The 72,089-nt window shown below is 44.6% G+C and overlaps 1 pseudogene; it reads left to right on the top strand.

Annotated features, from left to right (window-relative positions):
- Positions 1-15,294: 15,294 nt before the first annotated feature.
- LOC130016588 (immunoglobulin heavy variable 1-2-like) lies at positions 15,295-52,738 on the top strand (annotated as a pseudogene).
- The last annotated feature ends 19,351 nt before the right edge of the window (positions 52,739-72,089 follow it).

The raw sequence follows: 72,089 nt of genomic DNA, 5'->3' as shown, positions 1-72,089 counted from the left end.
ACTTCACACCAGGAAGAGAGGCACACATCACAAAGATCCAAAACATTCTGTGTTGGCATATATGTGGGGGAAATGCAATCCTCATTCTCTGCTGGTAAAAATATCACCTAGAGGGGTCCGGATACACCTTCACCACATACATGATGCACTGGGTGCATCAGGTCCCAGAACAAGGTCTTGAGTGGATGGGAAGGATACGAACCGACAATGGACAATGGTGAAACAAGATATGCACCGAAGTTCTAGGGCAGACTCACACTCACTGAAGACAAGTCCAAGGACACAGCTTACATGGAACTGAGCAGGCTGAGCACTGAGGACATGGCTGTGTATTACTGTACGAGTGACAGTGTGACAAATACATCCTGTGAGTGTCAGAATCCTGAGGGGCAGGTAGCTGTGCCGAGTGAGAAGATGACAGGGACGCTGATCCTCCTGACTTCCTCCTCAGAGAGTCAGGGTCTGAGACACGGAATGGGGCTCACAGGGCCAGGCTTCATCTGAGGGAAAGGCTCAGGATTTCTCTCTGTCCTTCAACAACAGCCAAGAGGAAGATGGCTTCTCTCTAGAACACCTGCAGTCACTCATATTTTCTTTTTGGATTGTACACTGGTGCTTCCCCGATGCCAGTGGAAGAATCACTTTTAAGTATGTGCTGGGGGCTTAGCAGGTTCTTGGACTGTTTCCCCTAGAACATTCCTTCAATCCTGTTTCATGTGTGGCTGAGCTCCTTGTGTTTCACACTTGCCACAGGAGCTAACATATGTCAGTGTGTGCTGGGACCATTGCAGGTTTGGGACCATGGATCCAGCTCCAGGAAAATCTTTGATTATTCTACATTTTGGGGCAAAAAATTGTTCTTTGGGAAATGTGAATAGATAGAAATCGGAGCTGAACGTCATTTCCTCTTCTCAGCATCACACACGTGGCACTCGACCAGACATGGCACACAGGACACCAGCTGTGGGGAGGATGACCTGGGTGTATCAGAGTCAGTTTCTGACCTCCTTTCTGTGGTTTGTGCCTGAAAAGACAGGGACATTCCTTGGGCTAATGTGTAAAATAATCCCAGCATCTAAATATGCACATAATTCCCCTGCTGTGGGCCAGCAGGAAATCCTGTCATGTGAGATGGAATTCAGGTATTGAGAGACCCCTTCTGAGAGGCTGTGGGCCCTGCCCTGTGTTCGAAATTGCATCTCTGTATCCCTGAGCTGGAATCCTGCCACTAGACAAATGGAGTGGAGAAGGTGACAGTAGGATAGTGGCCAAGGTCAGAAGTCCAGGACCACATGGTTTTGTGTAATGAGAGCTTGTCCATGTCTTGTCCTAACCTGGCTGTGACTTTCCTCTGTGACTTAGCATGATGCAGTAGCGTGAAACCTGCATGCCTCTCCCTCTGTCCCTGTGACCCCTGACCTTGGAGGCATCATGCCCGTGCTGAGGAGATGCTTCACTTGGAGAAGGCAGAGACACCAGGGGGATGTGTGCAGAGGGGCTGCTCCCCGAGTGACAGCAGCAGCGGTTCCTGAGCAAGGTTAAGGGGACCCTTTGGGCAATGCCAGAACTCAGCGCTTTCAGCTGAAGGGAGGTGGCACCTTAATTCACCTGTTGTAAAATTCGTTGGAAATGAATGCTATTTATTGAGCCAGATTTAGAAGTATTCTGAGATGCAAACTAAATAACCAAACAATTCCACTTGGTATCCTTTGGCAGAGAGGACAACCACCCAGGGAGAAATGCATGAACACTTAACATTAAAAATGAGTCTAGTTTTAAGGACCTAGAGAAAAGTGTTTGACAAAACCCAGAAATTAAAACTAGAGAATCAGTACTTGGAGAGATAAGCACATCTCCTATTAGTGTCCATGTAGACTCCATGCACATATGGTAGAGACCACGGGACGTGCTGCCACATGTGTGTTTGTCCACAGTCTTTCTGGACATCTGGGGACAGCAGGAGATGTAGTATTAGTTGTACTTATTATGCTGCACCAACATCTCAATTTTTCACTTTAAAATATCCCCAAATTACATTAATAGTGGTGAATTAACAATTTATGACTCAGGAACTGAGCTCAGAGACCCCACAATGACACCCCTTTTTCCTCCCCAAGGGGAGCATTGCCCACCCACAGCCCTATTGATGCTTAGACAACCCTGTTGGATTTTTTTTCCAAATATGGGCACAGATCTGTTCCAACAGAGGCCAAGGAAGATCAAGAAAACAAAGGCCAACTTCGAGAACATGTGTGCCAACACGAATCTATGACAGGCAGAGGAACTTTCACAGGGGGTCAAGTCCAGAAATGAGCTTCTGTGGTGGTTCCTGATGCACTTTTCCTGTCTGTGCCCCCAAACAGACACCTATGTGGGTCCCTGGATATTAAGCTGCTGCTTACTATGGTGCAGTGTCTCAGTCTACCCTCATTTCTTTCTCTGTATGTGGTGCCAATCTCAGATTCACCCAGAATTTCACAACTTCTCAAGGCAACAACCACTGTCCTCGTCATCTTAAAGTTCTTACTTATTCTGAATCACTTAATCACTTAATCACTTAACTTCCCGTTAGTCGTCGATTTGCTCGAGTGGGCGCCAGTAACGTCTCTATTTGTCCCTGTCGCGTGCTAGTGTAGCCCAATGGCATCTCTTCGCTCCGGGAACATGGAGGGCCTCAAACCGATCGTTCATGACCTTGACAAAGAAGTCTGACCATCTGGTAGGTGGGCGGCCACGCGGTCTCTTGACATCCCGTGGAATCCAATCAGTAACAGCTCTAGTCCAACGGTCGTCTTTAAATCTCATTACGTGACCAGCCCATCTGATTTTTGACACCTTGGCAAATGAGACAGCGTCCCTGATCCTTGATCGCCGACAGATGTCAGAACTCCGGATTCGTTCTCTCATTTGAGTGAAACGTGATATTCCAAGCATAGCTCTTTCTATTCTTCTTTGGGAGACCTGAATGGCGTTCTCATCTTGTTTGCGTAGGGCCCAGGTCTCGGAGGCATATGTTAATGCAGGAAGAACAGTGGAATCAAAGAGATGTGCCCGGAGCCGGAGGTTCTTCGTCCTCTTAGCTATTTCTTCGACGTTCTTGAAGGCGTTCCAAGCCGCTCTCTTCCTCCTGCGCAGCTCGGGTGCCAGGTCATTTGTCATGTTGACCTCTCGACCTAGGTACACATAGCTGTTGCATTCGGAGATGGTCGTTCCATTGAGAGCGAATGGGGCGTCAGGAACAAGGCTGTTTCTCATAAACATTGTCTTCGTAAGATTCAGCTGTAGTCCTACCTTTCCACACTCACGGTCAAAGTCGGCCAGCATTTGTGCCGCTTGGCTGATGTTTGGTGTTATTAAAACAATGTCATCAGCAAAGCGGAGGTGGTGTAGTTGCCGACCATCTATCTTCACTCCCATTCCTTCCCATTCCAGTCGTCGCATGATGTTCTCGAGGGTGGCACTGAAGAGTTTTGGTGAAATGGTATCACCCTGCCGCACCCCTCTCTTGACATCAACGATCACTTCTTTGTAGAATGGTGAGATCCTGGTAGTGAATCCGCAATACAGCTCACGGAGGATCCTGATGTATTGGGCTTGAATGCCCTGATTGGCTAGGGCTTCAATGAATCATGCATTCTGAATCATGGAATGCATTTCCCTGGGAGAAATATGTTAATAACACAATGCTGGTCTGGAGCAACTAGATGATAGGGTGGAAATTTCCATAATGACATAGTGGAAACCCACCTCAGTAAGGCCAAGAGAGAGAGAGGACCCCCAGTCTTTGGCAGAGAGGAATGCTGAGGGCTGACTACTGTGAAGGGAATCTCTCTCATACTGATGGCATCACCTAGGACAGGTCTCCACAAAGTTGGGTAAATATCTAGAAATTATTATTGTCCTGGTATACAGGTTTCATATTTCTAACAATGGACTATCCCACCTTAGTTACTCAAATGACAATGTTGATAATGGTAATCAAATTCATAGATAAAAGTTAAATTCTCCTCTGCATAATACATCAAAGAAACTTACTTATTAGAGATAATGATAGTTTTTTGTGTGATCAGCTAATGTATCTGCTCCATACCTACAGTCAGGATTTTTACAGGTTCAAAATCATCGGAGATGACTGAGACAATTGTACCATTCCAGTAGAAACATGAAAAAACACATGAAATACTTCCATGGATCAATTGTTTGGTTTTACTTTTTAACCCACTAATTATTCATGTATTCCTGACTTACTCTAAGGTCTCTGTGAGCTGTGATGTGACTCAGGCATGAGAAAACTCCATGTAGAGGCAGAAAGGATTCCCTTCTCCATGGGGCTGTCTCTGACACAACTCCATGGGGAAACTGGTGTAAATCAAGTCGGACTCATTTCCCAGTGCTCACACTTCCTGTCTCCGATGGTGCTGAGGACACACTTCCTCTATTCACTGTGGGGATTGTGGGACTCTGAAGGAGCCCCCAAACCATAGGAGGGGCTACAGGGGCTCTGCCTGCCACCAGAGGACACTAGGGAGCCACTCTAGAAAAGGCCTCAGACCAACCAGGGGGCAAAGAGAGTCACCATGTGCTAGAAGCCCACATGGGCCAATATTCTCTCACAACACAGATACATTCATCCCCCATCACGCCCACCCACTCCCATTCATGCCCAGTTCCAGCGTCTTTCCTAGGACCATTCCCCGTAGCTCCCAGAGCCGCCACACTCTCAGTGACACCCTCACACTCCCAACCCCCTTCCCTGTGATCTGTTCTCCCTGTCCCCCACACTCACCCCACCAGTCCCCCAGGACTACAACGCCTGGCAGGGTGAGTATTAATCGGTACTTTCCTGTTTGTTATTATTTTCATAGCTTTCTCTTTGATATTCATGTAAGATGTAGAACAGCTTTTCCTCATTTTTTTCCCTCCTTCTAGAAAGCTCGTGTGACCCATTTTAAAGGCCCAGGACTGAGAGTTATCCATGACGCCTTTAGTCATGAGTAAAACCCATAATATATCCCTAGAGTGGGAGGCTATTGAGAGTAAATCTCCGTCATCTCACCCAACATACACTTACACAAACAGGAGGCATGCAGAGAGCATGAGGGAGGGGTAAAGCATGGGGGGAGGAATACCATGGGCCAAGGGGAAACACTGGGGTGAGGGGTTCATCCACTGTTTTGAGTGTGATGATCACTGCACAAGTGTCCATATATGCCAGCGCTCATGAACCATAAATGATCTATAAGTCAGTATTCTGTGTAGGGCATGACCTCCTGTGGTTTTTACTGCTAATCAAATATTGACATGGTAAGAAGAGAAGTGGGGTCGGGCTGATGTGAAGAGTCACACCCCATGCACCTCCATGCACACTAGTCTCCAACATCCTCCTCCAGGTAAAGGCAAAATTCAGAATAAATACAATTGGTTCTCATTACAGGGAAGAAGTCCTTGACAGCAGCTAGCCCATATTTTGTTGGGCATTATTTGTGAATTTTTGTCTGGTTTGGGGGCTATACCTGCCTATGCTTAGGAATTACTCCTGACTCTGCACTCAGGGTTACTCTTGAAATTGCTGGGGGAAGCATATGTGAAACTAGAGTTCAAACCTGGGTCAGCCATGTGCAAGGCAAAGCGCCCCACCACTGTGCTATCCTTCAGCCCCAGTTGTTTGGGATTTGTTATTGTGCCACTCTGGTTATATCGCTGGCTCTGTGCTCAGGGGTCACTCTTAATGGGGGCATGGGAAACCATATGAAGTGCAGGGAATGAACCTTGATCTGCCACATGCAAGGGAAGAAACTTATCCCTCTGCTGTCCCTACATCTCTGGTTACTGGGGAACAAACCTGGTGAACAGGGACAAACCATGGGATGCAGTGAGATTTTAAACAGAGACTTAAGACAGACGAGGTGAAGATCAGGGGACTAACATGCTCGTGGACCGAGAGCTCCTATTGTCCAACACATTGAGAGTTTTCACTTAGAACCAAGAATCAGCAGAAGAATGGCATTCTTAGGTCAGCTGCCTGACTTAGTCTATCTGAGCTAAGCTTTGACACATCTCAGGACAAACATCTTTAACCTCGGGGATGTTTCCTCTGGGAGAAATAGCCGAGACAGAGCAGACACAGGAACCTGCCTCAGGTTTCCCAGATATCAGGGCTGTGCTATCCGGTCACTCTGCCTTACTCCTGATTCTGTTTTAATTCTTGGTTCCCAACTCATTCATAACTCGGTGTGATTCAGTGGATTACTTTTGTCTCAATAGTGGGACCAACTCTTACAATGTGTTATGAGAACATTGTATAAAGTATTTAAGCTTTTCTGTGACAAATGATGAATAAAACAGAAGTATGACTGTAGATATTACATGATAGTCATCAAGAATAAGGACAAAATATCACAAATTAAATTTGTTGTCATATAATAATTGCATTACAGAATCTTTGCCGGGTCACAAGTCACCCCCAGAAACTGACACTTGCTCTGGAGTCCTTCACTTACTCTTTAGGTTCAAACAGAACTTATGTAGGAGGAGGATATTCAAATAAGCCTCACACTGCTATGATGAAAACAGCCCAGCCCAGCCTCAGTTCCAGGAGAGGAGTCCGTTCAGTGGTTCCCAGGGGCTCCATCCTGACTCACACAGAACCAACATGGCGTGTGGGCTGAGCTGGCTTTTCCTAGTGGCTGTGTTAGGAGGTAACTCATGGAAGGCAGAGACACGGATCGTGGGAGAGACGGGAGGGGCAGATCCACTGTGTGAGGAAAGTTTCCTGACCAGTATGTCTTTGTGTTTGCAGGGGTCCAGTGTGAAGTGCAGCTGGTGGAGTCTGGGGGAGACTTGGTGCATCCTGGGGGGTCCCTGAAACTCTCCTGTGCAGTCTCTGGATTAGACTTTTAGCAAATATGGGATGAATTGGGTTCGCCAGGCTCCAGGGAAGGGCCTGGAGTGGATTTCATACATTAGGTATGATAGTAGTTTTACAAGCTATGCCGACTCTGTGAAGGGCCGATTCACCATCTCCAGAGACAACAGCAAGAACACTCTCTCTCTGCAAATGATCCACCTGACAGAGGAGGACAGGGCCCTGTACTACTGTGCAACAGACACAGTGAGGGAAAGGCCATATAGGACCAGACACAAAACACCTGCGGGAGGAAGCAGGGTGAGCTTGAGGTGCGCAGGCTCCCAGGAGGCTCTGAGGTCTCTCCTCCGAGGAAACGTTGCTTATGACCAAATCAATCATGTTTCTGTGGAGATCAGGCCTGACATGCTCCTCAGCTCTCAGATGACCCCATGGACACCTTGTCCTGTGGGTCGTGGCCCTGAGTCCTCCATTGTCGCTGTGGGCAGTAACAATTTATCACACTCTTTCCTGATGAAAAGTTTCCAGTGACAGGATCATGATTTCTCTGGGGCCTGAGGGACACATTATTCTCTTGTAGAAATTAAAATGACCCTCTAGAATTATCACTGTCTTCTGTAAGAGTCACTTGATCAGAAAGAGAAATTCTGGTGTCCACTCAGCTGTGTGCTGGCTCCTTCCTTCTGCTCTCAGACAGACTCTGTGCCCACTGACCTGCTGCCAGACCTGGTCACTTTACATCCGGGAGTCCTGTTCTCCTGTACCGAGTGACCTCTCATCCTCCATCCACTCACTAAGTGGACATTCAGATTTCCCCAATCCTTCTCCACACCTCACCCCTTGTAGAGGAGGCACCAGGTCTTCTGACACAGGCAGCGGTGACCCTTCACAGTGAGACAAGAGGCTGGACCCAGAGCATCGATGCTTTCACTGAGCCCCCTCTACTGGAACCCCCAGATACACCACAGTACAGTGCCCAGGGACTTTCCTTCCATTGAGGCTCCATACGGAGACCATGGAAGATGTGATTCAATAATTTTCTCATTGTGCTTCCACTCAATTTCCGTTCTGCCCTCCCAAGACAGAGAAACTTGGGAATTAGAATCTACGTTCGTCTCTCCCCTCACATGCTCACCCCACGAAGCAACATTCCTGTTCTGGAGACCTTCCAAAGTCACCTCTTTAAAAGTACAAGTGCACAGTTAATTCTTCACTTAGGAAACTCCAAGAGTTTCAAAGTTTCAATATCAATAATAAAAACTCAAGGTTGGTTGGAGCGATAGCACAGCAGGTAGGGCGTTTTCCTTGCAAGCAGCCAACATGGCTTACCGAGTTTGATTCCTCCGCCCCTCTCAGAGACCCCGGCAAACTACCAAGAGTATCTCACCCACACGGAAAAGCCTGGCTATCCGTGACGTATTCAATATGCCAAACACAGTAACAATTGTCACAATGGAGACATTACTGGGCCCGCTTGAGCAAATTGATGAACAACGGGAAGACAGTGACAGTGATATTTCTTATTAGAAATGATACTATTAGTCATTATTACAAATTGCAAATTTAGAATAAAACTAATGGATACATAATCATTATGAAAATCTGTATTATTCAAATGTGGAAAAGCTGTGTTTCTTTATTTTTGGAGCCACCCCTAGGACTGCTCTGCGTTTAGTTTTTGTCTGTGTTCTGATCTCTCTTGTAGTGCTCAGCGATCAAGCTAGTGGTGCAGGAAAATGAACCTGTGCAAAGATGCTCCAATTCCCTTGATCCTATTCAAGTTACTGTGAAGAATAAAATTTTAAAGTTTCTGTCCTGCCAGGTGTTTCTAACAATGATAAAATAGGAAATGAATGTTATAGGTATTTTTTTTCGAATTTGTTTTCTTTTCACTGTTTCTAATACATTACTAATTATAACCCATAATAGTTTGTGGGGTTTACACACGGCGATACACAGGTGTTACTCCTGGCTCTGCACTCAGGAATTAATCCTGACGGTGCTCAGAGGACCACATGGGATGCTTGGAACCGAACCCAGGTTGGCCGCGTGCATGGCAAACGCCCTACCTACTGTGCCATCGCTCCAGCCCCGAAAACCATAATATTTTAATTATTCTACATCTGAAGGAGTGAAAGAGTCACAACATGAGTCAAGAACGTTAGGGGAAAGAAATATGTTTAATTTAATTAAGTGAAAATAAAATAAAAATTGTTAACCTAGAGTTAATACTGGTTTGTAAATATTTTGTAATTTTGGTGTGTGATATATTCATAGCATTTGTGTGTGAAAATTTTTGATTAATTTAATTAAGTGTCCTATTGGTCTTGGTGCAGCAGCTTTAGGAAATATTCCCAATATTCCACAGGCACTCCAGCATCCTTTTTGAGGTGTGGGGGCCCAGCTCCCCTGGAAACTGCTGACTGTGGAGAGTACAGAGACAGCACATGTGGGTCAGATTGTGATGATTCACTGTTCTGGCCTGCAGGAGCTCTGGGACAGGACACCTGGGGACAGACACAGTGAGTCACTTGGTTATACACGAAAGTGTTTATGAATCCTGTAGACACCTGTGGTGTGATATCATCCATCTCAATCCTCACATTGCCTGAGTTGGTGTTTTGGTGTATCTGTGTTTATCCTAGCAGAATTTTCTAGATTCTTCTGGGTGTGTAGATTACTTTTGATCCTTAATGTTGACTTTTTAAACATCAAATTTTAGAGCATATTTTCTGGCCCCTTAGATTGAATTCAAACCTTGAATGCTCCATGGAATCATGGGGTACCTGTATGTTACCAACCTGTGTCTAGGTTCGATGAACTTGGGAGGGGGTGGAGGGCCATGCCTGGCACTGTTCAGGGCCAACACACGTGTGTCCTTGTAAAATGTGTGAGTCTGAGCACTGAGACCAGGTTCCAGGCGCAATAGTTTGTGGGTTGATGACTCCCCCAGAGCTCTTTTCAGGCACCTGATGGGTCTTCAATTTCTCAGTGTTAACCTCAATAACAGGGTCCCGAGATTTAAGTTCATCTTCTGGATACTGAATTATATACAGGACAGAGCAGGTTGAGGTGCTCCTGGCCTGGCCAACCACACAAAGACGGTCACTAGGCGAGGCATGTTCCTTGTCCCGAAATAGACTCAGCACTAGTAAGAAATCACAAATCCACCCTAAGAACTTCCTTGAATCTTTCAGAGTGAAGCTTCTCAAGGAAAAGGGATTTTCATTCAAGGTAAATGAGCGAAAAAAATACTGTGAAATCTGATTGACATGGATTGGATTTAGCCAACTCAGAACTCACAGGGACAATAACATTGCCTATTGGGTCCCAGGATTTGCATTCACAGTGGGAGAACAGGAGCCACCACACAGGAACTTGGAGGGGCAGGCGTCTCTCTACAGGGTAGAGGCCCTGAGGGGACTGTGTTTGGTCATCAGGGACCTGAGACACAGGAACTCTCCTCCCCACCTGCCATTTCCCCCTCAGCGATTCCTGTGTCCTGAGAGCTCCTGTGCTGGAGGACGAGGCCCGGCTCTGACAGGGCCCCAGGGACAGGCCTGAGTGTTCTGAGCCACAGTCAGCACCTCCTCCCAGGGAGCCCACACACCAGCCTCCTCGGGTCTCCTCCTTTCTCTACAGAGGCTGACCCATGCAAATCTATACTCGGGACCCAGGATTAAAACCACGTTCACACTCAGCACAACTCAGTCTCCCTCTCCCCCTGACACAGTTCTTGAGATCATGGACCTTGTGGGCAGGAACCTACATCAGCGCTGGTTCCTCCTCTTTCTGGTGGCAGCACCTGAATGGGATGTGAGTGTCCCCTGAACAGAGGCATGTGACCACCAGTGGGCGCGCTGTTTCTGTTACTGCAAGGCTGGGTTCCATGTAAGGGGGGGCGCTTTCTTTACTCTTTAGTTGAAAAATATAAAAAAAAATAATAAACCAAGTAAATAAATTTCAGTCATCGTTTCTTTTTTAGTACAAGTTTATTTATTCCCCTTCCTACTTCACAGTCAAGCAACCGCAAGCGAACGTCCGAGCTCAAAAAGCAGTGCAAATGTGAAATCAAGGAAGACCTCAAAGAGAGATGAGCAGAAGTGCTGGCAGAAGCCGGGAAAAGCATTTGTAATGCCCGCCTTTCCTTCACCAACTACAAGACCAAGATGACTGCCCTCCGACCCTCCGAGTCCTGATGGATCTATCACATCTTCCAGAAGGGCAATGGAGAAGATTATTCATGACTTCTACTCAGATCTCTTTGATAGCCATGTTCACCTGCCCACATACCAAATTCCACAGGATGGATATATCTTTCCCAATGTTCTCCCTTCCGAAATCTGGCAAGCCATTTCATCAGTAAAGAAACATCAGCACCCGGCCAGTCAAGGTCAGACTTGAACACCTGAAGAACCTGCCGTCAGTACTCATCAATATGCTGGATCGGCTCTTCACACGCTACCTGTCTGAATGCAAGGTTCTGTCCCAATGGAAAACCAGCAGGACTGTACTACTGTACAAAAAGGGAGGCAGCCACGACATTGGCAACTATCGCCCAATCTGCCTATTGTCTGTCATCTACAAGCTGTTCACTCAAGTCATCCTGACTAGGATTGGAAGAACACTAGATGGAGGAGAACCATGCGAGCAAGCCAGGTTCTGCAAAGGATTCAGTACCATCGACCATATCCACACGACAAACAAGCTCATTGAGGTTTCTCGGGAGTTCAAGATGCCACTCTATCTAACGTTCATTGATTTAAAGAAGGCCTTTGATTCTGTTGAGATGGAAGTGCTCTTTGAATCCCTAGTCAATCAGGGCATTCAAACTCAATACATCAGGATTCACGGTGAGCTGTATTATGGATTCATTACCAGGATCTCACCATTCTACAAAGAAGTAATCATTGATGTCAAGAGAGGGGTTCCTCAGGGTGATACCATTTCACCGAAACCCTTCAGTGCCACCCTTGAGAACATCATGCTACGACTCGAAAGGGAAGGAATGGGAGTGAAGATGGATGGTCAGCAACTACACCACCTCCTATTTGCTGATGACATTGTTCTAATAACACCAAACATTAGCCAAGTGGTACAAATGCTGGCCAACTTTGACCGTGAGTGTGGAAAGTTTGGACTACAGATTAATCTTACGAAAACAATGTTTATGAGAAACAGCCTCATTCCTGAAGCTCCATTCGCTCTCAATGAAACGACCATCTCCAAATGCAACAGTTATATGTACCTAGGTCGAGAAGTCAACATGATGAATGACCTGGCAACTGAGTTGCGCAGGAGGAAGAGAGAGGCTTGGAACGTCTTCAAGAGCCTCAAAGAAATAGCTAAGAGGACTAAGAACCTCGCCTCTGGGCACATCTCTTTGACTTCACTGTTCTTCCTGCATTAACATATGCCTCAGAGACCTGGGCCCTATGAAAACAGGATGAGAACTCTATTCGGGTCTCCCAAAGAGGAATTGAAAGCTATGCTTGGAGTATCAGGTTTCACTCAAATGAAAGAAAGGATCCGGAGTTCCAACCTCCATCGATGATCAAGAATCAAGGATGCTGTCTTGTTTGCCAAGGCATCAAATATCAGATGGTCTGGACAGGTAATGAGATTTGGAGATGACCACTGGACTAGAGCCATTACCAACTGGATTCCACAGGATGTCAAAAGACCACGTGGCTGCCCATCTACCAGATGGTGAGACTTCTTCATCAAGATCCTGAATGATCAGTCTGAGACTCTTCGTGTTCCTAGAAGGAACAGTCACCTTTGGGCTACACTAGCATGCGACAGGGACAAATGGAGATGTTACTGCAGCCGGCTCCAGCAAATCGACGATTAATGGGAAGTCAAGTGATCAATTGATCCAAAGAACACATGGCCGCCCACCTACAGGATGGTCACACATTTTTGTCAAGACCCTGACTGTACTGTTTGAGGCTCTTCGTGTTCCTGGAGTGAGCCCACACAATTGGGCTACACTAGCACAAAATGGGGTTAAATGGAGATTTTACTGGTGCCTGCTCGAGCAAGCCAATGAATAAAGGGATGCCATGTGATAAAGTGATCAAGAATATTTTTGTGTTGCATGAAGGTTGCAAAAATAGAATCACTTTTAGCGTGAAAATTTATTTTCACTTTTTAGACAAATCTAATAGTGTTTTCCATAGATAAGTTATCACAAACATAGACACAGTATTCCCTCTGACAAAGTTCCAACAACGGTTGTTTCCATTATATTTGTTATAAGCCACTCTCACTGAGGAGAGATGATCTTCCTTACTCTTTGTATAAATATTTCACTGATACTAAATGTTGATCAGAAACAGTGACCAAAATACAAAGACAGTCCACAGAATGGGAAAGGATATTCGCCAAATAAACATCCGACAAGGGGCTAATATCAAGGATATACAAAGTACTGGTTGAACTCCACAAGAAGAGAACATCCAACCCTATCAGAAAATGGGGTGACGAAATGAACAGACACTTCATCAAAGATGAAATTCGAATGGCTAAAAGACACATGAGACAATGCTCTACATCATTAATCATCAGGGAGATGTAGAGCAAAACAACAGTGAGATATCATTTCACACCACAGAGACTGGTCCACATCCATAAGAACAAAAGCAACTGGTGCTGGTGCGGATGTGGCGAGAAAGCGACCCTCCTTCACTGCTTGTGGGAATGCCGACTGGTTCAGCCCTTCTGAAAAATAGTATGGACGATTTTCAAAAAACTAGAAATTGAGCTCCCATTTGACCCAGCAATTCCACTCCTGGAAATATACCCCGGAGAGGCAAAAAAGTATAGTCGAAGTGACATCTGCAGTTGTCTGTTCATTGCAGCACTGTTTACAATAGCTAGAATTCAACAAATTTAATATATTTTCGTTTATATTAAAGTTTTTAAAGGCTTAAATCCTCTTTTATTTTGACGGTTTTTACTCTTTTTATTTGAGTGAATGAATTGTTTATTGCATTACTTTTACATAATGTCAGCAAAGAACAATCAGTGTCACCTTTCAATTTTTAGATATATAATTACTTGATTCTTGACTGTCGAATCAGGGACGCTGTCTCATATGCCAAGGTGTCGAAAATCAGATGGGCTGGAAACGTAATGAGATTTGGAGACGACGGCTGGACTAGAGCCGTCACCACTGGATTCCATGGGACGTCAAAAGACCGTGTGGCCTTCCTCCTACAGACTTTTTCATCAAAACTCTGAACAATTGGTTTGAGACTCTTCGTGTACCTAGAACAAGCAGATGCCATTGGGCTACACTAGAACGCGACAGGCATGAATGGAGACGTTACTGGCGCCCGCTCAAGCAACACGATGAATAAAGGGATGTCAAGTGATCAAGTTAACTACTTTTTTTGCCAATATTTTCCTAGGATCATCTACCTGAGCAATTCCAGATCACAGAGACAGAAGTATGCCCTCAGAACCACCAGGTGTGGCTCAAAACCAAAACAAAATGCCCAGGAAAGAATATGATTCGTGAACAAGGCTTCTGAAATGAAGTCCCAGGATTCGATCCTGTATTAGAGATGCCAAGAGGTTAATGCCCCTGAGAGCCCAGAGACTCTCCCTGCAGGATGGGGACCGGGCTGCAGGGGTTCCAAGTCCCAAGATCACACAGTTGCAGGCCTGAAGTGGGTACAGAGAAGGAAAATGTTTCTCTTCAGAAACAGGCATACCGTGTGACTAAAATCAAATCACGAATAGCTTAGTAAGGGTCTAACTCACAATGATTTTAAAAAAATAAATAAAAATAATTTAAAAACCCAGAAAACTAAATTTTGCTTTGTTGAGAAAACCAAAATAAAAATAAGTATAGGACACAGTAGGTTAAATTGTGCATACTTAACCATGTTGGGAGGAATATTTATCATATTGATAAGGCAGTAAAATCTGTATGCAGGTGGTGTGTCTGGACTTCTTAATATCTCCAATGGAAACCACTGGGGATAACGGTGGATTTGTAGTCTCATTGTAGTATACCTCGGAGAGTTAAAGGATTCCAGAAATAACCTCAGAGCCCAGATTTGACCAGATGTGTCCAGGCCATAAAGATGTGGGGGACCCTGAGGAGAAAGTCCTGACAGGGCTTGGCCCTCCTGAGGGGGAGCTCTGTTTGCACAGAGTTCTGGGACAGGACAGAGTCTCATCTCCTCAATCAAGGATCAGAACATGGACCTCTTCACTCTCCTTGAGGTTGGACCCGATGGCCTCTACCAACCCCTTCCCAGGTTGGACCAGGTCTTCAGCTCTGAATTCTACCTCCTCATGAATATGCAAATTAGACGAAGGACACTGAGTTAAATAGAGATGTGTCTGTGTCCTAACAACCTCACACAGCAGGCACACCCACACCTTCAGAAGCCCCTGAGTGCGCAGTCCCAACCATGGACTAGACCTGGAAAATTCTCTTCCTGGTGGCAATGGCTACAGGTAAGTGTCCCCATGCCTTGGGCTGAGGGAACAGGGCCAGTCAAGTGGAGTCCACCCACTCCTGTCTGTTGTCCACAGGTGTGAACTCCCAGGTACAGGTGGTACAGTCAGGTGCTAACGTGGCAAAATCTGGGACATCAGTGAAGATCTCCTACAAAGTGTCCGGATACACCTTCATCCAAGACTATATGCACTGGGTGCGGCAGGCTCAGGGACAAGGGCTTGAGTGCATGGGATACATACTCCCTTATGATGGTGGAACTAGCTACGCACCAAAATTCCAGGGCAGACTCACACTCGCTGCAGAAATCTCCAAGGACATAGCCTACATGGAATTGAGCAGGCTGAGCACTGAGGACATGGCCATGTATTACTGTGTGAGTGACACAGTGTGACAACCACATCCTGAGTGTGTCAGAAAACCGAGGGGAAGGCAGCTGTGCTGAGTGAGGAGATGACAGGGACGCTGATCCTCCTGACTTCCTCCTCAGAGAGTCAGGGTCTGAGACACAATATGGGGCTCACAGGGCCAGGCGTTATCTGAGGGAAAGGCTCACAATCTGTCTCTGTCCTTCAGCAACAGCCAAGAGGAAGATCGCTTCTCTCGAGAACACCTGGCGTCACTCATATTTTCATCTAGAATTTTATGTGGAGCTCCCCAGATGGTACAGGAAGAATCACATGGAAGTTTGAGCTAGGGTTATTGCAGGTTCCTTAACTGTAGGTCTACACATAGCAGACTCCCAATGTTTCACATTTTGTTTTAAATTCTGTGTCTGCAAGGACCTCCACTACCTCCACTACCCAGCCACCTCCATGCTCCAGGCCACAAAGTGGCCGAGCGACACATCATAAGACACTTAATACCCATCTTCCAGTACTTTCACACCTATATAATGGGGTTCAATTATGGTTGGAACCATGGGAACACCTACAAGGGCGAACTGAGGCCGCCCCAAAAGCCTCTATCCCTCTCAGAGAGCCTGGCAAGCTGCCGAGAGTATCGCACTGTCACGACCGAGCCTGCCAAGCTATCTGTGGAGTATTCTATATGCCAAAATCAGTAAATACAATGGATCTCATTCCCCTGACCCTGAAGGAGCCACCAATACGGCAGCATTGAGAAGGATGTGGAAGAAGAGGCTGATAAAATCTCAAGGCCGAACTAGGATGCCAAAACGAAGAAAGACTAAAATGACTGCTGTACCTTCAATGCACATACGGTGACATCAGATGCATCCATCGAGGACCTGATAGTACAAGCATGAATGATCAAGTACGAGATCATTGGTCTGACCGAGACAAGAAGGCATCAATCACATCATGCCATTTTCGACAGTGGAGAAGAAATGTTCCGCAGAACATGCGATAAAAGAGGCATCGTTGGTATCGGTGTCCTTGTGAACACGAACTTGGCCATGAGCATTGCTTCATTCAAATGCCTAACAACCTGAATCGGACATTAACACTTGAATAGATGTGGCTCACTGCTGGCAGTTTCTATCTTCGTTGTCTACACACCAACATCCAATTATGATGAAGGAGAATTGGAGAAGTTATGCATGGAGCTGGAGAAGTTCTATAAAGAAGACCACACCTTCTGAAGATCATTGTTGGTGATTTTAATGCCAAGATAGAACTGAGAAGATCAGCCGAAGAACTCCACATCAGGACCAATGGTCTACAATGGAACAAACAGGGTGAGACACTGTCTGAGTTCATCATGTCAACCAAGACCATGCGTGGTCACACACAGTTCAGAAAGGACGAATCTAAACATTGGACATGGGAGTCTCCTGGTGGATTGTTCCACAACGAAATTGACCACATCATATTCTACACCACCTCCACTTCACTGATGACATCGTTCTAATAACACCAATCATTAGCCAAGCAGCACAAATGCTAGTCAACTTTGACCGTGAGTGTGGGAAGGTCGGATTACAGCTGAATCTCATGAAGACAATGATTATGAGAAACGGTCTCGTTCTTGACATTTCATTTGCTATCAATGGAACGACCTCTCGGAATGGAGGCAACAGTTATGTGTACCTAGATCGAGAAGTCAACAAGATGAATGACCTGGCACCTGATTTGCGCAGGAGGAAGAGAGAGGCTTGGAAGGCCTTCAAGAGCACCGAAGAAATTGCTCAGAGGACAAAGAACCTCTGGCTCGGGCACATCTTTTCGATTCAACTGTTCTTCCTGCATTAACATATGTCTCAGAGACCTGGGCCCTACAAAAACAGGATGAAAATGTGATTCGGGTCTCCCAAAGAGAAATCTGAAAGAGCTATGCTTGGAGTATCACGTTTCACTCAAATGAGAGAAAGAATCCGGAGTTCTGATCTCCATCGACGGTCAAGAATCAGGGATAATGTCTCGTTTGTGAAAGCATAGGAAATCAGATGGGCTGAACATGTAATGAGATTTGGAGACGACTGCTCAGCCAGAGCCGTTACCAACTGGTTTCTCTGGGACATCAAAAGACCTCTTGGCCGCCCACCTATGAGATGGTCAGACTTCTTCTTTAAGACCCCGAACAATCGGATTTTGGCTCTTCGTGTTTCTAGAACAGGCAGATGCCATTGGGCTACACTAGCACGTGACAGGGATGAATGGGGATGTTACTTATGCCCGCTCGAGCAAATCGATGAATAACAGGATGTCAAGTGATCAAGTGATCTGCAAGAAATCCTTTTCTCTGAGATAAATTCCTGGTGTTGGTCAGAGCCCCTTCTGGAATTTTTGTGCAGCCCTGCCCCATTGTACATATTTATATCTCTTTATTCCTGAGCTGGAATCCTCCTATTGCACAAGAGCCAGTGGAGGAGATGACCCCATATGAAAGGGACTAAGGTCACATTTCTCCTATCACGTGGTGGTAAGGAAATGGTCAGGGTCAGGGTCTGTGAAGTCCTTATGTAGGGGGCATCTCAGTACAGCTCAGGGGAAGTTCATTAACAAAGGAGAGACACAAGTTCTGGGGTGTACCCAGGAGGGCTGGCAGTAGCATTGACCAGCAGACAGGATGTAGAGTGAGGTCTCAAGGACTGCTCCCTCCACCCCAGGGTCATGCATCCCAGCTGAGTATACCTGGGATCTGACCTCACCAATTGACCAATATTGCTGGTAAATATATGGTATTGAGTGAACATTAATTTCATGCATGGTTTGAAATCTGGGAAAAATTAATTACAATTTATCACTTTCTCTCAATTGATATCAAGGAAATATATACATGGATGTATATCCATGCACATATGTAAAGACTAGGTCAGTGGAAAACAGAAATATATGTATACATGTATAGATACATATATATATATATATATCTCCTATTAGTGTCCACTGGGAAGTCTCAGACAGCATGACTACATGATGGGCTATCCGTCATGCAGACCAGAGTATAACTGGGAATATTCTTGCTTCTGTAGTTGGACTATGAGGTTTGCTTCTTAGGTTGAAACCAAGATTCATACCTGCATTTTGAAAAATGTTCCCAAATTTATCAAAATGTTCAATTTACAAATAGTGAGCAAAACCCTTCCTTCCCAATGGCAGAGAGAATGCTTATATCTGATGTGAGAGTATTTTCATTCTCTTCCCTAGAAGAACATTAAACATACATGAATCAGGACAACTCTTCAATTCCTGAAGGCACGATGAGCACAATATGGGCGAAAGTTCCGACCGAGGTCAGTGCAGAGTACAGAAGCAAGGGCCCGACCTGAAGACCAGCCTGGATTGTCAATGTGGTAGAGCAGAAAGGCACAGACAGATTCCTGGGACAGGGCAGTCCAGAAATCAGACCTCGAGGATTGTTCTCAATGCACCCTTCCTGCCTCTGCACAGAGCAGACGCCTGGATGGGGCTCCTTGGTGACTGAACTGCTACCTAAAGTTCTGGAGTGTCAGACTGTCCTCAGTCTCCCACTGTCCTCTGTGTGTAGTGACAAGTCCAAGTGACACTGGGAATGCCACGTTCTCAAATGACCAACCATTCTCTAGTGTACACACTTCAACTGAATGAAGAAAGTCTGGGGCATTGCCCTGAAGACATTTTACTCGTAAATTTCACATCCATGAGGAACACCTGGAAAGAGTCCTGATCCTGCCTACCCTCTATGGGCCTAACCATGCTTACTGACTTGAAAATCACTCAAATTTCTGTAACATAGAAAAAAATTAGAGGATATCATGCTGAATGAATCAATCAGCAGGAAAGGGAGAGATACAGAATGATCTGTTTCATAATAGCACTGTAGTATTGTCATCCTGTTGTTCATCAATTTGCTAGAGCAGGCACCAGTAACATCTCCATTTTGAACTTGTTGTTACTGTTTTTGGCATATCAAATACACCAGGGGTAGCTTGCCAGGCTCTGCCATGCAGGCAGGATACTCTCGATACCTTGCCGGGCTCTCCGAGAGGGACGGAGGAATCAAACCCGGGTTGATTGTGTGTAAGGCAAACGCCCTACTAGTTGGAGTGATAGTACAGTTGGTAGGGTGGCTGCCTTGCATGTGATTGACCCAGGTTCAATTCCTAGCATTCCATTGGTGCCCGAGAACCACCAGGAGTAATTCTTGAGTGCAGAGTCAGGGGTAACCCCTAAGCCTCGTCGTGTGTGACCCAAAAGGCAAAAAACAAACAAACAAAAAATCCTGGCTACTTTGTGGGCCTGGAGCAAACACTGGCCTGTGTGAGCCCAGGGTTAGGGGCTGGGCCGGCTCACTGAACAACCTCAACTTGCTGGCCAAGAAGGACAGGCAGCGGGTGCCTCGGCAATTCTTGGGAGCCCCCCTGCTCCCCCCAAACCTGGCTTCTTTTAGTCAGAATAATTGCATCGAATCTGTTGGGTTGAATCTGTTGGCTTTCATGAGCAGAGGGAGCTGTCTCATAATATGGGACTTAAAGGATCCACATCAAGGGAGAAACAAGGGCTAAGAGCAGCCAGTAGGAGAACTGATCCACACAGTTGAGTGTTTTTGGGTAAGGGGCTTTAACCCTGACTTCAATCTCTGAATCCTCACAGCATCCTATTCCCTGAACTCCAAGAACTGAACCTGTTTCAATCTCCCTGGCCCCGCACCAAGTGAGCAGAGGTGTGAGGGAGTCTCCTAGCCTGACCCAGGTGTAACCATCCACCTGTGTCTTGGGACAGACAAGAAACTCAGTTCCCCTCACTCAGTCCCTGGAGGAGACTTTCAGTTTCCTGTTCTGGGGAGGCCCAAAGCACACAGGTTCCTGTCTTCAACATCTCCTCCAGGGACCCTCAGCTCACATTCTAAATGAGAGGAAGAAAAGAAATGTTTTGGCTGACACTGGGGGCATGTTTTCTGCCCTCTCTAGAGTCTCAGGAAAATCCTCTCCTCTCAAACGTGTTGAGTTCAAAATTCCCAGACAGTTCGTCCATGCCCTGTCTTCCCTGATGAGGTCTTAGCATGAAGTGAGAAGCATCTCTGTGAGATGGGGAAATGTCCCTCTTGCAAAGGCCATTGATCAAATACTTGGACCTTGTCTCCCTGAATGCAGTTACTGACTTACTACAGGGACTTTGGGAACAAGGGAATGGTTCGTCTGTCTTGGGCAGTAGATGCTCAAAGATTTATGAGTGCAGCATGGTCGAGACATAGCCGCCCACATGGGCCCTAGACCCTTAATCATATGAAAGTTTATTAGGAGAACAGTGGTCCATAGGGGCTGAGGGAGAATGCCTGTGTGCACTAAGGAGCAGGTGGCAGAGAGAAGCAGGGGGTTGTTATGACTGGAAAAGCTGGAGCGCTGGTCTTGATGCTCTAAGGCAGAGGCAATTTGAAGTATTGCTGACACCAGAGCTGCCTCTTTCCCAAGTCTCAAGTCATTGGGCAGTAGCAAATCAAGACAATTAATCTACGTTATACTTAGAAATGTCAGAGAAGTTGGTCCTGGGGAACTCTCTACACGTCGAGTCCTCTAGTGGCCAAGGGTCTGTGCCAGGGAGAACTTCTAATCTCCATGCAACTAGTGGGACACTGTCCCCTTAATAATGAGACCAAAATTGGGGTGGTGCCCTGAGTATTCTGGGACTATATAAAGGGATTCTAAATCAGGCAAGATTAGAAAACTCTCATGACTGTGCTCCAGGCAAGAATAGAGTAGAGAATTACCATCACTGTGTCAAGCATCAATGACTGTGGCCCCTAAACAAAAATACAAAAATAAAACTCAAACAGGAATTTTCTATAAGTATGTACTTTATAAATATTTATAAGATACAACTATATCATATTTTTATGTAAGAGTATTGCTATTTATTCAGCAATTGATTAGACTGATAGAATTGGACATGAACCCCAGCTTACTATTTTTCCCCCTTTTTTATAAATTTATTTGTTGAATCACCGTGAGAGCAATTACAAAGCTTTTGGGTTTAAGTCTTAGTCATACAATGATGAAAAACCTGTCCCTTGACCAGTGCCCATTTTTCACCACCCAAAACTCCAGTATACCTTCCATCCCACACCCTCCCAACATTCCCTTACCTGTGGGGCAAATGATGTCCGTATTATTCTATCTCTACTTTGATCACATTCAATATTTCGACACCAGACCTGCCATTATAATTTGGGATTTTACCCCAACACTCAACTCTGCCAAAAATACATTAGATAATTTGTTTTCTATTGCTGATTATAAATAACGTATTATTTCACACAGCCACAATAGCGGTCATGCGATTTTGGAATTCCAAAATTTTAGCAATTAAATCTGGAGGGATTTCTGTCAAAACCTGGTGAGTTCTGAGATATGTTCCTGAGTCTCTGGGATCATGGCCATTAAGCAGTTCGATCAGGAACCAGAGAGGTCTTGCCTCCAATTATATAGTTCAGCCAGAGGTGGCACATACCTAAATTTTGGCTGTTTATTTTCTTGGTAAACTTGGTCCCAGGTTGTTCGGGTCTGGCCAAAGATACAGCAGCAATTTTGGGATATCTGAAAGTCTGAAGGCGACATTAGGCTGCTGATGCATTCGCTTCAAAGGTACAGAATGACCTGCTGGCAGCACCATACCCATAATTTCTTTATGGAAAGAAATGAGTACTGGGAAGGGTAGTTTTCGTTTGGATATTATTTTATAGAGACACAGGTATGAAACAAAGTATGATTATGATTACAGGTATTCTAAATGGTGCTTATATTAAAAATATTTTTGAAAAATAAACAATGCAAACTATTTTCATTAGCAACTTGAAATTGAAATAATTGTGATCATTTTAACTTGCTGAGACAGATTATTGAAATAAGTGAGGAGCCTCCTATGACCTGTTTCAATGCTTCATTGGCAAGTGCTCAATCCACCAGCCAAAGTGTGTGAGTTAAGCACCCCAATGGGAAAAGGAGATACAAGGTAAGAAAGTTTCCCCTTATAATAGACTTGGTCACCTCATGCAAATCCTTCTCAGGCTCTGGGGTCAAAAGCTCTCTGAGCTGTGCAGCTCACAGCTATCTCCTCACTCAGGGCTGAGTCTCTGGGGAAGGCAGAGCTGTGGTCGAGAAAAGATGATTCTTCGGGGTCTTCTCCTCTGCCTGGTAGCAGCCCCCCTGGGTGAGTGTACCAGATATGACAGGGTCTAGGGGAGGAAGTGACTGCAGGGACTGACAGTGACTGATTCCCCTTGTCCCCAGGTGCTGTGTCTGCTCTGACCCTGCAAGAGTCGGGCCCAGGCCTGGTGGCTCCCTCTCAGACCCTCTCCCTCACCTGCTCTGTCTCTGGGGGCTCTGTCACCAGCAGTTACCACTGGAATTGGATCCACCAGCGCCCTGCGAAAGAATTGGAATGGATGGGGCTCTGGTCAGGTTATATCAGCTACAACCCAGCGTTCCAGGGGCGCATCTCCATCACGACTGACACCTCCAAGAACCATTTCTCCCTGCAGCTGAGCTCAGTGACCCCCGAGGACACAGCAGTGTATTACTGTGCGAGAGACACAGTGAGAAGAAGTCAGGGTGAGCCCAGACACAAACCTCCCTGCTGGGAGATTGTGGGCTGCAGGAGACCACGGCCAGCAGGTGGCGCTATGGCCCCTACATAGAGGAAACACCTCTAGAGGAGCTAGAGCTGATTTCTGGTTTCCTGCCCCTCATATAAGGTCACTCCAGGGAATGTTATTTTATAGAGACGGGTTTCTGACTCTTGATTTTCCACTGATGTCTCCAAAATTGGTAACGCACGTTTACTTCACTGGACTCTATTTACGAAAGAATGTAACTTAGGGATCACAAGATAAACATGCCTGTTAAGTATTCGTTTTATCTATTTATTTATTTTTTTGCTTTCCTGAACAGCTTCTCTCTATATCACATGTTCTTACACGTCTATCCCTCCAATGAGTTAAAATTCAGTCTCCTGGGATCCGCAGGACAACAGATGGATTAAGGCATGACATCCCCAGGTTACTGAGGGCACCTGTTCTTCTCGCTGAGTTTTATGATGATCAGAGCATTGGCTCATCTTCATCCACCTCCTTCTCTTCATCACTTCATCATTATGCATCCAGCATAGGATTTCTCTTCAGCCTCCTTTTGTCTGCAATATTTTTCCTGAGAAATCACAAAAGAGATCATATCTGTGGTTAGACTACCTGTCACAACAGATGATGAACCCATGGTCCATCCCACAGATGGGCCAGATGGGTAACTGCCCAGTCATAGGCTATGCATGACAACAGCATGCCGTGCATCCTCAGGTGTGAAAGAGAGGATGAAAGAGTTCATCCCTTAGAATGTGGGCCCAGTGATCAATCTTCAATGCTGACGGGTTTTCCCTCTTGACACTCTCTTCTGCACACAAGCGACCCCAAGGGGGCATCCTTGCACAGGAAGCAGTCTCTCCCAGAATGAGCTGAGGAAGGGTATCAAACCCAGTTAGGTCATAACTGGTCATGGGCAACAGTCCTTGTCCTGAATCTCAGATGAACATGGTTTATCCTTGATAAGGGGCCCTGTAGCTCCTCAGCTCCATCCTCAGTCCTGGGCCTGAGGTTTCCATCAGAAAAGGGTCCCCGGACTCCCTGGGAAGCAGGACCTGGACTCGCTGTTCCTGGGTGGGTAACAAACATTTCCTATGCCAATGTTGATGGAGCGTCTCAGCTACCTACTGTGGCACTCACGGAACCCAGATAACTGCTGGAAATAGCAGCATCTCAAGTCCTCCATGTCTGTTTGTGAATATGTGTGCATGCAGGTAAAGAAAGGGTCACCATAAAATGCATACCGTCATTAACTTAGCTGGCCTGAAGAAAGACCAACATTAAACAAAAATATCAGTACTAGGTAGTAAGCTAAAATATCCACTATTTGATGTGAATAAATAGCTCAAGGTACTTCACACCAGTCTGTTTTCACTTGGGGCGACCCAGAGAGGGTTGAGCGAGGGCCCTCCCCCTCCCAGGAGACCCATCCCTGGGAGCCAACCTCCACTACCCAACCGTTGCCACTCTCCAGGCCGCTCTCCAGCTGCTGGATAATACACTTAATACACTTAATCATAATACATTTCCTACCCATTTTCCAGAATTACCACACTATGTTGATGGGGTTCAGACAGTAGGCAACTAATCATAGATATATACCACTGTCACTGTCCTCCCGTTGTTCATCGATTTGCTCAAGCGGGCCCAGTAATGTCTCCATTGTGACAATTGTTACTGTGTTTGGCATATCGAATATGTCATGGGTAGCTTGCCAGACTTTGCTGTGTGGGCGAGATACTCTCGATAGCTTATTGGGCTCTCCGAGAGGGGCGGAGGAATCAAACTCAGGTCGGCCATGTTGGCCGCTTGCAAAGCAAACGCCCTACATGTTGTGCTATCACTCCAGCAATATATATATATATATATATATATATATATATATATATATATATATATGAACCCAGCAAGCTACCAAGTGTATCCTGCCCACACAGACAGAGACTGGCAAGCTCCCCGTGGCACATTCGATATGCAAAAATCAGTAACTATTACTGGTCTCATTTCCCTGACCCTGAAAAAGCCTCCAATTGTTGAGAAGGACGAGTAAGGGTAGGCTGCTAAAATCTCAGGCTGGGATGAATAGAGATGTTACAGGCGCCAGCTCGAGTAAATCGATGAAAAATGGGATGACAGTAAGACAGTGAACAGCTCACATAATAATAGAGAATCATTCCCATAGTGAACAGTGAACGTAGAAGCAGGGTTCCTATGAACCTCAATCTCTCACCTTATTTTCCTCCATTCCTATGACTCCCCAGCTCATTCTAGACCTAGTAATCCCCTGGTGTTCCACAGTCCCAGTTCTAACACACACACTCTCTTTCTTCATGTTACCCCTTGACACACAGCTGAGCTCACCCCGTCTGTCTCGCATCTCACCCCTCACCTATAATCAGCCAATCCCTCAGTGTGACTCTGCCTCTCTCCCTCCGTCCCTCCTTCAATCCCTTCATGGTCTCTGCTCTGCTTCCTTCAAACTCATCTGTCATTAACATCACCAGTATGTCTTTGGCATTCTTCAGAATTGCCGTTCATTCACGTCCCTTAGTTCATTCAGGTTCACTTCAAATTCCTCTACTTAAAACAGATCAGTCAACAAACACCCATCCTAGATATTAAAATAACTTCTATGGATATAATAAAAATTGGAAATTCTATAAACTAATAGTTATTGTCAGTGTAACAATGGTAATTATTATGGGTAAACAGGACAGTGATCTAAGTTACACTGGGGAAATGCTGATTATTAGTGAAATAATAATTTTCCTGATTGTGCTGGTGGAGGACACATGGGTTATACAGACCACATTTGTGGCTCTGTGACACCGCATACTCTACAGCACTGATGTACCAAGAGTATCACACCACATTGGATGGAGTGCAAAGAGACGGTGGTAACCTTTCTCAGGGAGAATAAGTACACATATATATGTACATATATATATATTTATAAATACACAAGTCTCATTCTTAAGCAACATGTTAAGAATATCTTATAGCTCTTATATAAGAGCTTAGTGACACAGGGGAAATACAATCTTTACACACTTTCTCTGAGAAAACTATTTTGGATCATTTTTAGTGGATTATTCATAATAAGCAATACAAAATAAATTAAGTCCTGCTTTGGGGGCAGGTTTTGGGGGTCACCATGGAAACGTTCAAAATATGGTGGTGGGAAGGTGTAATGGTGGTGGGAATGGAGTTGGAATATTAAATGTAATAAATTATTATTATGAACAAATTTATAGAAATTAAATTAAAAATAAATACAAAAATAATTTAAAAATTAATAAAAATATTTTTCCTGGTTGTGCACTTGGGGGTAAGGAGGCTCCACCATTGTTTCTGAGTAAAAACACGGGTGTTAACCAGGTCAATACTCCTGGATACCCCAGATCCGATCAGTTATAAGGACAGTTGGGATCTAGCAGGGAGCTGAACCCATAACAAAGAAATAGGTCCGACACTCCTGAAATTCATATGGAACAATACACCCCCACGACTAGTTACAGCAATTCTTGGGGGAAAGACGTGAGGCATCACCTTCCCCAACTTCAAATTGTAGTACAAAATGGTAGGAATTAAAAGAGCATGATATTGAAAAAAGGCAAACTCCAGAACTATGATATAAAGATGAATATCTGGACAGAGACCCTAACATATATGATCATTTTACCTTTGAGTAAGAAGTAAGAAATATGAACTAGAGCAAGGAAAGTCGCTTCATGAGGTGGTACTGGGTAAACTGGGCATCTACATGTAAAAAAAAATGAACTCAGACCTTTCTCTAGCACCATGTACAAAAATCAGATCAAAATGGATTAAATATCTCAACCTCAGACTTGAATTCATAAGTCACAAGGAAAAAAACATAGGCAAAAGTCTCAATGACCTTGAAACTAAAGGCACCTTCAAACTTAAAACACCACAGACCAAGCAAGTGGAAGCAGAGATAAACAAAGGTGGCTTCATTAAACTAAGAAGTTTCTGCATATAAAAAGAAATTATTCCAAAGATACAGAGACAGACCACAGAATTAGAAAAATATTTATGCATTACCCATCTGAAAACTGGTTAATATCAAAGATATATAATGCCATTTCGTTGGTAAAGAAACAAACAGCACCCGGCCCAGACAAGGTCAGACCTGAACACCTGAAGAACCTGCCGTCAGTACTCATCAATACACTGGCTCGGCTCTTCACTCGCTACCTGTCTGAATGCAAGGTTCCGTCCCAATGGAAAACCAGCAGGACCGTACTACTGTTCAAGAAGGGAGACATTCATGACATTGGCAACTATCGCCCGATCTGCCTATTGTCTGTCATCTACAAGTTGTTCACTCGAGTCATCCTGAATAGGATTGGCAGAACATTAGATGAAGGACAACCATGCGAGCAAGCAGGGTTCCGCAAAGGATTCAGCACCATCGACCATATCCACACGATAACCAAGCTCATTGAGGTTTCTCGGGAGTTCAAGATGCCGCTCTGCTTAACGTTCATTGATTTAAAGAAGGCCTTTGATTCTGTTGAGACGGAAGTGGTCATTGAAGCCCTAGCCAATCAGGGCATTCAAGCCCAATACATCAGGATCCTCTGTGAGCTGTATTGCGGATTCACTACCAGGATCTCATCATTCTACAAAGAAGTGATCGTTGATGTCAAGAGAGGGGTGCGGCAGGGTGATACCATTTCACCGAAACTCTTCAGTGCCACCCTCGAGAACATCATGCGACGACTGGAATGGGAAGGAATGGGAGTGAAGATAGATGGTCGGCAACTACACCACCTGTGCTTTGCTGATGACATTGTTTTAATAACACCAAACATCAGCCAAGCGGCACAAATGCTGGCCGACTTTGACCGTGAGTGTGGAAAGGTAGGACTACAGCTGAATCTTACGAAGACAATGTTTATGAGAAACAGCCTTGTTCCTGACGCCCCATTCGCTCTCAATGGAACGACCATCTCCGAATGCAACAGCTATGTCTACCTAGGTCGAGAGGTCAACATGACAAATGACCTGGCACCCGAGCTGCGCAGGAGGAAGAGAGCGGCTTGGAACGCCTTCAAGAATGTCGAAGAAATAGCTAAGAGGACGAAGAACCTCCGGCTCCGGGCACATCTCTTTGATTCCACTGTTCTTCCTGCATTAACATATGCCTCAGAGACCTGGGCCCTATGCAAACAAGATGAGAACGCTATTCAGGTCTCCCAAAGAAGAATAGAAAGAGCTATGCTTGGAATATCACGTTTCACTCAAATGAGAGAACGAATCCGGAGTTCTGACATCCGTCGACGATCAAGGATCAGGGACGCTGTCTCATTTGCCAAGGTGTCGAAAATCAGATGGGCTGGTCACGTAATGAGATTTAAAGACGACCGTTGGACTAGAGCTGTTACTGATTGGATTCCACGGGATGTCAAGAGACCACGTGGCCGCCCACCTACCAGATGGTCAGACTTCTTCGTCAAGATCATGAACGATCGGTTTGAGGCCCTTCATGTTCCCAGAGCGAACAGATGCCATTGGGCTACACTAGCACGCGACAGGGACAAATGGAGACGTTACTGGCGCCCGCTCGAGCAAATCGACGACTAACGGGAAGTTAAGTGATAAGTGATATAATGCACTGCTATGGAGCAATAGCACAGCAGGTAAGGTTTTTGCCTTGTTTGCGGCTGACCCGGGTTCCATTCCTACATCCCTTCGGAGAGCCCAGGAAGCTATCGATAGTATCCCGCCCGCACGGCAGAGCCTGGTAAGCTACCCATGGCGTTTTCGATATGCCAAAAACAGTAACAACAAGTCTCACAATGGTAACGTTACTGGTTCCCACTCGAGCAAATCGATGAATAGGATGGCAGTGCCACAGTGCTACAGTACATATAATGCACTATAGAGCACTACAAGAGAAGACATGTAACCTAATCAAAAATGGGGAGGAAATAAATGAGCAGATACTTTCTTAAAGAAGAAACTAAAATGGCCAAATGGGACATGAAAAAGCAGTTTACATCACTAATCATCAGGGAGATGTAAATCAAGCAACAATGAGATTTAATCTCACACCACGGAGACTGGCATACATCCAGAAGAACAAGAGCAACCAGTGATGGCTCAGATGTGGGGAGAGGGGAGAAAAGGGTTCTCATTCATTGTGGGAATGCCGACTGGTTGAGCCTTTTTGGAAAACAATATGGACTTTCCTTGAAAAACTAGATTTGATACAGCCTTACCAATCTGGGGGTCCAAAACACACAGCAGAAATGCCATCTGCGTTTCTATGCTTATTGCAGCACTATTCACAATAGCAGAATCTGCTAACAACCCAAGTGCCCGAGAACAGATGACTAGTTCAGGAAACCATGGTACATTTACACAGTGGAATACTATGCAGCCACTAGGAAAACTGATGTGAAGAAATTTGCTTGTAAATGGATAGTCACGGACAGTATCTTGCTGTGTGAAAGAGTCATAAGGACAGGGGCAGATAATGAAGGACTGCATTCATTTGTGCGATATTAAAAAATTAGTCTGAGCTAATATCCAAGGCCAGAAAAAACAGGAGCCAGAAGGACTGGTGCATGGTTTGAAGCCAGCCAAAAGTGTTTGTGGGACAAAAGACAGTTAGGATAGAAAAGGGACAAGTATGACAGTAATTGGTGGAATTGATCACTTTGGGCACAAACTGATTATTGAAAGTAGGTAAAGGGATATACGCATAACCTTTCAGTATCTTTCTTGCAAACCATAATTACACAATGAGAAATACCCAGACACGGAGAGACAGATAGAGAGAGAGGAAGACGGCAAGAGAGAGAGAGAGAGAGAGAGAGAGAGAGAGAGGGAGGGAGATGAATAGTGCCTGTCATAGAGGCAGCTGGTGTAAGGAAGGGCAAGAGAGAAACTGGGCACATTGATGGTGGTAAATGTAAGCTGATGAAGGGATGGGTGTTGGAATATTATGTTTGAAACCAAACATGAACAACTTTTAATTGTATATCTCACTGTGGTTCAATTAAAAATAAATAAGTTTAATTTTCTAAAATGATCGATATCTAATTATTATGTAAAAATGATATTATTCAAATATGGACAATCTATATTTTTCTTTGACTTGGGGAACGCACCTGAAGTACTATGATTTTACTTCCTATCTGTGTCCTGGTTCCACCTATAGTGCTCAGGTATCAATTAGTGGTCCTGAAAAAAGATCTTGCGACACTTCTGTGGAGAGTATTTCATTGAACCCGTCCAAATTGCTATTATGGACAAAGTGAAAAGCTACCTCTTTCATTCAGGACTTTGAGAAAACACAAATTGATCATGTGGGCTTTCATTCATTTCTAATTAAATTCTTACCATCTTTCTAATAAATTCCAAATGATCGCGATCATGACCATGCTGTTGTTCATGAATTGCCTCGAGCAGGCCCCAGTAACATCTCCTTCATCCTAGCCCTGAGATTTTTTACAAAGTGCCATATTCAAGGGTCTTTCGGGGTTAGGAGAATGAGACCCATCGTTGTTACTGGTATTTGTTTGGCATATTAGGTACGCCATGGGGAGTTTGCCAGGCTCTGCCATGTGAGCAAGTTACATTCAGTAGCCTGCCAGTTTGTCCAAAGTAGGGATGAGATAATAAGATGTCACGTGACTGCGAATGCAGCCACGCGCTTCCGGGAGCTGGGTTTTATAGTCTCTGGGTCTTGGCCATTGATGAGATTACACGGAGGCAGGGGGCCAGTTGGTGGGTGTGACCCCTGCCTACTGGAATATGGAGGATCTGGGTGGAGGACGCTCAGCCCCGATCCGAGCAGGCTTGGAGATCTCAGCCCCGGGACCCACATGCCTTTGTTCCTCTGCCAGTACCTTCATGCGTGTGGAGAGTGGTCTCAGCATGGTTGTGGCTGGTTCTGGAGGTCTTCAGCTGCCGGAGCCCTGGTAGGGGCGGGGAGGGAAACTCAACCCGCTCCCCTCCAAGGGGCCCTGGCGAGGACAGCCAGGCATGGGGGCAGGAGACTCTGCGTTGTTCTCTTCCCGGAGCTGGGTTTTATAGTCTCTGGGTCTTGGCCGTTGATTGGATTACACGGCACCAGGGGGCCAGTTGGTTCGTGTGACCCCTGCCTACTGGAATTTGGAGGATCTGGGTGGTGGATACTCAGCCCTGATCTCAGCAGGCTTGGAGATCTCAGCCCCGAGACCTGCATGCCTTTGTGATATGATACACATGGGTATTTTTAGTATTTATCTGTAAGAGTGAAACACCTACAAAATGTGTCAAGAAGCTTTAAAACTAGAAATGCAACTTATTTAATATGCTGAAAATAATTTTTAAAATATTTTATAAAATCTATAGTCAAAATTGGTGGTTAGAAACAATATTCCCTGTTGAATGCCGACTGGTCCTGCCTTTCTGGAAAACAATACGGACAGTCCTTTAAAAACTAGAAATTGAGCTTCCATATGATCCCGCAATACCACTTCTGGAAATATATCTTGAGGATGAAAAAGAGCATGTAGAAATGACACCTGTACCTATAAGTTCATTGCAGAACTGTTCACAATAGCCAAAATCTGGAAACAACCAGAGTGCCCTAGAACAGATGACTGGTAAAAGAAACTTTGGTACATCTATCCAATAGAACACCATGCAGCTGTTAGGAGAGATAAAGTTATGAAATTTGCTTATAAATGGATAGACATGGAGATTATCATGCTAAGTGAAATGAGTCCGAAAGAGAGGGACAGACGTAGAATGACTGCACTCATTTGTGGAGTATAGAATAACATAACATGAGGCTGATACCCAAGGACAGATACAGGGGCCAGGAGGATTGCTCCATAGTTGGAATCCCACTTCTTGAGTAGAAGGGAGAAGGCAGATGGAATAGAGAAGAGATCACTAAGAAAATTATGGCTTGAGGAATCAGTCGGGATGGGAGATGTGTGCTGAAAGTAGATAATGAACCAAACATGATGTCCTCTCAGTGCCTGTATTGCAAACCATAATGCCCAAAATTAAAGAGAGAGAGTATGGGAAATATCATCTGCCATGGAGGCAGGGGAAGGATGGGGAAGGGGAGTATACTGGGGATTTTGGTGGGGGGGATGTGCACTGCTGGAGGGATGTGTGTTTGATCATTGTGTGATTGTAACCCAAACATGAAAACTTGTAACTATCTCACGGTGATTCAGTAAAATTTAAAAAATAAATAATGATTCTAAAAAAACATAAGAATGTTCCCTGTTGTCTAGTGTTGTATATTTAAGAAACAGTCTCATCATTGTGCATCTTCTCATCCTCTCCAGACTGTATCTAAGGTGTGGGTTCCAGCTCCCCTGAAACCTGCTGCCAGTGGTGGAGCTCACAGAGACAGTGCAGCTGGGGTGAGATCTGTGAGGATTCACCGTCCTGGGCTTGCAAGTGCTCTGGGACAGAGCAACAGCAAGTCATGTGATTTATAAAAGAGAATGTTTATTTATCCTGTTAGCGCCATCATGTACATGTGGTATAACATTCATCCGTCTCAATATACATATTGCCTGAGTTGCTGTTTGTCTATCTCTGTGTTTAATTTTGGTAGAATCTTGTTGAACTTGCTGAGTGTTTTGATAAGTTTTGATGTTTAATACTGACTTTTTTTCTCTCTTTTACTTTTTGGGTCATACAAGGATGGGGTTACTCCTGGCTCGTGCACTCAGGAATTACTCCTGCCTCTGCTTGGGAGACCATATGGGATGCAGGAAATCGAACCCAGGTCAGCTGAGTACAAGGTAAATGCCCTACCCACTGTGCTATCTCTCCAGCCCCAAATGCTGACTTTTTAAAATATCAAATTATAAAGCACAGTTTCGGGTTCGTTAGATTTAATTCAACCCTCTAGTGCTTCATGGAATTAGGAGTAATCTTATGTGACATGGGCTGTGTCTAGGTTCCATCATTTTGGGGGCATGTTAGGGACTCACGTGTCACTGCTCAGTTCTTGCACACTGTACCTTTGTAGCATGTGTGAGTCTTTACACAAAGACCAAAACTTTGGCCCAATTGATTGTGTGCTGAGGACCCTTTATTAAGTCTTTCTAAGCATCACATATGGGTTGGGATTCTTCAGTGAAAACTGATTAACCATGGACTGGATGGAGCCATGAATTTCCTGTGTCAGAATTTCCTGTGACAGTTACACTGCCAGTTTGGACCCAGGTTTTCCATCTGCAGTGGGAGAACAGTAGCCACCACTGAGGGACACGGAGGAACTGGGGACTGTCTAAGGGTAAAGGCCCTGGGGGGGGCTAGGTTTGGCCATCAGGGACCTGAAACACGGGGACTCTCCTCCCCCCTGCCATTTCCCCCTCAGCAATTCCTGTTTCCTGAGAGCTCCTCAGCACATTTCCTGGGCTAGAGGAAGAGGCCCAGCTCTGATAGGGCCCCAGGGACAGGCCTGAGTGCTCTGAGCCACAGTCAGCATCTCCTCACAGGGAGCCCACACACAGCCTCCCCCGGGTCCCCTCCTTTCTCTACAGAGATTCTCCCATGCAAATCTGCACTCAGGAACCAGGATTAAAACCACGTTAACACTCAGCCCAACTTGAACTCCCTCTCCCTCTGGCATGGTGTCTGAGATCATGGACCTCATGGGCAGGAACGTGCATCAGCGCTTGTTCCTCCTCTTTCTGGTAGCAGCTCCCAGATGTGAGTATCCCCTGGACAGAGGCTCCAAGTTGGGCCTGGGGCCTCTGAGCCCGTGACTCACTGTGGTTCTCTGTCCCCAGGTGTGCTGTCCCAGGTACAGCTGCAGGAGTCGGGACCAAGCCTGGTGAAGCCCTCGCAGACACTGTCCCTCACCTGCTCAGTCTCTGGATTCTCTCTAACCAGTGATGGTGTACACTGGGTTCGCCAAGCCCCTGGAAAGGGTCTGGATTGGATTGGTATTATGCATAATAATGGTGCCACAAACTATAACTCACGTTTTCAGTCTCGAGTCATCATCTCCAGGGACACCTCCAAGAACCAAGTTTACCTAAAACTGAGCAACTCAGTAACGGAGGACACAGCCGTGTATTATTGTGCAAGAGACACAGTGAGGGCAAGTCCCTGTAAATCCAGACAAATACCTCTGAGGGACAAGGGAGCTGCAGGGGTGCGTGCGACCACCAGGGTGCGCTCTGCTTCTGGGACTGTAGGGCTGTGTCCAGGAGCAGGTGGGACATTTCTTTCTTTTTTAAATTTTATTTTTATGACACAGTTTTGCTGATGACATTGTTTTAATAACACCAAACATCAGCCAAGCGGCACAAATGCTGGCCGACTTTGACCGTGAGTGTGGAAAGGTAGGACTACAGCTGAATCTTACGAAGACAATGTTTATGAGAAACAGCCTTGTTCCTGACGCCCCATTCGCTCTCAATGGAACGACCATCTCCGAATGCAACAGCTATGTGTACCTAGGTCGAGAGGTCATCATGACAAATGACCTGGCACCCGAGCTGCGCAGGAGGAAGAGAGCGGCTTGGAACGCCTTCAAGAATGTCGAAGAAATAGCTAAGAGGACGAAGAACCTCCGGCTCCGGGCACATCTCTTTGATTCCACTGTTCTTCCTGCATTAACATATGCCTCAGAGACCTGGGCCCTATGCAAACAAGATGAGAACGCCATTCAGGTCTCCCAAAGAAGAATAGAAAGAGCTATGCTTGGAATATCACGTTTCACTCAAATGAGAGAACGAATCCGGAGTTCTGACATCCGTCGACGATCAAGGATCAGGGACGCTGTCTCATTTGCCAAGGTGTCGAAAATCAGATGGGCTGGTCACGTAATGAGATTTAAAGACGACCGTTGGACTAGAGCTGTTACTGATTGGATTCCACGGGATGTCAAGAGACCGCGTGGCCGCCCACCTACCAGATGGTCAGACTTCTTTGTCAAGGTCATGAACGATCGGTTTGAGGCCCTTCATGTTCCCGGAGCAAACAGATGCCATTGGGCTACACTAGCACGCGACAGGGACAAATGGAGACGTTACTGGCGCCCGCTCGAGCAAATCGATGACTAACGGGAAGTTAAGTGATTAAGTGATGACACAGTTATTATTATATCACTCTCTCTTTGTCTTTGTCTATGTCTGTGTCACTCTCTCAGCATTGTGGTTTTCAGTACAGGTACTGAATTTTCGTTCTTTTACAATTCTTTTTTCCCTTTTTGGGAGATAATTTTCTTTCTTTTTATTGAAATACGTTAATAAAATGCTTACATTCTCTTCTTTCTTCTTTCTTTTTTTAAATTTTATTTTTTATGCAGCACTGGCCTCCCGTTGTCTATCGATTTGCTCGAGCGGGCCCAGTAACGTTCCATTGTGACACTTGTTACTGTGTTTGGCATATTGAGTATGTCACGGGTAGCTTGCCAGGCTTTGCTGTGAGGGCAAGATACTCTCGGTAGCTTGCCGGGCTCTCCAAGAGGGGCGAAGGAATCAAACTCGGGTCGACCAGGTCGACCTACCCGCAAACACCCTATCCGCTGTGCTATCACTCCAGTTGTTTATGATACAGTTATTGTATCACTGTGAGATCTTTGCAAAGATGTTCATACTTAGGTTTCAGTCATACAGTGTTCTACCACCCTTCCCTCCAACATGGACATTTCTAGTTTCCCTTCCATCACTGCCCACACCTCAGACCCTCCACCCTGTCCACCTACCTCTATGGCAGGCTTTTTTTTTTTTTTTGCTTTTTGCGTCACACCCAACGAAGCTCAGAGATTACTCCTGGCTCTGCTCTCAGGAATTACTTCTGGCAGTGCTTAGGGGACCCTCTTGGATGCCGGGGATTGAACCCGGGTCAGTCACATGCAAGGCAAATGCACTATCCACTGTACTATATCTCTGGCCCCTATGGCAGGCACTTTTCTTCACTCTCTCTCTGTCTCTTTATCTGTCTATCTCTGTGTCTTTGTCTCTGTCTCTGTCTCTGTCTCTCTCTCTCTCTCTCTCTCTCTCTCTCTCTCTCTGTCTCTCGTCATTTTGATTTGCAGTACAAATACTGAATCTTTATTCTTTTACAACTCTTTTTTCCCTTTTTGGGAGATCATTTTCTTTTCTTTTTATTAAAATATGCTAAACGATTTTAATAACACAATAATGTTAATTTTACTTATTACTTTCACTTCTAGTACAAAATTGATTATTCTATCTCGTGTTCAAGTTCCCTTAGAGACTGTTATATCCCATAAGGTCAGGTGTGGTTAATTTTTCTTCAAAAAGATCACTGGTTTTCACAAAAAGAGATTTCTCTCATTACTTTCTTTATTGTCACTGAGGGAACATGATGACAACAGTCTGAGAGTTGATGCTTGTGGGTCACAAACTCCCTGCGCTTCTCCCAGCACCAAATCCCCACAGACCCCCACACTCTGCTGTGGCCCCTGTGCTCGGCCTCTTCTTCCCAGTGATCTGAGACCCCACCTGATTCCTCAGGAATCCCGGAGTGTGGTTAAGATGCAGGGGTTGTTATCATTGGATCCTGTCCATCCTGACACTCTGTTCTCTGTGTACCACAGATGAATGACATCATCCTCATTTTTCCTTCTCCCAGACTAACTTCATTTAATCTGGTATTTTTCACTTCCATCCACGTTGCAACAAACTTTAATATTATGTTTTCCTGTAGCTGCATAACACCCACTGTGAAAACACCACGACTTCTTATCCGTGAAACTGCCATTAAGCACTAGTATTATTTCCATGTCCTGGTCAGTATATCAAATGTTGCACTGAAATTGTATTTATTTATATCTTCTCAAATTGATGTTTTCACATTTGGGCATAACTGTCACTGTCCTGTCCTCCCATTGTTCATCGATTTGCTCGAGTGGGCCCAGTAACGTCTCCATTGGAGACTTTGTTGTTACTGTGTTTGGCATATCGAATACATCACGGGTAGCTTGCCAGGCTCTGCCGTGCGGGTGAGATACTCTCGGTAGCTTGCCAAGCTCTCTGAGAGGGGCGGAGGAATCGAACTCGGGTCGACCATGTTGGCTGCGTGCAAGGCAAACACCCTACAGCTGTGCTATTGCTCCAGACATTTGGGCAATGTTACTAAAACTGGAATCACTGGGTTATATGGTGTTAAGCTGGGGATTCTGGGTTTCCAAGAGGAAGGACGGACAGAGACATGAACACGATAACACAAAAGCAGTCGGCGTTTTATTCCGGTATACTAGGCTCAACTATCTTACCCACAAAGTAATTTCTTGATAATGACCACGACTTCAGGCAGCAAAGGCTTAATGACATAAGCAGTACATGTCTTATTGTTTCAAAAAAATCTTACTTAGTTATGAGTCAAAGGTGTTTTGGCAAGTGTATAGGGTAACAGTAGTTAGGCAATAATTAATAATTTTCAGAATCAGTACCAATTTTATGGTTACATAGATTTCTCCTTCTTTTAGGGTTAACAAAAAGCAACTTCTGAGGCATTGTGAGAACTGATTAACTAAGAACATTTGCTGAACCCAGGAACTTTCCCAGGTGGGTTCAAGTTGGCTAGTTACACATTACTTTATTGGTGGGAAATGGAATCTGTTTCAGTTCCAGGAACTGAACCTGAGGCTTACCTGATTTTTCTCATTTCTGCCGCCTGTCATGGCGTCAGTTTTGCCCTTACAATGGAAAGTCTATTTTCACTTTTTATAGAAGTGACCTAGTATTTTGCATAGACATTAAATGAGAGAACATTCCAACAAGTTAGAAACATAAGCAGGTAGCCTAAATGTCATGAAGAGTTAGAATAGTTTCCATGTTCTGCCATCAAACACTACAACAAGTGTATGTTCACGTATATCTTCTCAACTTAAGTTATTCAGGTTTGGGAGTAGATATCCAAGCAAAAACAATTGGTCATATAGAAACTATTTTTGATGAAAATATTTATTTAATCACCATTAATCACAAAGTCAGAAAATTATATATATATATTATTGTGGAAACTTTGTTTTTAACTATTTTTTGAGAAATATCCTTACTATTTTTCATTCATGTAAAAGCGAAACATTAACATTCCAAACCAACCTTGAAACCACATTCCTCTCTGTGGACATCCCAGCCCACACTGGTAGTTTCCAGTCTCAATATTGGACATTCTCACTGGGCTGAGAGGATCCACCACTGTCTTTCTGATTGACATTTCCCTGACAGTCAGTGCTGAAAACACTTTCTATGCCTACAGCCCATGGGGGTGTCCCCTCTAGGATAGATTCTGTGCATGTCCCCACACCGTTCTATGATGGGGGATTTACTGTCACGGATTTCCTTGTGTGGAGGTTTGTGAGTGCTGTCAGTATCTTAGATAATAGGGTCAGAATTATGATGTGTGATGTGTAAACATTTCCTCGCTTTTTATCTGCTATCTTTTTATTTCAGTGCAGCTGGGCTTGCCATTTATTTTATTTTTTTTTAAAAAAATTATTAGTAAAACACCATGAGATACAGTTGTAGAATTACAAATTTTTGTGCTTGGGTTTCAGTTATACAATGATCGAATACCCATCCCTCCACTAAAGCCCATTCTCCACCACCACTGATCCCAGTATCCCTTTCACCCCCACCCCCCTCATTCCACCCTGCCTCTGTGGCAGTGCATTCCCTTTTGTTCTCACTCTTCTTCTGGGTACTGTGGTTTGCAAAAGAGGCACTGAGTGGCAATCACGTTCGGTCTATAGTCTACTTTCAGCATGCCTCTCCCATCCTGGGAGGATCCTCCCAACACCCTTTATTAGGTGCTCCCTTCTCTATCTGAGCTGCCCTTACCCCTAACATGTGCGGCTGGCCTTCAAGCCATGGAATAAACCTCCTGGAACTTATCTCGGCTATTCTTGGGTGTTAGTTTCCTATTTTCTTACTTTATTTTACTCAAACTAATGCAATCTTTCTATGTATGTCCCTCTCTTTCTGACTCATTTCACTTAGCGTGATATGTTCCATGAAGTACCACTTGTATGTAAATTTCATGAATTCATCTTTTATAACAGTTATGTAGTACTCCATTGTGTAGATGTACCAAAGTTTCTTTAACCAGTCATCTGTTCTCGGGCACTCAGGTTTTTTCCAGATTCTGGCTATTGCAAACAGTGCTGCAATGAACACACAAGGGCAGATGTCACTTTGACTAAACTTTTTTGCCTCTCTGGGATATATTCCCAGGAGTGGTATTGCTGGGTCAAATGGGAGCTCCATTTCCAATTTATGAGAATCGTCCATACTGTTTTCCAAAGGGGCTGAACCAGTTGGCATTCCCACCAGCAGTAAAGAAGGGTCCCTTTCTCGCCACATCCGCACAGCACTTGTTACTTTTGTTCTTTTGGAGGTGGGCCAATCTCTGTGGTGTGAGATGATATCTCATTTTTGTTTTGATCTGCATCTCCCTGGTGATTAATGATGTAGAGCCTTTTTGCCATTCTGATTTCTTCTTTGAGAAAGTTTCTGTTCATTTCATTGCCCCATTTTTTGATGGGGTTGGATGTTTTCTTTTTGTGGCGTTCAACCAGTACTTTGTATATCTTTGATATCAACACTTGTCAAATGGGTATTGGGCGAATAAACTTTCCCGTTTTGTATACTGTCTTTGTATTTTGGTCACTGTTTCCTTTGAGGTGAAGAAGTTTCTTAGTTTAAGATAGTCCCATTCGTCTATCTCTGTTTTTACTTGCTTGGCCAGTGGCGTGTCATCTTTGAAGATACTGTTCCCTTCAATGTCAAGGAAGGTTTTGCTAACTTTCTCTTCAATGTACCTTATGGATTCCGGTCTTATGTTGAGGTCTTTAATCCATTTTGATTTACTTTTGTACATGGTCTTAGGCAGAGATCTGAGCCCAATTTTTGCATATAACTGTCCAGTTTTGCCAGTACAATTTTTTAAAGAGGCTTTCCTTAACCCACTTCACATTTCTTGCTCCTTTTTCAAAGATTAGATGATCATATGTTTGTGGGGAGATGTCAGTATATTCAACCCTGCTCCATTAGTGTGCAGCTCTGCCTTTGTTCCAGTACCATGCTGTTTTAATTATTATGCTTTGTATTAGAGTTTGAAGTTAGGGAGGTTGATTCCTCCCATTTTCTTTTTCCCAAGAACTGTTTTAGCTATTCGTGGGGCCTTATTGTTCCATAGGAATTTCAGGAATGTTTTCTCCATTTCTTTGAAGAATGTCATGGGTATCGTTATAGGGATCACATTGAGTATGTACAATGCTTTGGGAAGTATTGCTGTGTTGACAATGTTAATTCTCCTCATCCATGAGCAGGGGATATCTTTCCATTTTCTCGTGTCCTCTTTTATTTCCTGAAGTAGCATTTTGTAGGTTTCGTTGTACAGTTTCTTTACTTCCTTAGGTAAGCTGATTCCTAATTACTTGATTTTCTGGGGCACAATTGTGAACGGGATTGTTTTTTTCATGTCGCTTTCTTCTCTCTCACTATTTGCATATAGGAAAGTCATGGACTTTGGGGTACTACAACTTTACTATGTAACCTGCAACTTTACTATAAAAGTCTATTGTTTCTAGGAGTTTCTTGGTAGAGGTTTTAGGGTTCTCTAAGTATAGTATCATATCATCTACGAACAGTGAGAGCTTGATTTCTTCCTTTCCAACCTGAATGCCCTTAATATCTTCTTCTTGCCTAACCGCTATTGCAAGTACTTCATGTATTATATTGAACAGCAATGGAGAGAGTGGACATCCTTGTCTCGTCCCTGAATTAGAGGGAAGTCTCTCAGTTTTTCCCCATTGAGGATGATGCTTGTTGTAGGCTAGTGATAGATGTCTTTAACTATATTGAGGAAAATTCCCTGTATACCCATTTTGATGAGGGTTTTCATCATAAACGGGTGGATCTTGTCAAATGCTTTCTCTGCATCTATTGATTTGATCATATGGGCTTATCTTTTGTTTTGTTGATATGATGGATTATGTTGATTGATTTCCGAGTGTTAAACCATCCTTGTATCTCCGGGATGAATCCCGCTTGCTCATGGTGTATGATTTTTTTGATGAGTATTTGAATTCTATTTGTTAGTATTTTGTTGAGAATCTTCGCATCCGAATTCATTAGGGATATCAGCCTGTAGTTTTCTTTCCTTGTGGTGTCTTTGTTTCTTTTTGCATTAGAGAGATATGGAATTCATATAAACTGTTTGGGAGTGTTTCTGTTTCTTCAATTTCCTGGAAAAGCTTGAGAAGAACTGGCAATAGGTCCTCTTTAAATGTTTGGAAAAATTCGCTAGTGAATCCATCTGGACCTGGGCTTTTGTTTGGGGGAAGACTTTTGATTAAAGTTCCAATTTCCTTGATGTTAATAGGTCTATTCAGGTACTCCGTATCTTCTTGATTCAGCATTGGGAGATTATAGGAAGCCAGGGATTTTCCATTTCTTCTAGGTTCTCTTGTTTCGTGGCATGCAGACTTTCAAAGTAGTCTCTGATGATCTTTTGAATTCCTTTGGTTTCTGTTGTGATATCCTCCTTCTCATTTCTGATTCAGTTCATTAGGGTTCTCTCTTTCTTTATGAGTCTTGCTAGTTTATCAATCTTCTTTATTTTCTCTAAGAACCAGCTCTTGGTTTCATTGATCTTTCAGACTGTTTTTTTTTTTTTCGGTTTCCATGTCATTGATTTCTGCTCTATGTTTTATGATCTCTTTGCTTCTGCCTGGTTTGGGCTCCTTTTGTTGATCCTTTTCTAAGCTCTTGAGCTGGGAAGTCAGGTTGTTTATGTGGGCCCTTTCTTCCTTTCTGAAAAATGCTTGCAAAGCTATAAATTTTCCCCTCAACACGGCATTAGCTGGATCCCATAGGTTCTGGTAGCTCGTGTCTTTATTCTCATTTGTTTCCAGGTATCTTTTGATTTCATCCTTGACTTCCTTCTTTCCACTCGCTATTCAACATTGAGTTGTTAATTTCCAGGTATTTGGTTTTGTTTTCAGTGTCTGTGTGTGTGATTCACTTCTATTCTCAGTGCATTGTGGTCTAAAAAGATTGTTGATACTATTTCTACCTTCCTGATTCTATTGAGGTATGTTTTGTGGCCTAGCACATGGTCTATTTTGGAAAATGTTCCGTGTGCACGGGAGAAGAATATGCATTCTTTCTTTTTGTAGTATATCGCTCTGTATAGGTCTATAAGGCCTCTCTCTTCAATTTCTTCCTTCAAAGTTAATGTTTCCTTGCTGAGTTTTGTTCTTCTTGATATATCCAGAAGTGATAAGGTGATGTTGAAGTCTCTAGCTACTATTGTTTCGCTAGCAATGTCCTCCTTAAAAATCTGTTAGCAGTTGTTTTAAATATTTCGCTGTTTCCAACCAAAAGGAGAAAGAGAACAAAAAAGAATGCCTTGCCACAGGGGTGGGGTGAGATGGGGAGTGAGGGATGGGAGGGATTCTGGGAACATTGGAGGTGGGGAATGGGCACTGGTGGAGGGATGGGTACTCAATAATTTTATAACTGAAACCCAAGCACAAAAAACTGTAAGTCTACAACTGTACCTCATGGTGTTTCACTAATAAAAATTTAAAATATATATTTAGCTGCTCCCTCATTAGGTGTGTATACATTTAAGAGTGTGATTTCTTCCTGTTGTACGTATCCCTTGATGAATAGAAAATGGTCTTCTCTGTCCCTTCTAATCTTTTTCAACCTGAAATTGTTGTTGTCGGATACTAGTATGGCCACCCCAGTTTTTTTGAGGGAGCTGTTTGCTTGCAGGATTGTTATTCATCCTTTCACTTTGAGTCTGTGTTTGCTCTGACTGTTCAGGTGAGTGTCTTAGGCAAAAGAATGTTGGGTTCTGTCTCTGAATCCATTCTGCCACTCTTTGTCTCTTAATTGGTGAATTTAGACTATAAACTTTGAGAGAGATTATTGTTATTGGGTTTTGTGTCACCTTTCTGTAAGGGTCTGTTGTGCTTGTCGGATGTGTCTTGTCTTGTAGTAGCCCCTTTAGCCCTTGTTTTAGGTTTGGTTTTGAGTCTATGAAGTTCCTGAGCTGCTGTTTATCTAGAAAATAGTGTACCGTTCCTTTGAGAATGAGTGAGAGTTTAGCCGGATAGAGTATTCTCGGTGCAGCATTCATTTCAGTGAGGTAATTTTCAATATATCCCACCATTGCCTTCGGGCTTGGAGGGTTTCCTCTGATAGGTCTGCTGTGAATCTAAGGAGTGCTCCTTTGTATGTGATTTCCTTCTTTGACCTTGCTGCTTGAAGTATTGTTTCTCTATCTGTGGCATCCATGAGTCTAACTATGATATGTCTTGGAGCGTTTTTGTTAGGGTCTCTTTTAGCTGACACCCTTCGGGCTCCTTGAATATGAATGGCTGCATTGTTCAGCTCTGGGTATTTTTCAGAAACAATTTGTTTAGCCATGGCTTTTTCATTGGGATTGTTTCCCTGACCTTCTGGTAGTCCAATGATTCTAATGTTGTTCCTCTTGGAATCATCTCCTAGGACTCTGATTTGCTCTAGAGCTACTTTGAGGTCTTTTGCCATTGTTTGTTGTTGCCTGTTGGCTTGGTGCAGCTGATCTTCCAGCTCACTGATTCTGTCTTCAGCTAAGGTCATTCTATTGTTGAGGGCGCAGACTCTGTTTTTTATTTCATCTATGGAAATACATTTATGTATATATTTATTCGTGACATTTCTGTTCATAGCTTTTCAATTTCTGCTCTTATTTCTTTCTGTAATATCTCAATTGTTTCTCTCATGTTACTGGATATCTCTCTCACTTTTCATTGAATTCATTGAACATCTTCATTACTTTATATCTGAATTCTTTCTCAGAGAGATCCTTTAGGTGTGTAGTACCTACTGAGGCTTCTGAAGTCTTTTCATCGTCCTCCCCACTTGGTGGGGATTTTTGTTGTTTCTTCATGTTGGTGTGGAGGCATGGGGACTGAGATATTACAATAGATTTCTTTGTATGACTAAGGTATCTGTGGACGCATGAGCATCTGCCCGCTGGAATTTAGGCAACGCCTGCTTCTACAGAAGCCATGCCCACTTCTGCAGAGGCCACGCCCCCATGGGTACCTGGTGTTTTGGGGGGACGGGTACTAGCTGGGAGAGGAAGAAGACCGGCACAGCATTGGGGACAAACAGGAAGAGGTTCATGGATGCTGGGGCGTCCCAGAGTCCTAGAGGACGCCTCTGGCCTTACCATCTAAAATATTTAAAACTATTTAGTGTTTTTGGTTGCTTGTTCATTTGATTTTACTTTTAGACTTGATTTATAATCAGAGTCAAACTATTGATTATATCTCTCAGATCATTACTGAGAGTTCTGCCTACACTTTCCTCAATGTTCTTAAGGACATTGGCCCAATCTATAGTTCATTAATGAACCTTAAATAAAATTCTTTGGACAATGTAAGACATGGATTCGGTTGCTTTTTATACTTTATTTGTGCCAACCACATGCACAAGCAACCACGTGCCAACAATTACTGTGGTAGATCTAAGGAATTATCTCTGGGATCCAGATTTCATTCCATTGTGTGATCATTTATGTACATTAATGTAACAAACACATAATTTGCACAAGAGTCATTGAGGCCCTGGCTAGAACCAGAACCCACCCTGCTCATTCCAACCTAGCTCAGGCCCTGCCAGTCCCATTAAGATTATGTCACAGGCACCTGTGGCTGCCTGAAGTTTTAGAGTCTCCGCACTGGTCAGATATTATGAGCAGAGCACAAATCCATGTCCAGATCACCCAGCACCTACAGTACCCTACATCCCAAGAAGCACCAGGAAAAATGAAAAACAAAGGAATACTATGATTTCAATGGGAGGGGACCAAATCAGGTAAACACTCAGGTATATCTGAATGCTCTCTGTGGAAGACCTGAGAGTAACACTTCTGTCAGTGGTCACTGAGTTTAAGAAAATACTGACAGGAAAACTGAAATATCTGAGGAAAGAATGAAGGTGTTAATGAAAATATCATTTCAGAGACAGAGGGATTCTAGGGTGGGCAGGGTGCTGGCCTTGCACATGGCCAACAGGGATTTGGTTCTGGCATCCCTAGTTGTCCCCACACCCAACAGAAGCCTGCCCCTGAGTACAGAGCCAGGCTTAAGCTCTGAAATGCGTGTGGAGTCAAAACAAAAATAAAAAAGAAACACTTAATTCAAGCTAAAATAAAGGCACTTAAGAATGGACTTCAAGAATGGAAAAAGCAAAAATAGAATTTAGAGTTGCACATTTTGTGTGCATCTTGTTGCTGTGCCTCATGTGATAGTGAGCACAACCATGCAAACATCTCTCAGATTAATGCTTTTCATACAAGAACCCAAGGCTCATTTAGGTGAGGAAGGTAAGTTTGAAGGTCTCAAACTCAGTGAGAAATTAGCGGGGATTATGAGTACAGTGTCAGCACTGTTTTGCTTTTGTGCTGTGGAAGTTGAAACCACACCCCAGAGGTTTGCACAGAGAGGCTGAGGGGAGACCAACACATACTGTGAAGACACAGAAGGGGAGTGTCCCGACTCCAAACTCACCGTGATTCACGTTCTTCACAATTCCATATCTGACAACTCACTGACAATCTAGAATGTGTTTGCACCCAGCCCAGAGTATGACTTCGGTTTTGTGCGTGTGGTCAGCAGGGGACAGGCATTGTGGAATTCCAACAACACACACTCCAAGTGCAGCAAGACACATGATGCACTGATTTCTCTCCCCCGGGGCCTCCAATCTGCTCCTCCTGACACACGTTTCTTACATGTAGACAGAAGCTTCGGGTCTGTAGGGAAAGTACTACTAGTCCCCTGCTTTCCACTTAAGGGCACACGTCGGTTCCACTTCTCCTTTGATAAATGTCAGCACTGATCTCTGACTCCCCTCCCTCCCGATCCCCCACGGCCCCTTAGCCCAGGACAGAGGTAGCTCCTCTTGGGGTTCTGACATGGTTGGCGCCAACACTTTTCTCAGGAGCACTGGGTCCCGATCTCAGGCTCTGCAGTTCTGGGGTCAGAGTGGAGAGGAACAGGGTCAGTGTCACCCTGGGGACTTCTCTGCCTTCCATCTCACTTTACAATGCCCAGAGGAAATCACACCAACTCTGGGGACCACTGGGGACAAGGGGATATTAGGAGGGTCAGCCCTATCAAGCACATGCCCCCAAGCAAGAATCGCCATGCCAACACCAGGGTCTCATATCCCCATCGGCTTGAAGTTAAAGTGCTTTGGAGAAACATTGGCAACTGACTTATCCCAGGAAGGCCCAACTGTCACTGGGCCAAGATCTCTTGACCCTGGGTGGGAGGGGGAAGACCAAGTCTCTGTCTGCCCAGGGTCCAGTGTTGCCCCACCCACATCTGGCTCTTGCCACTGCCAGAAAATGGCTCGTCTTCAGGATTGATTTGAGAGAGGCCAGAGAATCACCTGCTCTTGAGCATCCCAGCTCAAAACCTGAGGACCACTGCCACCTATGAAGCTATGCAACAGCCCCAAACTTCACAGGGCTGCCAGTCCAGGAGAAATGTGGGAATTGGATGGGAACATTGAGTGGAAACCCACTGCGTTCATGAGTGAAACACTACTACAGAAGGCCCAAGCTCACCTAACAGCTCAGGAAATACACAGGCTGGGATTGTAGCAACACTGTTAGGAGAAAGATGCTGTAACAAACAGTGTAGCACTGTAGTACTGTCCTCCTGTTGTTCATCGATTTGCTTGAGCAGGCACCAGAAATGTTTCACAACAAATTGTGAGATTTTTTGTTACTGTTTTTGGCATATATAATACACCATGGGGAGCTTGTCATGTTTTTCCATGTGGGTGAGATACTCTCAGCTTGCCGGGTTCTCTGAGAGGGGTGAAGGAACCGAACCCGGGTCGGCCTCGTGCAAGGGAAGCACCCTACCAGCTGTGCTATCGCTCCAGCCCAAGTAAATAAACGAGTAAAAATAAAATGGAGATGACAAGAGAACCGTCCAGGCTGAGGAGATAGCACAAATGGCAGAGCACGAGTTTCGCACGTCCAAGGCCCTGAGTTCTACCCCTGGTTGTATATCCCCAGCTCTAGCACCACACAACCCTGGGACCTCGAACATCCAACCAGTCGACCCAACCACTTAATCACTTAATCACTTAACTTCCCGTTAGTCGTCGATTTGCTCGAGCGGGCGCCAGTAACATCTCCATTTGTCCCTGTCGCGTGCTAGTGTAGCCCAATGGCATCTGTTCGCTCCAGGAACATGAAGGGCCTCAAACCGATCGTTCATGATCTTGACAAAGAAGTCTGATCATCTGGAAGGTGGGCGGCCACACGGTCTTTTGACATTCCGTGGAATCCAGTCGGTAACAGCTCTAGTCCAGCAGTCGTCTTTAAATCTCATTACGTGACCAGCCCATCTGATTTTCGACACCTTGGCAAATGAGACAGCGTCCCTGATTCTTGATTGTCGACGGATGTCAGAACTCTGGATTCTTTCTCTCATTTGAGTGAAACGTGATATTCCAAGCATAGCTCTTTCTATTCTTCTTTGGAAGACCTGAATAGCGTTCTCATCTTGTTTGTGTAGGGCCCAGGTCTCTGAGGCATATGTTAATGCAGGAAGAACAGTGGAATCAAAGAGATGTGCCCGGAGCCGGAGGTTCTTCATCCTCTTAGCTATTTCTTCGACGTTCTTGAAGGTGTTCCAAGCCGCTCTCTTCCTCCTGTGCAGCTCAGGTGCCAGGTTATTTGTCATGTTGACCTCTCGACCTAGGTACACATAGCTGTTGCATTCGGAGATGGTCGTTCCAACCAAAAAAAATATGTAAAGGGCCTTGTTTACCATTGTTGTGAGGTATGGATGTCATACAAACTCCTAACGAGGAGGGTCCATCATGGAGAAGATGACAAGCCAAGTAAATGTCAGCCCCTTGCCATGCTAGCATGCTTGGCGTTTCGGAAGATCTTTAGGTCCAGACCTGTCTGTTGATGGATTACCTGGGGAAAGAAAAGAGGGGTGGCTGAAACTCTGCTCAGGAGTCCTCATAGGTAGGGTGCAGCCACAGCTCCATTAGGCCTCGGGTGGCCCACTGGTCACACCAGCCCAGGGGCTGGAGAAGCTCCTCCTCTGAAATGGTCAGCACCAGAAACAGGAAGTTGCTTTTTTCCCTCTCCATTCTGAGCCAGCATTTGCTCTCATTTTAAAAAGCATTCACTGTCTGCAGCCTAGCCCTTCCCCCTGCCCTCGGCAGCCCCACACAACCAACCGTCATCTACCAGGGTCTCGGCTACCACGAGGATCTTACCCGCAGGCTCTGGCCCCAAGCTGGCTGGACTGCAGGGCTGAGGACACGGGAAAGGACTCCACACACAGAGGCTCCTGGAACATCTTACAAAAACTAAGTGAAAAGCAGTTCTGGGGCTGGAATCCATGCAGCCCCCCTGGGCCACCGCTGGCTGGGCTAAGCATACAGGGTCATCCACTCTAAATGGAGTCCTGAAGGGAACATCAGTCTCCTGAACACAGAAACCTTAACAGCAGTGGTTGTTGAAACTGAGCTTCCTCCCATTCCCGGTCCCTTCCCTACATGTGGCCTAAGGCAATCTAGCCCCGGGAATGTTCAGTGGGAAAACAAGCAAGTCCAGGAAGCCTTATTTGGGACTTCTCCAAAGCCCCCTTTACAGGAGTGGCCTTGCAGAAAACTGTATGGGGGAGACTGAATTAACCCTTTTCCATAGCCCCAGACCTGGGAAAGAGGCCCTAGAGTTGATGTTTCAGGAATGAGTGAGAATACTCAGGTCACATTTTCTGGTTTTTTTTTTGGGGGGGGAGGGCAAGCCCAGTAGTGCACAGAGATAAAGTCAAACAGTGTAATGTCAATTAATTATTGCCTGCTCAGGGATCCAGCTTGGGAGCGGGGAACTGGGACATTGGTGGAGGGAAGAGCACAGTGGTGGTGGGACAGGTGTTGGCATGTTGAATACCTGAAACAACTGTATTGTGAAGAACTTTCTAAATCACAGTGTTTAAAGTAATAAAGGAGGCAGACAGACAACCAGACAGACAAAGAGGACAGCGTTTCCATCAGTGATCGAGTATGAACAGGTCATTTCAGACTGAGCTCGTGCTGGGTCTTCAGTGACAAGGGGATTTTTGGAAAGGGTCTTTCATTTCCAAAATTCCACTCCTCCCGGGACACATGTTCTGCTTCAGTGTCATTTAATGTTAGATGGAAGAGGCACCTGATGGAGTAAAAGAACCGACCGTGGCCCTGGTGGAGTGCGACAAGAGTGGAAACAGCAGGACCCCTGAGTAGGGACACCCAAGCTCTGATAGAGATGAAAGATGCGCAGATACGGACAGAAGCAGAGTGACTTCAGTGGAAATACTGAGACAGGGCAGTTGTGGATAAATTTTTGAAAGTTAGAAAAACTACAGAGTCCATGAAAAATTTAAAAGAAACATATGGAACTGTTTAAATCCCATCAATGGCCAAGACCCAGAGACTATAAAACCCAGCTCCTGGAAGAGAACAGCGCAGAGTCTCCTGTCCCCGTGCCTGGCTGTACTCGTCGGGGCCTCTTGAAGGGGAGCGGGTTGAATTTCCCTCCCCGCCCCGACCAGGGCTCCGGCAGCTGAAGACCTCCAGAACCAGCCACCACCATGCTGAGACCATTCTTCACATGCATGAAGGTACCGGCAGAGGAACATAGGTATGCGGGTCCCAGGGCTGAGATTTCCAAGCCTGCTCGGGTCGGGGCTGAGCATCCTCTACCCAGATCCTCCAAATTCCAGTAGGCAGGGGTCACACCCACCAACTGGCCTCCTGGCGCCGTGTAATCCGATCAATGACCAAGACCCAGAGACTATAAAACCCAGCTCCAGGAAGCGCGCGGCTGCATTCGTGACATCTTATTATCTCATTCCTACTTTGGACAAACTGGCAGGCTACTGAATGTAACCTGCCCACACAGCAGAGTCTGACAAACTCCCCGTGGTGTACCTGCTATGATAAATACCAGTAACAACGTTGGATCTCATTCTCCTAACCCTGAAAGATCCTTGAATATGGCACTTTTTAAAAATTCTCAGGGCTAGGATGAAGGAAATGTTACTGGGGTCTGCTCGAGGCAATCGATGAACAACAGAATGGTCGTGATCGTGATCATTTAAGTATAATCTAAAATAAATTTCTACCCCAAGATAATGCACAGTAGACCCCAACTCCAAAATGCAAAACTCAGAGAGCCAGAGTAATAATACAATTCGTAGGGTGCTTTTATTGCTTTCACCAACAAGGGTCATCCTCAATGTCCCATATGGTTCCCCTGACCACTACCAGGAGTAATTCTGTTTTCTTAATTTAATTTTATTTTTATAAAGTTGTTCACAGTATTTGATTACATTCAATATTCAAACACCAATCCTACTACCATTTCACCTTCCCACTACCATATTTTCCATCCCAAATCCCAACCCTGCCCTCAAAGCAAAACCAAAATAATTTATTTTGTATTGCTTGCTATGAATAGTCCACTAAAAATGAAAGAAAAGATTTTTTAGAAGAAAGTGTGTGAAGATTGTTTTATTTCACCCCGTCATTAAACCCTTCTATAATAGATTAGTAACAAGTTGTTAAAGATTAAGCCTTGTATGATTATATATACATCTGTATAAATATATTTCCCACTGATATGGTTGCCTTCTACTTATACCTCATCAAATGTGGTGTACTACTCTTGATACATTGTTCTGTAAAGTGTGTGATGTCCAAGAATAGACTCTCTCCAGAGGTCCGTCCAAGTGTGTAGAGAGTGGCTGTGAGCAGGGAAGCAGTTGAGTTCTGGAGGTTTTTGGCTATTGGGGCTGGTTTGGTTGGGGTACGACGGGCCTCACCCAAACCCCCTGCGTTGCCCCAAATGAAACAGCCATTGTCAGGAGCTATGAGTTATCACCAAGCATCACTGAGTGTGACACAAAACAAAAAGCAAAAATAAAATACAAAGAAATTTTCTATTAACTATGTACTTTGTAAAGAGTTATAAGATATAACTATGTCATAATTTTTATGGAATGAAATAAGTAGTGGGAAGGATGATTTTCATTTGGGCATTATTTGTAGAGGCACAGATATGAAACAAATTTTTAAGTATGATTATGATTGTAAGCATTCTAAACGATGGTTATATTAAAAAGTTTTTTGAACCATAAACAATGCAAACTATTTTCATTAGCAACTTGAAATTGAAATAATTGTGATCATTTTAACTTGCTGAGACAGATTATTGAAATAAGTGAGGAGCCTCCTATGACCTGTTTCAATGCTTCATTGGCAAGTGCTCAATCCACCAGCCAAAGTGTGTGTTAAGCGCCCCAATGGGACAAGGAGGTCCAAGGTAAGGAAGTTTTCCCTTATAGACTTGGTCACCTCATGCTAATCCTTCTCAGACTCTGGGGTCAAATGCTCTCTGGGCTGTGGAGCTCACAGCTGTCTCCTCACTCAGGGCTGAGTCTCTGGGGAAGGCAGAGCTGTGGTCAAGAAGATGATTCTGTGGTGTCTTGTCCTATGCCTGGTGACAGCCCCCCTGGGTGAGTATTCCAGATGTGACAGAGTCTAGGTGAGGGAGTGACTGCAGGGACTGACAGTGATTGATTCTCCTTGTCCCCAGGTGCTGTGTCTGCACTGACCCTGCAGTAGTCTGGCCCAGGCCTGGTGAAGCCCTCCCAGACCCTTTCCCTCACCTGCTCTGTCTCTGGGGGCTCTGTCACCAGCAGTTACTGGTGGAATTGGATCTGCCAGAGCCCTGGGAAAGGGTTGGAATGGATGGGGCTCTGGTCAGGTGGTACCATCTACAACACAGCCTTTCAGGGGCACATCTCCATCACGGCTGACACCTCCAAGAACCAGTTCTCCCTGAAGCTGAACTCAGTGACCCCCGAGGACACAGCCCTGTATTACTGTGCCTGAGGCACAGTGATGGAAGTCAGGGTGAGACCAGACACAAACCTCCCTGCTGGGAGAGTGTGAACTGCAGGAGACCACGGCCAGCAGGTGGCGCTACAGCCCTGACCTGGAGGAAACATCTCAGAGGAGCAGGAGCTGATGGCTGACTGGTTTTCTGCCTCTCATCTAAGGTCTTTTCTAGCATTCTGACTCTGCGTCTTCCACTGTTGTCCCCGAATTTGATACGGCACGTTTACTTCACAGAACTATATCAAAGAAAGCCAGTACCTTAGGAATCCAAGAGAAACAAGCCTGCTAATAACCAATTTTTATTCCTTTGTTTTTGCTTTACAGGACAGGATCTCTCTGTATTACGAGTACATAGAGGTTTATCCCTCCAATGAGCCAAAAGTCAGTCTCCTTGAATCCTCAGGACTACAGATGGATTAAGACATGACGTCCTCAGGTTGCTGAGGGCACTTATTCTTCATGCTAAAAAATGAGGTTTATGATGGTCAGAGCACCGGCTCATCTTCATCCACCTCCTTCTCTTCATCACTTCATCACTATATCCACCATAGTGTTTTGCTGAAGCCTCCTTTCTTCTGCCATATTTTCTGTCATAAATCACAAAGGAGGTCACTTTTATGGTTAGAGTCCCCTTCACAACAGACGATGAGCCCATGATCGTCCATCCTACAGATGGGCCAGGTCGGTGATACCCAGTCATGGAATATGCATGACAACAGCATCTCGTGTATCCTTGGGTTTCAGAGAGACATTCCCTAAGAGTGTGGGCCCAGTGATCAATCTTTAATGTTGGTGACTTTTCCCATTGTTACTCTATTCTTCACACAAGCAACTCTGAGGGACAAGCATTGCACAGGGAGCAGTCTCTTCCAGAGTAACCTGAGGAAGAGTATCAAGCCCATTTAGGTCACAACAACTGGCTACGGGTAAGAGTAATCTCAGATGAACACAGTTTATCCTTGATAAGGGGCCCCTGTAGCTCTTCAGCTACCTCCTCAGTTCTGGGCTTGAGGCTTCACATCAGAAAAGCGTCCCCAGACTTCCCAGGGAGTAGATCCTGGGCTCTCTGTTCCTGACTAGGGAACGGGCATTGCCCTCGCCAATGTTTATGGAGCATCTCATCTTCATACTGTGGTGCTCACGGACCCCAGATACCTGTTGGGAATAGCAGCATCTCAATTCTTACATGCCTGTGTGTGAACATATGTTCATGCAGGGAAGGGAAGGGTCACCATTAAAGTACATACCTTCATTAACTTACCTGGCCTAAAAAAGACCAACATTAAACAGAAAATAGCAGTACTAGGTAACAAGCTAAAATATCCATTATTTGATGTGAATGAATACCTCACATAGTAATAGATAATCTTTCCCATAGTGAACAGTGAACATAGCAGCAGGATTCCCATTAACCACAATTTCTCACCTTACTTTCCTCCATTCCTATGACTCCCCAGTCCATTTTAGATCTACTAATTCCCTGGAGTTCCACAGTCAGAGTTCTCACACACACACACTCTCTCTTCATGTGTTACCTATTGACACACAGCTGAGATCACCCTGTCTGTCTCACTCTCACCCCTCACCTGTAATCAGCCAATCTTTCAATGTGACTCTGCCTCTCTCCCTGCGTCTCTTCTTCAGTCCCTCCATAGTCTCTGCTCTGCGTCCTCCAAACCCGTCTGTCATTAACATCAACAGCATGTCTTTGAAGTTCTTCAGAATTTCTGTCACTCACGTCTCTCAGTCGATTCAGGTTCATCTCAAATTTCTCTACTTAAAACAAAATCAGTCAACAACCACCCAATCCTAGACATTAAAATAACTTTTAGAGATATAAGAAAATTTTGGAAATAGCACTATACTAAGAGTTATTGTCAGTGTAGCAATGGTGATTAAAAATATTGGTAAACAGGTCAGTTATCTAAGTTACACAGGGGAAAGTATTAGTAAAATAATGATATTCCTGGTTATATTGATGGGGAACAACAGACATAGAGGGTTTATACAGATATACAGGTCATATTAGTGGTTGTGCGACACCTAATCTTCTAGACCACTGATGTACCAAGAGTAGCACACCACATTGGATGAGGTGTAAAGTAGAAGGTAACCTATCTCAGGGAGATAAAATACATATATATATATATACACATATATATATATATGCACACAAGTCTCATCCTTTAACAACATGTTAGTAATCTCTTATGCAAGGCATTATGGCACAGGGGAAAATACAACATTCTTTACACACTTTCTCTAAGGAAGCTTTTTTGGATCATTTTCAGTGGACTATTATAACAAGCAATCGCTGTCACTATATCACTGTCATCCCGTTAATCATCGAATTACTCGAGCGGGTGCCAGTAACATCTCTATTCCTCCCAGCCCCGAGATTTTATTTTAATTTTTTTACGTTTATTTTTTATTTATTATTAATTTTTATTAGCGAAACACCATGAGTTACAGTTGCAGACTTATAAACTTTTGTGCTTGGGTTACAATTATACAATGATCAAATACTCATCCCTCCACCAGTGCCCATTTTCCACCACCACGGATCCCAGTATCCCTCCCACCTCCATCCCTCCCTCTCACCCTGCCTCTGTGGCAGAGCATTCCCTTTTGTTCTCTCTCTCCTTTTGGGTGTTTTGGTTTTCAAAAGAGGCATTGAGTGGCAATCATGTTTGGTCTATAGTCTACTATCAGCATGCTTCTCCCATCCTGGGAGGACCCTCCCAACACCCTTTATTTGGTGCTCCCTTCTCTATCTGAGTTCCCTTTTCCTCTAGCATGTGTGGCTGGCCAAGTCTTGGAGCAAATCTCCTGGTACTGATATCGGCTACTCTTGGGTGTTAGTCTCCTATTTTATTACTTTATGTTCCCCAGTTGAATGCAATCTTTCTATGTATATCCCTCTCTTTCTGACACATTTTGCTTAGCATGATACTTTCCATGTAGTACCACTTGTATGTAAATTCTAACAGCTACATAGTACTCCATTGTGTAGATGTACCAAAGTTTCTTTAACCAGTCATCTGTGCTCGGGTACTCAGGTATTTTCCAGATTCTGGCTATTGTAAAGAGTGCTGCAATGAACAAACAAGTGCAGGTGTCACTTTGACTATACTTTTTTGCCTCTCTGGGATGTATTCCCAGGAGTGGTATTGCGGGGTGCAATGGGAGCTTACATTCTAACTTTTTTTTAGAATTGTCCATACTGTTTTCCAAAAGACCAGTCCTGAGATTTTAGCAGCCTCTTCTTATTTGTCTTTTCCCTACGATTGGAAGCTCTTTCAGGGTCAGGAGAATGAGACCTATTTTCCTTACTGTATTTGGCATATCGATTATACCGTGGGAAACCTGCCAGGTTCTGCCCGTGCAGGCAGAATACTCTTGGTAGCTTGCCAGGCCCTCTGAGAAGCATAAATGGGTAGGAAGTATTTTATAATGTGCTGCGCAGCTGCAAAGTGGCCACGTGGTCCAGAAAGCGACATGGAACGTGGCGGTAGCTAGGCATTGGAGGTCGGCTGCCGGATCACTTGGTGTGGGAGGGCTCTCACCGTCCCACAGCCTGGCGCAGAATCAGGCGGCATGGCTCTGGTAGACTTCTTTTATAGTTCGGTCTGGGAAGAGAATCCGTGAGTTCTGGAGGGTGACCGATGAGGAGACCATCTGCCAAGGGCAGGGTGCAGCTTTTGGGTGTGATCTCCAAGCCACCACAGACTGGGGGAAGCAGGCAGAGGATTTCCTTCCTGGTCCCGTTGAGTCTAGAGTCCAAGGTCACAAAGTTCTGCATTTGTGACCAAATCGATAACAAGCCAAACAAAATAAATTATTTAGGACCTGCCTTCGGGGCAGAGTTTGGGGGTCAGGGTAGAAACACTTAAAATATTGTAGTGAGAAGGTGTAATAGTAGTGGGATTGGCGTTGGAATATTAAATTTAATAAAGTATTGTGAACAAATTCATAAAAATAAAATAAATTTAAATGGCCTCATTCCTGACGCCCCATTCGCTCTCAATGGAACGACCATCTCCGAATGCAACGGCTATGTGTACCTAGGTCGAGAAGTCAACATGACAAATAACCTGGTACCCGAGCTGCGCAGGAGGAAGAGAGCGGCTTGGAACGCCTTCAAGAACGTCGAAGAAATAGCTAAGAGGACGAAGAACCTCCGGTTCCGGGCACATCTCTTTGATTCCACTGTTCTTCCTGCATTAACATATGCCTCAGAGACCTGGGTCCTATGCAAACAAGATGAGAACGCTATTCAGGTCTCCCAAAGAAGAATACAAAGAGCTATGCTTGGAATATCATGTTTCACTCAAATGAGAGAAAGAATCCGGAGTTCTGACATCCGTCGATGATCAAGAATCAGGGACGCTGTCTCATTTGCCAAGGTGTCGAAAATCAGATGGGCTGGTCACGTAATGAGAGTTAAAGATGACCGCTGGACTAGAGCTGTTACCGACTGGATTTCACGGGATGTCAAAAGACTGCGTGGCCGCCCACCAACCAGATGGTCAGACTTCTTCGTCAAGATCATGAACGATTGGTTTGAGGCCCTTCATGTTCCCGGAGCGAACAGATGCCATTGGGCTACACTAGCAGGCGACAGGGACAAATGGAGACGTTACTGGCGCCCGCTCGAGCAAATCGACGACTAACGGGAAGTTAAGTGATTAAGTGATTGAGTGAAACAATAAATATAAACAGAAATTTTAAATAATAAAAAATATTTTTCTGGCTGTGCCAGTGGAGGCAAGGAGGCTCCACTATTATTTTTGAGTTGACACACGGGTGTGAACCAGGTCAATATTCTGGGCCACCCCAGGCCCAGTCAGTTATCAGGGGAGTTGGGCCCTAACAGGGAGCTGAATGAACCCTTGGGCAGCATCAGGGGCAGAGAATGCAGGGCAGAGTGTATGGCTGAGACCCCATTCTGCTTTGCCCTCGACTTCAATCCTGCTGTTGTCCCAGTTTACCAGATAAATACCCTACTGGCAGACCTCCACTACCGACACTACCTCCACTATTAGCCGCCTCCACATTCCAGGACGCTTTCCGGACACGCGCGGCTGCCTTGCGGCCACACAACACATCATAAGACACTAAATACCCATTCTCCAAAATTGCCGTACTACATTTGATAGGGTTCAAATATGGTAACACCTACCAGGGCAATTAGAGGTCGCCCCAAAAGCCTCTATCCCTCTCGGAAAGACTGGCAAGCTACCAAAAGTATTCCGCCCGCACAGAAGAGAGTGGCAAGCTATCCGTTGTGTATTCGATATGTCAAAACCAGTAAGTACAATGGGTCTCATTCACCTGACCCTGAAGGCTTCACCGACATGGCAGCACTGAGAAGGATGAGAAAGGAGAGACCGACAAAATCTCAAGGCCGAACTAGGCTGCCACAACGAAGGAAGACAAAAATGATCATCTGTATTTTCAATACACGTACGCTAGCATCAGATGCATCCATGGAGGACCTGATGGTACAAGCGCGAATGATCAAGTAAGACATCATTGGTCTGACCGAGACAATAAGGCACAAATCTCCCCATGCTGTTTTCGACACTGGAGAAGAATGGTTTCTCAGAACATGCGATAAAAGAGGTGTCGGAGGCATTGGTGTCCTTGTCAACACAAACTTGGCCATGAGCATGATTCATTCGAATGCCTAACGAACCGAATCGGACGTTTACATTTGAATAGATGTGGCTCACTGCCTGCAGTTTCTATCTTTGTTGTCCATGCACCAACATCTCATTATGATGAAAGAGAAATCGAGAAGTTCTACATGGAGCTGGAGAAGTTCTATAAAGAAGACCACACCTTCTAAAAGATCATTGTGGATGATTTTAATGCCAAGATAAGACCAGGAAGATCAGCTGAAGAAATTCACATCGGGACCCATGGCCTAGAATGGAACAAACAGGGTGAGAGACTGTCTGAGTTCATCATGTCGACCAAGACCCTCCATGGTAACTCACAGTTCCAGAAGAGAGAATCTAAACGTTGGACATGGGAGTCTCCCGGTGGACGATTCCACAACGAAATAGACCACATCATTTTCAATCGCCAGTTTTGCCTGACAGATGTCACTGTTGTCCCAAAATTCTGAACGGGATCAGACCACCGTCTCCTCTGTGCAAAATTCCACTTTACAGAGTGGGGAGAAAGGGCAGCAAAGTTTAAAAAGAACTCCCAGAAGGACCACCAACTGGGAGCTCTTTGGCACTATTGCGGTAACATGGGAAGATGCCATTTTGACAACATTGACGAGGAATAGGATCGACTGATTCAGCACCTCCATTATTGTGCAAGAAACACCAAGAGAGAGATAGCCACAAAAAAATGCCTGTCTTTAAAAATTCTTGAGTTTATTCGCCAGCGTGGTTTGGCGCATGCCTCAGGCAACCACAATGTAATGTCCGAGCTCAAAAAGCAGTGCAGAGATGCGAACAAGGAAGACCTCAAAGAGAGAAGAGCAGAAGTGCTGGTAGATGCGGCAGAAGCTGGGAAAAGTATTCGTAACTCCCGCCTGTCCTTCACCAACTACAAGACCAAGATGACTGCCCTCCAACGTCCTGATGGATACATCACATCCTCCAGAACAGCAATGGAGAAGATTATCCATAACTTCTACTCAAATCTCTTTGATAGCCATGTCCACTTGCCGACATACCAAATTCCACAGGACGGATATGTCGTTCCCAACGTTCCCCCTTCCAAAATCTGACACGCCATTTCATCAGTAAAGAAACGAACAGTACCCGGCCCAGACAAGGTCAGACCTGAACACCTGAAGAACCTGCCATCAGTACTCATCAAAACATTGGCTCGGCTCTTCACACACTACCTGTCTGAATGCAAGGTTCCGTCCCAATGGAAAACCAGCAGGACCATACTACTGTTCAAGAAGGGAGACATCCATGACATTGGCAACTATGGCCCTATCTGACTATTGTCTGTCATCTACAAGTTGTTCACTCGAGTCCTCCTAAACAGGATTGGGAGAACACTAGATGAAATACAACCATGCGAGCAAGCAGGGTTCCGCAAAGGATTCAGCACCATCGACCATATCCAAATGATAACCAAGCTCATTGAGGTTTCTCGGGAGTTCAAGATACCGCTCTGTTTAACGTTCATTGATTTAAAGAAGGCCTTTGATTCTGTTGAGACGGAAGAGGTCATTGAAGCCCTAGCCAATCAGGGCATTCAAGCCCAATACATCAAGATTCTTCATGAGCTGTATTGCGGATTCACTACCAGGATCTCATCATTCTACAAAGAAGTAATAATTGATGTCAAGAAAGGGGTTCTGCAGGGTGATACCATTTCACTGAAACTCTTTTGTGCCACCCTCGAGAACATCATGCAACGACTGGAATGGGAAGGAATGGGAGTGAAGATAGATGGTCGGCAACTACACCACCTCAGGTTTGCTGATGACATTGTTTTAATAACACCAAACATCAGCCAAGTGGTACAAATGCTGGCTGACTTTGACCGTGAGTGTGGTAAGGTAGGACTACAGCTGAATCTTACGAAGACAGTGTTTATGAGAAACAGCCCTGTTCCTTACGCCCCATTCACTCTCAACGGTATGACAATCTCTGAATGCAACAGCTATGTGTACCTAGGTCGAGAAGTCAACATGTCAAATGACCTGGCAGCAGAGCTGTACAGGAGGAAGAGAGCGGCTTGGAATGCCTTCAAGAGCATCGAAGAAATAGCTAAGAGCACGAAGAACCTCTGGCTCTGGGCACATCTCTTTGATTCCACTGTTCTTCCTGGATTAACATACGCCTCAGAGACCTGGGCCCTATGCAAACAGGATGAGAATTCTATACAGGTCTCCCAAAGGACTATTGAAAGAGCTATGCTTGGAATGTCACGTTTCACTCAAATGAGAGAAAGAATCCGGAGTTCCAACATCCGTCGACGATCAAAAATCAGGGACGCTGTCTCATTTGCCAAGGTGTCAAAAATCAGATGGGCTGGTCACATAATGAGATTTAAACATGACCGCTGAACTAGAGCTGTTACCGACTGGATTTCACGGGATGTCAAAAGACCGCGTGGCCGCCCACCTACCAGATGGTCAGACTTCTTCATCAAGATCATGAACGATCGGTTTGAGGCTCTTCATGTTCCCGGAGTGAACAGATGCCATTGGGCTACAGTAGCACGCGACAGGGACAAAAGGAGACGTTACTCGTCCCCGCTCGAGCAAATCGACGATTAATGGGAAGTTAAGTGATTAAATGATTTTAAGTTGTCCCAGTAATGCAGAGAACTCTCCTTCTCCTTCCTCCTACGTGTCACCTCTGCGCCTGAAATAAGAACCATTTGTGTAACACCAATACTGAAGAAAGACATGAATTGTATGATCGTGTCATTCGATATTTCAGGTGACCTGCTTGTATATCCAATAAGGAAAGATGAGAACAAACCAACTTATCTACACACTGGGCAACAAGAATGACACTACAACAAAAATGGCATTGATAAAAAATTCACTAGGCGAAATGAAAATCTCCATGACCTCAACATCAGTGACACAGCAGGGAAAGCAGAACCAGTGAGCTTGAAGGTGAGATGCAGAAAACCTACAGGAAACAACTACAACTGAAAACCTCAAAATAACTCAAGGGCAGAAAAGAGAACTATGGGATGAATTGAAGAGGAGTAACATAAGAATCCTAAGAGTCCCAGAGAGACAGGGAGGTAACCCCAAAGTGGCAGTAACAGTTATAGACATCATTGCTGAACAGTTCTCAGAGTTGAAGAACACAGGCGCCCAGATTCAAGAATTCCAAAGGTCACCAGCTAGAAGGGACCCTAACAAAAAGACTTCTAGACATATCCCAATCAGAATGAAGAATACCGTAGACAGATATGCAATACTGAAAGCAGCAATCTCAAAGAAGAAAATTACAAATAGAGGAACTGCCCTTAGATTTACGGAGATAAATGGAATGAAACCCTCTGGCCTGAGGTAAATGGTAAAATACAGTTAAAAACAATGGAATGGAAGCTTCACCTAGAATACTTTACCCAGCTAGACTCTATTCATATTTGAAGGAATTATTCACAAATTAATTCAAGAATAAAAAAATCAGGAACTTTATATAATCCAACCCAATTTTGATAGAACAAGAGGAATTGCTGGGTAAACTGGACAGCTATGTGCAATAAAAATGAACTCAGACTTTTATCAACACTATGCAAAGAAGTCATATTAAAATGACTTAAATGACTTAACATCAGACTTGAGAACATAAGGCACATAGAAGAAAACACAGGCAAAACCCTCCATGACCTTGAAGCTAAAGGCACCTTCAAACATAAAACACCACAGACCAAGAAAGTGGAAGCAAATATAAACAAAGGGGACTGCTTTAAATTAATGAGACTGCTTCTGCACCTCAAAAGAAATGGTGCCCAAGATACAATGACAGCCCATAGAATGGAAAATTATTCATGCATAACCCATCTGATAAGTATTTAATACCAAATACATACATATATATAATACATTGTTGAGCTTTACAAGAAAAAACATCCAAACCCATCAAAAATCTGGAGAGAAAATGAACAGAAACTTTCTCAAAGAAGAAACTCAAATGGTCAAATGTCCCAAGGAAAAATGCTCTACATCACTAATCATCAGGGAGACGCAAATCAAGCAACAATGAGATATAATCTCACACTACATACACTAGCACACATGCAAAAGAAAAACAGCAACCAGTGCTGGCGCAGATGTGAGGAGAGGATAGAAAAGATTTCTCATTCACTGTGGTAGTGCCAACGAGTTCATTATTTGAGGAAAGCAATATGGACGTTCCTCAAAAAACTATAAATTGAGTTCCCATTTGACCCAGCAATTTTACCACTCTGGGTAAATACTCTGGGAGTCGAAACACACAGCAGAAATGCCATCTGCATTTATATGTTCACTGTAGCACTGTTCACAATAGCCAGAACCTGGAACAACCCGAGTTGCCCAAGAACAGATGATTGGATGAGGAAACTATGGTACATCTAAACAATGGAATACTAAGCATCCACTAGGAAAACTGTTGTCATGAAATTTTCTTATAAATGGATGGACATTGACAGTGGCATACTATGTGAAATGATTCAGAAGGAGAGAGACAGACATAGAATGACTGTATTCATTTTGCGATATAAAAATAAAATAGTATGAGCTAATATCTAAGCCCAGGAAAAAACAGGGGCCAGAATAACTGGTTCACAGTTTCAAGACAGCCACAAGTGTGGGGACACACAGGGCAGTTAGGATAGAGAAGGGATCAGCATGCCAATAGTAGTTGGAATTGATCACTTTGAACAGGAACTGAGTATTGAAAGTAGGTAAAGAAATATACCTGATTTCTTTCAGTATCTTTATTGAAGACCATAATTCCAAAAGGAGAGAGAGACAGAGAGAGAGAGAGAGAGAGAGAGAGAAGAATATCGCCTGCAATACAGGCAGCTGGGGTGGGGGAAGGAAAGACTGAAACTGGCACACTGGTTGTGGTAAATGTACCCTGGTGAAAGAATGGTGTTGGAACATTATATGAATGAAACCCAAACGAAAACAACTTTGTAACTTGTATCTCTCTGGATGAATTAGAAACTTAATACATTTTATATTTTTAAATTATGTATATCTAATCATTACATAAAAATTATTTCCAAATATTGATAATCTTTGTTTTTCTTTGACTTGGTGAATACACCTGAAGTACTCTGTGTTTGTTTGCTATCTGTGTCCTGGTTCCACCTACAATGCTCAGGTATCAATTTGTGGTCCTGGAAAATGTTCTTGGAACACTCATGTGGAAAGCATTTCATTGAAATCGCACAAATTGTCATTATGAAAAAAGTTAAAAGCTAATTTTTCGTGTCAGGAGTGTATAAAAAAGAGAATACACAAAATGAATGATCTAGAGTCATTCATTTCTAATTGATCTCTTGCCTTCTTTCTAATAAATTACTAATAATAAAGGTAAAGGTAATGGCCCTCCGGTTGTTCATCGATTTGCTTGAGCGACCCCAGTAACATCTCCATTGGAGACTTTGTTGTTACTGTGTTTGGCATATCGAATACATCATGGGGAGCTTGCTAGGCTCTGCCATGCGGGCCAGATACTCTCGGTAGCTTGCCGGGCTCTCCGAGAGGGGCGGAGGAATCGAACTCGGGTCGGCCATGTTGGCTGCGTGCAAGGCAAACGCCCTACCGCTGTGTCGCTCCAGCCCAAATTACTACTAATAAACAAGGATATTTTTATCATTTATCTCTAAGACTGAAACACACAGATAATGGGTCAAGAAGCATTGAAAAAATAAATTAATCTTATTTATTATACTGAAAATAATTTTTAAAGTATTTTTTTCACAATCACCATCACGATCATCCTATTGCTCGTCAATTGTCTCTAGCAGGCACCACAAATGAGAGAGAGAACAAAAGGGAGTGCCCTGCCACAGAGGCAGGGTGGAATGGGGGAACGGGGGGGAATACTAGGATAGGTAGGGGTGGAGAATGGGCACTGGTGGTGGGATGGGAATGCCTGCCACAGGGGTGGGTTGGAATGGCGGGGTGGGAGAGCAGGAGGATCTGTGAGGATTCACCATCCTGGGCTTGCAGGTGTTCTGGGACAGAGCCACAGTGAGTCATGTGCTTTATATAGGAGAATGTTTATTAATCCTATTAGAGACACCTTGTACATGAAGTGTAATATTCATCCATCTCAATAATCATGTAGCCTGAATTGCTTTTTCTCTATCTTTGTGTTTATTTTTAGTAGAATTTTGTTTAACTAGTTTAGTGTTTCGAAAACTTTAATACTTAATGCATAACTTTTTTAAACGTCAAATGATAACGCAAACTTCTTGTCCCCTAGATTTAACTGAACCCTCTAGTGTTCCATAGATTAGGGGTATAGGATGTGACACAGATTGTGTCTCAGTTCTATGCATTTGGGGGCAATATAGAGCCTCATGTGCCATTGCTAAGGGCTTGCACAGTGTACTTGTATAGAATGTGTGAGTCTTTGCACAAAGACCAAAACTCTGGCCCAGTAGATTGTGTGCTGAGGACCCTTTACTGTGTCTTCCTAAGCATTATACAGGGTTGGAATTCTTCAGTGAGGAACCCCGAGATAAAGTTCCTGAGGTTCATGATCATCTTTTGGACACTGAGTTGTACATAGGACAGAGCAGGTTTAGATGACATTGGCCAGGGATACTACACCAGGAGGGTCACTGGGCAGAAACATCTTCTTGTCCCAGTATAAAAGAGAAGAAACAAATCCACTCTAATAACCATCTTGGATAATAAGGATGAAACTGCCCCATGTGAAGAAATGTTCATGCAAGATGAGAGAGTAAATAGACTGAAAATTAATTAACCACGGGTTGGATTAGAACAAGTCATAATTTACTGTGACAATTACACTGTCTAATATGTGCCAGTATTTTCATATGAAGTAGGAGAACAGGAGCCACCACACAGGGACACGGAGGGGCAGGGGCCTGTCTACAGGGTAGAGGCCCCAGGTGGGGGATGGGTTTGGTCATCAGGGACCTGAGACATGGGGACTCTCCTCCCCAGCTGCTATTTCCTCCTGAGAAATTCCTGTTTTCTGAGAGGTCCTCAGCATATTTCCTGAGCTGGAGGAAGAAGGCCGGCTCTCACAGGGCCCCAGGGACAGGCCTGAGTGCTCTGAGCCACACTCAGCACCTCCTCCCAGGGAGCCCACACACCAGCCTCCCCCGGGTCCCCTCCTTTCTTTACAGAGGCTCCCCCATGCAAATATGCACTCAGAACCCAGGGTTAAAACCACGTTCACATTCGCCCCCAACTCAGGCTCCCTCTCTCCCTGACAGTGTCTGAGATCATGGACCTCAAAGGCAGGAACATGCATCAGCGCTGGTTCCTCCTTTTTCTGGTGGCAGCTCCCGGATGTGAGTATCCCCTGTACAGAGGATCCAAGGTGGGTATGGGGCCTCTGATCCCGTGATTCACTGTGTGACTCTTTCCCCAGGTGTCCTGTCCCAGGTACAGCTTCAGGAGTCTGGCCCAAGCCAAGTGACGCCCTCGCAGATGCTGTCCCTCACCTGCTCGGTCTCTGGATTCTCTCTATCCGACTATAGTGTACACTGGGTACTCCAGGCCCCTGGAAAGGGGCTGAATTGGGTTGATGTTGTATGGTATGATGGAGACATAAGCTATAACCCAAGTCTTCAGTCCCGAGTCACCATCTCCAAGGACACCTCCAAGAACCAAGTTTACCTAAAACTGAGCAACTCTAACTGAGGACACAGCCGTGTATTATTGTGCAAAGACACACAGTGAAGGCAAGTCCCTGTGAGACCAGACACAAACCTGCTGTGAGAGACAGGGGAGCTGCAGGGGTGCGTGTGGCCATCAGGGGGCGCTCTGCTCTTGGAAATCCTGGCAGGTGGAGGTAAGGTAAAGGTAAAGCTAAAGGCCCTCCCGTTGTTCATCGATTTGTTCCAGCGGGCCCAGTAACATCTTTATTGGAGATTTTGTTGTTACTGTGTTTGGCATATCGAATACATCACGGGCGGCTTGCCAGGCTCTGCCATGTTGGCGAGATACTCTCAGTAGCTTGCCGGGCTCTCCAAGAGGGGCGGAGGAATCGAACTCAGGTCGGCCATATTGGCTGCGTGCAAGGGAAACGCCCTACCGCCAGCAGGCGGAGAGGAGCTTTATAAAGGATCACTGTTTCCTCTTTTGTTGAAATATATTTTAAAAATTACTTTATCCACATAAATAAATTTTAGTCATTATAGCACAGCGGTAGGGCGTTTGCCTTGCACGCAGCCAACATGGCCGACCCGAGTTCGATTCCTCCGCCCCTCTCGGAGAGCCCGGCAAGCTACCGAGAGTATTCGATATGCCAGACACAGTAACAACAAAGTCTCCAATGGAGATGTTACTGGGCCTGCTCGAGCAAATCGACGATCAACGGGAGGGCCTCGAGCAATTTTCTCTACTAGTTCAAAATTGTTTATTCTCTGTTTCATTGTCTACTGGAGACATGTGTGCTTTTCTGAAAGGTATGTTTGATTTTCCTTCTTAAATAAATAGCTTTAAACAAATGAGTGTCTTACCCCTTTCATTTTTGTTATTTTAACTGAGGAAATAGTCTGAGTGTTGATGCTTGTGCGTCCCAAACTCCCTGCGCTTCTCCCAGCACCAAATCCTCTCAGACCCCCACATTCTGTGGTGGCCCCTGTGCTCCGCCTCTTCTTCCCAGTGATGTGAGCCCCCACCCAACTCCTCTCGGGAACCCCAGAGTGTGGTCCCAGATGCAGGGGACCTTATCATTGGATCCTGTGCATCCTGACACTCTGTTTTCTATGTACCACAGGTGAATGAGAATGTCTGAATTTTCCCTTCTTCCTGTGACTTAGTTCATTTAATATAATATTCCTAGTCTGATCCATGGTGCAGAAAACAATGGTATTTTGTATCACATTGTTTATAAATACCACAACTTCTTATCCATGAAACTGTCATTAAGCATTAGGATTATTTCCATTCCCTAGACACTAAGCTAAATGTTTCAATGGACATATGTTTAGATATATTTTCTCAAATTAATTTTTTCATGACTTTCATTGATTTAAAAAGAGCTTTAATTCTGTTGAGACTGAAGCGGTCATCAAAGCCCTAGCCCAAATAGGGCGTTCATACTCAGTACATCAGGTTCTTTCATGAGCTGTATTACGGATTGACGACCAGGATCTCACCATTCTACAAGGAAGTGATCATCGATATCAAGATGGGGGTTCAGCAAGGTGATACTATTTCACCGAATAGTGCCACCCTCGAGAACTTTATGAGACAACTCTAATGGGAAGGAATGGGAGTGACGAAAGATGGTCAGCAACTGCACCAAATCTGCTTCACTGGTGACATTGTTCTAATAATACCAAACACTTAACCTGCACAAATTCTGACCAACTTCGACCCTGAGTGTGGGAAGGTCGGACTACTGCAGCTGAATCTCATGAAGGGAATGTTCATGAAAAATGGACTCGTTCCTGATGTTCCATTTGCTCTCAACAGAACAAATCTCTCTGAATGCCGTAGCTATGTGTACCTAGGTCGAGAACTCAACAAGATAAACGATCTGGTACCTGAGCTGCACAGGAGGAAGAGAGTGGCTTGGAAGTCTTCAAGAGCATCTAAGAAATAGCTAAGAGGACAATGAACCTCCAACTCCGGGCACATCTCTACAATTCCACTGTTCTTCCTGTACCAACATATGCCTCAGAGAACTTCGCCCTATGAAAACAGGATGAGAACGCTATTTGGGACCCCAAAGAGGAATCAAAAGAGCTATATTGGAGTATCACGCTTCACTCAAGTGAGAAAACAAATCTGGAGTTCTGACGTCCAACTACGATCAAGAATCAGGGACGCTGTCTTTATTTGCCAAGGCGTCGATAATCAGATGGGTTGGACATTTAATGCTATTTGAAGACGACCTCTGGACTAGAGCCATTATAGACTGGATTCCATGGGACGTCAAAAGAATGCATGGCGACCCACCTACGGGTTGGTCAGACTTCTTTCTCAAGACCCTGACTGAATGGTTCAACACTCTCCATGTTCCTGAAGTGACCAGACATCATTGAGTTACAATTGCATGCAATAGGGATAAATGGAGACATTACTGGTGCGCGCCTGAGCAAATCAATGAATAATGGGATGTCAAGTGATCAAGAAAGTTTTCATGCTTGCGTGAAGGTTGCAAAAATAGAAAATCTTTTAAGTGAAAATTTTTAGACAAGTCTAATAGTGTTTTGTATAGATAAGTTCTCACAAACATAGAAACAGTATTCCCTTTGACAAAGTTCCAACATCAATTGTTTCCAGTATATTTGATATAAGCCACTCTCACTGAGATATGACCTTCATTATCCTTTTTTATTAATATTTCACTCATACTAAATGTTGATCAGCATATTTTCATATGGTTCTGGGCAACAGGAATGTTGCTTTAGGAAAGTATTGTTTATTTTCCACACCCTTTAATGGGGGTGATTTGTTCCAATGTTGGGCTTGGTGAGTGCTATGAATATCTTAGATATTAGGTTGGCTCTGATGTTCAGTGGGTACTCGTTACTCCCAGTCTGTAGGGTAACTTAATTTTAATGCCATTTACATGGCCATTAAAATGTTTTAATTGATTTAGTCCCATTTATTTATTTTACTCTCTTTTCTCTCTGCCAATAAAGTAAAACTATAGATGAGCCCTCTAAGATCAGTGTCATGGAGAGACCGGCCAAGGTTTTACTCTGCATGTTTTAAGGATTCTGCTGTCAACGATGGACCATAAGCCCACTTTTAATTAAATTCTGTATCTGGTGTGAGGAGCGGCTTTCAAAAAGCCTCTATCCCTCTTGGAGAGCCTGGATAGCTACCAAGAGTATTCCGCCTGCATGGCAGAGCCTGGCAAGCTATCCGTTGTGTATTCGACATGCCAAAACCAGTAATTACAATGGGTATCGTTGCTCTGATCCTGAAGGCATCACCAATATGGCAGGGTTAAGAAGGATGAGGAAGGAGAGACTGATAAAATCTCAAGGCCGAAGTAGGCTGCCAAAACGAAGAAAGGCAAAAATGATTATCTGTACTTTCAATACACATACACTAGCATCACATGCATCCATCCAGGACATGATGGTACAAGCGCAAAATTTCAAGTACGACATCAATGGTCTGACCGAGACAAGAAGGCATCAAACACATCAGGTGTTTCCGACACTGGAGAAGAATTGTACCTCGCAACATGTGAAAAAAGAAGCGTCAGAGGTGTCGGTGTCCGTGTCACCACGAACTTGGCCTTGAGCATTGATTCATTCAAATGCCTAAAAACCTGAATCAGACAATTACACTTGAATAGATGTGGCTCACTACCGGCAGTTTCTATCTTTGTTGTCTACTCACCAACATCCAATTATGATGAAGGAGAAATTGAGAAGTTCTACATTGAGGTGGAGAAGTTCTATAAAGAACACACCTTCTACAAGATCATTGTCAGTGATTTTAATGCAAGAAAGGACCAAGAATCAGCCGAAGAACTCCACATCGGGACCCATGGCCTAAAATGGAACAAACAGGGTGAGAGACTGTCTAAATTCATCATGTTGACCAAGACCATCCATGGTAACTCACAATTCCAGAAGGCCGAATTTAAACGTTAGATATGGGAGTCTCCCGGTGGATGGTTCCACAATAAAATAGACCACATCTTATTCAATTGACGGTTTTGCCTGACTGATGTTACTGTTGTCCCAAAATTCCGAACAAGATCAGACCACCATCTCCTTCATGCAAAATTCAACTTCAAAGAGCAGGGAGAAAGGGCTGCAAAGTTTACCAATAGAACTCCCAGAAAGACCACCAACTGGGAGCTCTTTGGCACTATTGCTGCAACATGGGAAGATGCTATTATTGGCAACATTGAGAAAGAACAAGATCGACGGGTTCAGCATCTCCATGATTTTGTGAGGAAGGCCAAGAGAGAGATATCCACAAAAAAAAAAAAAAAAGCCTGTCATCGAAAATTCTTGAGCTTATTGCCAACGTGGTTTGGCACATGCCTCAGGCAACCACAGTCGAATGTCTGAGTTCGCAAAGCAGTGCAGATATGCGATCAAGGAAGACCTCAAAGAGAGAAGAGCAGAAGTGCTGTTAAATGCGGCAAAAGCTGGGAAACGCTTTTGTAACGTCCTTTCATAAAAAGATTCAGCACCATTGACCATATCCACACGATAACTAAGCTCATTGAGGTTTCTCGAGAGTTCAAGATGCCGCTCTGTCTAATGTTCATTGATTTAAAGGCCTTTGATTCTGTTGAGACAGAAGCGGTCATTGAAGCCCTAGCCAATCAGGGCATTCAAGCCCAATACATCAGGATCCTCCGTGAGCTGTATTGCGAATTCACTACCAGGATCTCACTATTCTACAAAGAAGTGATCATCAATGTCAAAAGAGGGGTTCGGCAGGGTGATACCATTTAACCGAAACTCTTCAGTGCCACCCTTGAGAAAATCGTGCTATGACTGGAATGAGAAGGAATGGGAGTGAAGATAGATGGTCGGCAACTACACCACCTCCGCTTTGCTGATGACATTGTTTTAATAACACCAAACATTAGCCAAGCGGCACAAATGCTGGCCGACTTTGACCATGAGTGTGGAAAGGTCAGACTACCGCTGAATCTTATGAAGACAATGTTTGTGAGAAATAGCCTCGTTCCTGATGCCCCATTCGCTCTCAATGGAACGACCCTCTCCGAATGCAACAGCTATGTGTACCTAGGTCGAGAGGTCAACATTACAAATGACCTGGCACCCGAGCTGCGCAGGAGGAAAAGAGCGGCTTGGAATGCCTTCAAGAACGTCGAAGCAATAGCTAAGAGGACGAAGAACCTCCGGCTCCGGGCACATATCTTTGATTCCACTGTTCTTCCTGCATTAACATATGCCTCAGAGACCTGGGCCCTACAAAAACAGGATGAAAACGCTATTCAGGTCTCCCAAAGAGGAATCAAAAGAGCTATGCCTGGAGTATCACATTTAATGCTAATGTGATAAAGAATCCAGAGTTCTCACCTCTATCGATGATCAAAAATCAGGGATGATGTCTCATTTGCCAAGGCATCAAATGTCAGATGGGCTGGACACATAGTGAGATTTGGAGACGACTGCCTGATTAGAGCCCATACCAACTGGAATCCATGGGAAGTCAAAAGACCGCATGGCTGTCCACCTACCAGATGGTCAGACTTCTTCGAGAAGACCCTGAACGATCAGTTTGAGGCTCTTTGTGTTCCTAGAATGAGCAGACGCCATTGGGGTACATTAGCATGCAAAAGGGACAAATGGAGATGTTACTGGCGCCCGCTCGAGCAAATCGATGATTACCAGGAAGTCAACTCAAGTGATCAAGTGATCTGGTGTGAGATATGAATTCAAGTCTATTTTCTATTCCTGTTTTGATATGTGGTGTTGTTTCCCAATACCATTTGTTGAAGAGATTTTCCTTTCTTTACTCCATAGTATGGAATGCTTTCCCAACGATTCACCGTAAAAGATCTAAGGATTTAGTCTGGGCTCTCAATTCGATACAGTTGGACTGAGAGTTTATATTCCTGAAACTAGAGGCTAATTTCTATAGCTTTATAATATTCTTGAAAGTCTGTTCCCTAGGAGATGTGACAGGTCTCAGTGATGCCCTTCAGCACCAGAACCCACAGTTATTCCTTCCACCTGGCCTCTGGCCATCCCAGGCCCACTGAGAAAACACCAGAGGCTTTGTGGCTGACAGAAGTTACTGGAGTCACAGCCCTAGATGGATAGAGCGGGAAACTTCACCCAATCCATGCCCAGACAGCCGGGCACTTACACCCTTAGCTATCACAGAGCACCAAGAACAATGAAAACATAGTTGTTTTAATGAACGTGGACTGAATCCAGGTAAGAACACCAGAACATCTGATGCTCTGTGGGTGTGCAGAGAGCAACTATCCTCTCAGTGCTCTCTGACCTGAATAAAACACTGACAGGGAGACTCAGGAATCTCAGGGACAGAAGGAAGGAAACAGTGATCACTGTCCTTGAAACAGAACTGAAGGAGAGAAAGAACAGACTCCAAGGGTGAATGAGGAAACACAGACAGAAGTGAACGCTGCTGTTG

This window comes from Sorex fumeus, unplaced genomic scaffold, assembly GCF_029834395.1.
Source record: "Sorex fumeus unplaced genomic scaffold, SorFum_2.1 ptg000157l, whole genome shotgun sequence".
Lineage (NCBI taxonomy): Eukaryota > Metazoa > Chordata > Mammalia > Eulipotyphla > Soricidae > Sorex > Sorex fumeus.
The sequence above is the reverse complement of the archived record's forward strand: the minus strand, read 5'-3'. Positions and strand labels throughout refer to the sequence as shown.